Raw genomic sequence first — 72089 nt, 5'->3', positions numbered from 1 at the left:
AGACTTTACACTGACCTATTTTTCTGGATCTGCCACTTCCCTGGCGTAGAAACATTTGTTTGATGGAGCGAGACCCGGGGCCCGCGGAGTCCTGGGGGCCGGAGTGGTGTCCGTCGAGGAGCTGGACCTGGATGCCGATCCCCCTCATCTCCTGGACCTGAAGCTTCATGGCGTGGAACAGCTTGATGACCGCAGCGGCGATCAGCTGACCGCTGTCTGTGGACTGAGCGAGCATCACAGTCCTGACGGAGGACACGGAGAGCAATGGAGAGAGGACATTATAAATCACACACAGGGATTATGGTACAGATGCACTTTTTTCAATTTTCTTTTTTTTTTTAAAGCTGACGTGCCGAATTAAGATTTTCTCCATTTTCTGTTTTCTTCATTTTCTTAGAAATAAAATACAAAAATGGAAATTGAATTGTACGTCCATGACTATTAAAAAAAATACTTTTCTCCCAAACGGCACCAGCTTACAGAACCTTCTTGTCTTACAGGTTGTTTCTACACAGCTTATTTAGGATTTTAATGTGTCAGCTTTATGTCCTCCTGGCAACACTGAAGAACTTCCACACCAACGACATGATGTACTCTTACATACGACAGTGATTGGCTGGTCACTGGTCGATCAGCTGACAACAGTCCGGTTCTTCTGACCAGCGGTTCTGTTTGATCAGAGCATTGTTGACGGTCGCTCTCTCACCTGGCGAGGTTGTCACATATGCCATGACCTCCGTATTTAGCCGGCTCCAGTGGCGCTCCAGCCTTGCGCACCATGACCTTCAGGGTCACTCTGCGGCCCCGCAGCCCGGCGTCTTGTAAACGTTTCTGCACCTCCATGGACAAGTTATTGAGGAAAGACTCAGCCTCGTCAACCTGGACACAGAGGGAGGGGGAGAGAGGGTTGGAGAACAGTGGGAAATGGGGAGAAGATAAGAATCTTTGCAGTCACTTTTTCTTATTTTATCTTAAAATCATTATTGTGATGGTAGCACAGGTAATTAAAGGGATAGTGGAAATCCGCGAATTTTGGGTTTAACTTATGTATTTGTATTAAAAATAAGCATAATAAACAATTTTTTTTAATTTCATGCGCCTAGTTTCATTTTATTTTCAATTTTACTGCGCCCTCTCAATGAAACGAAATACTTCGGGAATCGTCGGGAATCTTCGGGTGATGGCGAGAGCAAAGGAAGACGGGCACAAACAATGGCGGACATTCAATAGCATTTGCATGTGAATAGCCGACCTTTATTATGGTGAATAGATGTGTTTTGTATGGCTGTAGTGCGACAGCAAATGCAGAGAATGGCGTATCGACGCATGCGTTTCCAAGAAACCCAGCCATTCGTCGTCAGTGGGTGAAATTTGTTCAGATAACACGGGCAAACTTCACGGAGCCGAAGCTGACGAGTAATTCGGCAGTCGTGTGCTCCCGTCATTTTACTGACGATTGTTTCGAGATTCCTCGGTCTCTAGCTCAAATTGAAAGTGGAATACATAAGAAGTGAGTATTTTATTATGTTTTCTTGTTGATTTAATGCATCATTAGCCTGTACCATTTTGTACAACGCCATTTATCCGGTACACAGTGTCGAATGTGTACACTACAGTCATCATATAGACATGATAGACTAACAGTACTGTGAGTACAGCCTACACTTGACAGGCAGCCTGGCTATCCTAGGATGTTGTTTACTTTCTCTTTTCTGGCTGATAGCTCCAGGAATTCGAGGTCTTACAGTGATGACATTACATGTGTGGAATCTGTGGAGTCTCAGCTTTAAATCGTATATCTTGTTTGTGCAGTTAAGATAGTAATAAGGGCATTTCTACCGTGTGTTGTGTGTAAAAAAGCGTTAGCATTAGTTAGCATTGTTTCGCTCAATGCTAATTCAAAGGCTTGGTATTACTCTTGTGTTTTTTCTAGCTAACAATTGTTCTTATTGTCAGTTAGCGGAGTTTCTTACCTTTAAAAGGGTATGAAACATTAATAGTTTCATAAATGTTAAGAAGCCCTGAGACATGTGAGAGAGAAAAAACGGTGGGAGGGGTCCACTGGGGGGACCTTCGGGCTTAACTGGTTAACAATGATTAATATTTGTAAAGGCTACAGGTGATCTTAAGATGCGTGAGCTATGCTTAGGGACCTACCAGTCAAGATTATTTGTGCGTAGGGGTGCATCATCTGGCGCCTGGTCCTGGTCATCCTCGCCATTGCCCATGCCGTGAACCATCACCTCGGGCTCGGGCTCGAACAAATAAGGACGTAATGGTCCATCGTCTGGCTCAATATTGTCCCCATCGTCGCTTACTGAACCGGATTCAGATTCAGTTCCTAAAACGACATTTTCGTAGGAAAGCCGAGAGGATGTTTCTGACTCGCTATCATCACTGGATACCTCGTACAATCCTTCTTCTTTGTCTGGTATATTTGCCCTTCCACGTTCATTCTGCATAGACGCCATGGTTTGTTATCGTATCGTCTTCCTGAGTTTTCGTCACTTCCGGTTTGGCTGAGTCGAACATTTCGTTTCTAAAAAACTTCGGGGAAGCTGCAATAAAGTGCTTCTAACATGCGTAAGGCAATTATTATATTTTTTTAATCAGGTGTGATTGTTTTGGTACGTAATTATGCTTGTATATAAGTTCAAACCAAACTATTTGAGGTTCCATTTCCACTATCCCTTTAAGTAAAATACAGTGAATGAAAGCAGTACACATTTTTCTATTTGCAATGCTTGTTTTTATTTATTTTCACTTCTTTGGTGTTTTAATCTCTAGTATAACTAGTAGTAAATAACTAGAAATTGTATTTATTTCTGGGGATATTTTGAAATAATCTTTTCTAGATTGATAGCGATCATATACAGTAGCCCACCTGTGCATTTGCTCATGTCTTTCTTTTCTTTAAGTATGCACAAATAAAGAACTACAGAAATAATAACTGAAACATGACAGAGAGAGGTCGGTCTAACCTTAGTGAAGCGGATGTTGTAGTTCATCTCAGCAGAGACAGACTTCCTCTCCTTCTCGTAGCGGACGGGCCGCTCGTCGAGGCCCCTGCAAAAGCGGAACAGAGTCTGTCCGGTCCGGGGTCCGAACTTCTTCTGCAGCTGAGACAGAGAAACCTGCTGGAGATCCCCACACGACCGCACACCCATTCCTGCCAGCTTCCTGCCCATTACAGGCCCCACACCTGGATACAAAAAACAACAATCAATCAAATATTTTCTACAGGAAACACTGTATGTGTACGGTCATGACCAGCAGGTGGAGCTGTGTACCTGGCAGGCTGGTCACTGGCAGCTCTCTGATGAAATCATCCACCTCTTCAGGCTTCAGGAGGTGCTGTCCGTCCGGCTTGGCCTTTCGGGTCGCCAGCCGAGCCAGAAGGATGTTGGACCCTGAACAGAAGAGCAGTTTGAGTCTGTAACTGTGAAACTGTTATAATGTCTCAACACCTAAATATGTAACTTATGTCACTTGTTTGTTATTTTTAATTGCCGATACTCATTTTTAGCCATGGTTGTCTACTTATTTGTCTTCATTTTGATTCTATTACTAATGTGTGCTTTCCTTCCCTATATTTAATACGTTAGCTTACTCTTTTTGTACCTGCTATGCCACTTTTGCCCTAACACTGTAAATGTTCCCGCTGTGGGAATAATAACGATTCAAGATGCAAAGGTTTTATTGTCATATGTACAATGGCAATGAAATTCTTCTGACCTGAGCTCCTCCAACAACGCAACATATATAATAAAATACAAAAATACAAAGTAGTGCAAAAAGTCTATATACACGTAAATAGAACATGATATGTAAAAGAACAGAATATGAAATTAAATAATGTACGTTAAGACAAAATTAAATACGGTTTATTGCGGTGATAACTATTTTTATAAATAAGTATATTGCAAGATGACAAACAGGAATGTTTATCGGGGCGCTTAACAGAGCTCAGGAATTTTGATTCTGATCAAATAGAAACACTGTCTTGATGTATTTTACAGTACAGACCCACAGAAACTCACCCATGCCCACTGAAGCACAGCATCCCGTTTTCTCCTTGATGTCGGCTCTGATGGTGCGGGCCAGATCTTGAGGGTCGATGCGCAGCTCGGCCAGCAGAGCAGAACCGTCAATTAGCAGCTCATCACAGCTCAGAGCCTCGATGTCATGGGTGTAACTGCAGAGAACAAATTCAATGAGAAGGCGTGCCTCATGTCATTGTGCCTGTAAGAGGACAGGGAAGTGAGTGAGAAAAGAGCAGGGAGTTCTTCTTACCCGGCCAGAGTCTCATACATGGTGAGAGCCACCTCTTTGTACGCCTCAAAATCATACGGGACCGACTGCAGCGAGGGACAGAGCTGTTTGGCTTTTCCAAAATACATCCCGTTCTTCACGCCCGCCTGCCTGTGAGAGGGAACCACTTACAGTGAGTACAAAACATGGAGTTCCCACACCTTCTCAAACATAGGATTCAAGGACCAGCACAGGATGGTTGAAGACACTCATACATCAATTAAAAAGACAAAGAGGTTTGAATGAGTGAACACCTCTCAATGTTACTGTTTTACAGTGATGGGAGACTTTGTGTTCTCTTTCATTATTTTACAAAACAATAGCAGTAAGTTGAGCGATAAGCATAGAGACCTCATAAAGTTGAAGAGTTGATTAAAGTAACTGTATTTGTCATTTTTGCACAAAATGTATAAATTCTTTAAACTATTAGTAAAACTTTAAATGTCTCGTGTTTATTATACTTCCAATTTCATAACCCTACCATAAATATATGACATATTTGATTGTATGGGGTTGTAACATGGACAGCATGCCCCCAGTTTGGAGAAAGCGACCCCAGAATACAATAGCTGAAGCTACGCAATGAACTAGTGATGGGAATTATGGCTCTTTGAAGGCAGCCGGATCTTATGGCTCCGTTCCTTTGAGAGAGCCGTTCAAAAGAGCCGTTCTTTTTGAAGGGGGCGGGGTTACTAGGTTTATCTGCGAAATATACCTTTTATAATTCAATCAAATTTAGCCCTGTTTTGACTTTGTACTGAAGTATTCAAAAGTAAAAATTACATTTTTAATATTAAATGATTTGCTGTGGCCAATTGTTTTCATTGCATTTACAGACCCTTGTAACTCTCTGATTGTAGAACCACGCTAAAAACAGCAGATAGCAACACCTATACAAACTGACAACAAATCTTTGCTGAGCCTAAAAATCATCATAAATAAATAACATAATGAAAATAAATATATTGCAATGCTCAAAACAGCAGCATCCAATAGTCTCTAATCCTTGGATATTATTACATGTCACTGCATGCAGGAGATCATCATATCATTCTGTCTTGCATTACTTAACAAGTCGCGACCGACACATCACTACAATGAACACCAGAAAAAATAATATCAATGAAAATTCATATCCTACCTGGCCTCATAACTGCAGGATGCAATCTCTGCCCTAGAGAGAGTCGCAGTATCCTGATCCACTCCGTTAGTATGGGGGACAGGACTGTCTTCTGATGGACTTCTGTCCAGATCCTCGTCTTCCATCTCTGAGAGGCAGAACAAACGTACATTTAGTGTCAGGATAATACAGGAAGCACACAGAGAAAATCAAGGTCAGCAGAAAGCTCCATGACACCCAGGCAGTGTGTGATGTGCTTCTCACCAGGGAGAGCATGCTTCCTCTGGTAGTACTGGTTCTCCAGCTGAGGCTGGGCCCCGGGCCTCAGGGGGACCCGGCCCTGTCCACGGCTACTGGTCACAGCTACTGGCCTCCCTGCAACACAACCATGAGATCAACCAGGAGACCGAGTGGACGTGTGAGGCTGTTCTGTTGTGTTGAATATAAACCGGTTCGCTGACAGCTCACACTTCAATACAGACAAAGAGGAGCCTTACCTTGGAGCTCTGGTCGATGTCGGATCCCCACAGACACGAAGAAACAGTCCATGTCCACGTGAAAAATACACGATTTGACACTTGTGGGTGCAGACGTACCTGACCACACAAACAAAAGCAACAAGTCAGAGGAAGGGTTCGCAAATCACGACATGAATGCAACAACTAATGATCCCCGGAGTACTCATGAATTCTGTAACTTAGTGATTAATGATCATTTAATTTGCAGAGACACATATATTAATATCTTAATTCAGAGAGCAAATATTTTGTTTATCTTTTAGAACAAGGACATGTATTTATAGTCCTTATTTGTGCTGGTTTGTCAATTCAAGATGAGAAACCACACCACTCTAAAGATGTTCTCATAGCATTTTTTGACATTCTAGTCAGGAAAAAAAGACCCATAGCGAGAATGAATGCCACTCCGTCTCTGACAGAACATGAACAGGAGAAGTTGAAGTTATGTGTCTCAGACCTTTGAGTCACCAAGACACCTAAATATAGAGGGTATGCACAGACGTCACTTTCCCACCGGCACACAACCCCCTCAGTCACACTGAACGGCTAAAGGGCAAAACGACATGGCAGCTGTAAGTTGTCAAAACTGCAGCAGTGGGGTAACATTTAAAAACTCAAGAGGTTGACCAATCACAACAGAGCCGGCCAGCTGCAGACAGGACTCTGGTTTCAGACAGAGGGTGAAAAGAGGTGCTGCAGCACAGGCAGTGTGAGAAAAATAAAGACTTTTTTGAACATTAAAGCATGGAGACATGTCCCAGTGAGGAAGAAAATACTAACATGAAACGCAAAAAGCAACCCTTCCTCTCTTACCTCCTCTGTCTGAGCGCTGGGCCACCGATTTCCTCAATCGTTCCCTCCCTGGGAAGGAGGCGCCCCCCGCTGCTTTCCTCTTACTGTGCAGCTCATTGACATACTCCGAGAAGCCGGACCTCCACGTGGAGATCTGGTGTAAACGTGAGTGAGAGTAATACTCAGAGATCAGTCCGCCTGTCTGGGCCATCAGCTGCACCGAGGACTTAGACGGCGACGGAGACTTTTCAGTGAGATGATGAGGTTTGGATGTTATGTTGGTTGAGTTTAGCGAGGCAGATGAAAAGGCATTGTGGTGACTCCCGTTCAGACGGACAGGAGAATGTGAAAGAGAGCGATGTGCGGGGGACAGAGGAGTCTTTTCTGGATGTGAATTAACTGGATGGGATGGGTGGAGCTGTTTTGGGAGTAGGTGGGTTTCCGTGGCTTTTAAAGCCTCCTGGTAGGTGGGTGGTGGAGGTTTAAGTCTCTTCTCGTTGGCTTCATGTGAACTGGATTGCTTCAGAGAGACCACAGACTGCTCGGTTTGCTTTGGAGGACTCTGGGGGAACTCATAAGGGTCGGGTTTGGTCTGAAACGGCCCTGGAGGACTGTGAGGTTTATCGTGTGAACTCTTGACTCTGCGTTGAGGCAGCTCCGTGTCATCAGAGGGTTGAGCAGGGGACAGCAGGTCCTCTGGCTTTAAGGCACCATTAACAAGGTGAGAGTGTCCATTCGTCAGATGAGCTTCCTTCACCACCTGCGGGAGAGGAGCTGCTTTGCCACACTCTTGCATTTCTTTTAATTTTGAATGGCTCATCACATCAAATGAGGTCTGCAGGAATCCATTTCTGTGGGATAAAAAGATAAAGAGAATGTGGCTCATTTAGTAAGACATTATGTTACAATGGGTGCAACGATCTCATTTAAATGAAAAACGTTCCCTCTTACTGTGTTCCTACACAATTAAGCCAGTGGATTTCCATGACCTTTCATAAATTGTATTTATGATCAAACATTGTCTAAAGCTATTTGGTCAGGTAATAAGCCCAAGCATGAAGGGTAAAAAACAGACTTTTATTTAGCAACTTTGAAATGTTAAATATTTAAATTATTTATGTAATAAGGTATTGAGTGTTGTATATGTAATAAAATAAATCTGTAAATTCAACTTCCATAACTTGGATTTTATAGAACTACAGGTCTCAAAATATTCATTATTAAAATTTCAAACTCCTTGGAGTTCCCATTTTATGGCTCATTAACTTTCCATACTCACATCTTTAACTCCACTTCCTTGCAGCTGCTGTTGTAAGAAGAGTTGCTGTGAGGTTGTTGTTGACCGGCCCTCTGGTGCTGCAGATTAGCTTGAGGTGTTTGTAAAGGGGACAGTGGGGGCTTGAGGGGGGGTTTTGTGGGGCTGGGGTTGGACAGCAGGTGGGTGTGTGAGGGGCTTATGTGCCTGGGATCTGTGTTGAGGTAAGTGGATGCTAAGTGGCTTGGCTGTGGGTTGATGAGGCGAGCAGCAGAGCTCTGCTGCACGGACTGAGGTTGGATGTTGTCTGGGTAAAGTCGACTGTGGTTCGGGGGGGGGAGGGAGTTATTCTGGCTTTCCTGGTTGAGAACAGAGCGCTGCATGCTGCGCTGCGGCAGGTGGAGCTTCTGATGGCTCGGCCCTGCCATCTCAGGCGTCTGGCGGGAAATCATAGCAGGGAAAAGCGGGCCCTTCTGATTGTAGAGCTGGTACTGCAGGCAGGGCAGGAGACACCCAGCCTGGATACTGTTTAAACAAATGAGAACATAAACACAGAATCAAGTTTATTGCCAGGTACGTTTACACATACAAGGAATTTGCTTTGGTATCTGGTGGTGTGAACAAAAACAATCTAAAAAAATAAGTTGCAAAGTAGGTAAAAAAAAAAAGAAATATATAAGAATAACCAAAAAATAATAATGTTGCATTAAAAAAGGATGCTAAAGACAAGTATTTAAACCTAATATAAATGTAACTATACAAATAAACAAGGGGGATAGCAAGATATTCTCTTGTCCCACTGAACTCACCTGTCAGTGATCCACAGCGGCCGGACGATCTTTTCCCCTTTCAGCTCCTTGATTTTGCTGTTGGGCAGGTTGTTGGTGATGATGTGAGAGGTCTTGGAGCGAGAGTAGTACATGTGGAACTGACCGCCGTGCAGCATCATCAGCCTGCGCAGCTCATCCGCACTCGGTTCTGCTCACAAACAGACAAATGAAAAATTAACCAAAAATACCCAAATAATCTATTTCTATGGTCCACACAAGACAAGAGTCAGACTTGCAGAAAAACATCACAAACACAGCAAACATTTACATGAGAAACAAATAAAGTCAGTTGTGACATGAAACATCATGTGAAAGGAACAAAAAGAAAAACACTTGTAAACTATTTTTACAGTTATATTGGACTTTTTTCTGTTTACCATCTGGATTTAGTTTTTTGTAGTGCCGAATGTTAGAGATATCATCCCTTGAGATGTTTGCCTTAATAAAAAACTCATCTACAATGCCTCTCACAGAGTTGCTCAGCATAATCCACAAACCTTGTGGGGAGAAGTTTGCTGTGGGAACTATTTTATTTCTACCTAACTACACCTGCCAGAGAGTGAGCACGAGCCTCCTGAGCAGATGCATGTTCCTTCTCTACGGTGATATGTTTGCTCAACTCAAAAGAGGGAAAATATGTATTTTTGACGCTCGGGTGACTTCAGGAACGACTGATTAATTATTGAGGGGGAAAGAGAGAAAAACTAGTGTGACAATATGGAGGTGCTGTAGCGTAGTGTTACCCGTGTATCCATTAACATAGATAGATACTCCGCTGAAAATAGTGGAGCATGACCCGTCCTTCTGCTTCTCTCTGGGGGCGTCCAATTTAAACTGCTCGTCCAGTTTAGAAAGTTTGGCAGCCATGTAGCCGCCCTGCACACAAAAAGGAGGGCAAGGTGAGAAAAAGATTTACAACTGTGCCTGCAGAATCCCACAGCTCATATGGCAATCTAGGATATCTAGGAAATGTACATATAAATTAAAAAAATGTAACAAAATAATGGCCAAAAAAAGTTTGGCCATAAAATAATACATCTTTCAAAGGAAATATTTAGTCTTGAAATGCTGTTAGGAATATCAAAATGCCTTTGTCTATGATAATAATAATAAATAATAATACACTTTATTTGCCCAAAGTGCTTTACAGAACAACAAAAACAACATCACAATATTAAAATAAACAGATAAAACATCTACAGTGATCTTAATGAAATTCCCTCGAATTAAAGCTGACAAGAAATTCACATCGGTTAAAATAAAACAATTTGAAAAAGAAAATTTAAAATGTAAAATAAAAGCAAAACAGAAAATACAGTAAAACATGGACAATTATACCAGTGGGAATTTAAAGTTGATGATGAGAATAGTACCTACATAAACAATCTGGCACCAAGCCACACTGTTTTAATGATCAGTATGTATGACAATAGGGGCACATGTATGTTACCATGGGTAACTTAGGGTTTAAAGTGTTCTGCTTCAGTTACAAGAATAACTATTGTAGGATTACTGTCTTGTCTGAATGGTGATACTACTGTTATTATGAGATGTAGTTTTGGGGCTAAATGCAGCTCTCTCACAGCTGTGTTAAAGCTTTGCCTGGCAGTCCAGCCTGAACCTAATTAGACAATGACTAGTGATCTGCTTCAGGCTCTTTGCTGCCTTAATGAAATTGCAGGGGGTGGAGAAGAAAAGGGTTGTTCACTTACAGTTTCCCAGTAATATTGTAAAACTCACTATGCATAAACCAAGGAATACCCTCTTTCCCTTGACGTAGTATTTAAAACTGAATATTCATCTTCTCGTCTACCTCCCCTAAGGTAACATTTCTCAGAGTCATGTCTACTGTTTTTATTTTCATGTCTTCATTCTGGGGTTATTTCTGCCCTACATTGTTGATTACGAGGACATGATGGCAGGTACTCACCCTCTCAGCCCAACCATTGTCATCACTGGCATTGGCTTTCTTTTTTGACCACACATCTCGACTCATACTGAAAGCAAGACAAGAAGAGTTAGACATCAGTACTGAGGAGACAAGGCAAATACAGCCTAGTGCTTTGTTCATTAATTAAGATAAGAAAGATAAACCTTTATTAAACGCCATAGGGAAATGCAGGTGTCAAAGCAGCAACAGTAATAAGAGTGAATCACGAGATAGGATAGGAACTGGAAGAGTTCACATAAGGATAATATGATACAACACAAGTAAGTAACGCTGTAAATAAAATAAAGAAATACGAGATAGCAGATATACATAAAGATAATCAGAGTATTTTTTTTTTTCAAAACTTGTTGTGTACAATTCGTTTTTGTGATGCACACAAATAGCTTTACAATCCTGATATGATGATGGATGTCAACACAAATCAGAAACATGTGTGTGCCTACTATAGTTTCATGTCAGCAGAAATGTTGTGATACTGTTTTTACGCACAGCTTTGTGTCCAAGGGCATGCCCGGGCAGGTCTGCAGACACTGACAGGTTGGTTACAACAGAGCCCCATGTGGCACTTTGTCACATCCCCAGTGCAAGCAGCTAACAGTAAGTTAGCCTAGCCACTCCAAGAAATGCTTTGTTTGTTAATCGAGAAGGTCGATGCCGCATGACAGGACTGTAACAGGGTGTCAATGATGGCAAACATACGAGTTGAGTGTTGCCATGCACTCGGGAACAAAGCTGCCAATTCAGCTAGCAGACAATAGACACAGCAACGTTACTCATAACGACTTTGCAACTTCAATGCGGTGTACATCTGTAAAAACAGTCCTGGGTAAATGATGGTAAACACAAGTGACTTATTTGTTACCTTTAATCCTGCCAGGCTGTGTTTTTCGCTACAGACTTCTCTGCAGATACAACACACAGTGCGCACTGATTACGCGGTGAGACCAAAGCAAAGCGAAATGAAAATCCTCCAGTCAGTAAACGCTAGCTCGACTCGTCAAGCTTTACTTTGTTCTTCAGATAACTCCTTTGTGTTGGGCTGAAATCCTGTTATTTTGTCTTGCTGCCACGCCATGTCTCTTCAGCGTTTTCGCTCTCCCTCCCAGTCCTTTTGCTCTCCATTTCTACCGCCCGCCTGCTGGAGCTTTTTGCTTTCTCTTTTCTCAACGAGCATCAAGTGAAACCAGCAGAACATAGTAGTTCTGGGAGGATTTTCAAAATAAAACATTCGATGACAATAAACGTTAAATGTGTGTGTACTACTGAGTCAAAATATTGAGGGAAACAGGTGGGTAATATAAATAAAGATACGTGTTAAAATGTGTTATTTTGAATACATTTGGATCCACATAATTATCTGAATATGGGGTTTAAACTTTGAGGCAATACAGTAAGAGTCCTCTTCTAGATCAACATTTTATGTTTTGTAGAACTGTATGTTTAACTCTGAAACCTCTAAATAATTGTATTTCTTTGCTTTACCTTTTGTCTGGGTAAGAGTAATTAAGTTTATCTTGTCTAGCCAAGATTGTATTTTATTTTTGAGAAAACACCACCCAACTTCCGGTTAGCCTATAGCTTCTCTGAGCTAACTTGATCCGGCTCATCGCCGGCTTCTTGTTTTTAGCTTCAAGTTGTGGTGCCACTGGGTAACCGAGTGCATGCATGTCACCTGAAATGACTACAACATCCTCTGTAAAAGCTGTGTCCAGTTTACAAACGAAACCACCCGTACTTTCACTGGACCATAGACTGTATATAAACCCTAACAAGAGAGTCGTTTGCATGCAGAACATAACCATTTGTTTATCTCTCTCTGACAGTTTGTCCACCTCTTTACATTTGTTTTTCTTATATCAGGAGGGTTTGTGTTCACAGTGCGCCCACGCCGCCTTCTCTCCTGCAGCAGACAGTGTATGTAAAGCCTAGTCTGAGCTTGTCTCTCTCTCTCGGTGTTTGTGCTGTCTGGCTCCGGGCGGCTCGGTGTCCTCAAACGGCCCGGAACACACTCACTACTGACGGCCGTGACGCAGAGGGACGTTCGTAGGAACCAGCAGCAGTCACGGAGCTCACATTGACACAATAATAACCAAGTACAGTTTAAGTACAGTAAGAAAAAAACATTTTAAAATAGGTTAGTCAGCAGCTCCATTAATGAATGAATGCACCATGGAGGGAAACAAGGTCACACGCACACTGAGCCAGAACCATAGACTGTCTGTTACATACATATCAGTGGCGAGCCGCCAGGGCCCTCTAGGCCCTCTAAGATATTCTAAAAAATAATATTTGAAAACATTAAAAAAAAACATTTTTTTTTAAATATTATTTTTTATATATTTTTGTTGTTACATTTTTCACTAGTTTTACCAAAATAACTTGATTTAATTGTATTTAAAATAATATTTCCAAAGAAATAAATCCTTCGAATCTGCCTGTTCAGTTTCTGTTGGAATGTGAAGGGTTAAATGCCGTCTCTGCGAGTTATGTGAAGACGGGAGGGCTTGTTGGTCCCTCTCTACATTCACAGAGGGCCCGCTATAGTAACTCAACGAGAGAGTAATGTCAAATGACAGTACAATTGACCAATCATATCTTCCCTCTAAATGGGCGGGCTTTATTTTTCGCGGACTTTATGACAAGTTCCGCCCGCTGTGAGGTCTATGCAAGTGGTACAGTGACGCGTCCTAAACCCGGAAGTAAGCTGCGCTCGGATTCCCTCGACAGAAAGCAGTGGGATTTCTCCATAGGGTTTTGGAAAATAGCTCTAAATAAGGTCTGTGGAAAACGAACCTGTTAGATAAATGCACGTTGTGTTCAGCCGGATAATATCCACATGTCTATCCTACTTTTACTATTTTTGAATCATAAATCTAATCGATAGATTTATGATCGATAGATTTATGATTAGCATAAGTTCGTTCATGATGGCTCACTTCAGTGATAGTGAGGACATCGTTGCGAAATTATTAACCGAGTCATTTTCAAGATTGAGTTACAATGATAAACTGGAGTGGCAAAGGATCAGCTGCATGACCCCGCCATCAAGTGCTTCATCCAAAATGACAGGAGGATGGACTTTGTGTTTGAGTGATTTGATCATCAAAGGTAGGCCTAAGTCATTTTCAATGTGGGCCGCGGTGCCGTCTTAATTCATTTGTAATCGCTACTTGGCTGTGGGTGCCCTGTCATGATAGGTGTTTATATAAATGGTGTTGTTTTGTGTGGTAGAGGGTCGCTGTCATTGATGCGTTTTGCACCCCGGACCACTGTTTTGATATTCCGCTGAAGTCTACGTTGAGACGTAATATCTCTTCTTTTTTTCCGAGGGAAGGGGGGGTCAGAGGGCCTAGGTATAAAACTCACGGCTCGCCACATATAGAGACTATAAATACATCTTGATATACAATAATAATAACCAAGTACTACAGTAAGAAAATAAAAAAATAGGACTGTTTTGTGTACTGTATTTCTATGCATATCCACGTTAGTGAGCAGCTCAATGAATGAATTAGTGCACCATGGAGTGAAATAAGGACACACGAGCCAGAACCATAGACTGCCTGTTACGTAATTATAGAAGCTATACATCTTCAAATACAATCGATGCCCAGAATAAAAAAGGGTAGGCTACAGCCTGAGAGCAAAGCTTTTTTGACTTTTGACTTTTGTACATATGACTGATTTAATTTAGACTAATTCCTATTATTAGCCTTTTTTCAAATCAAGGCAACAAAGGGTATATTTCAACTGTTTGAAATGATCATGAAGAGATTAAATGATTACGCCCACTTGATCTGTAATGAATTTGCATAGTTAAATATGTTTTGCATTCACCTTCAAATAAAGGACATATAAAGTAGCAGGATTTTAAAATGCATACTTGTCATGTATTATTTTTCTATAATATGCCATTGCGAGAGACACATTTACATTGAATGCACATGTTATGGACTATACAATAATCTTAATCCAGGTCAAAATCCAGTGAAAGAAAATGTATTTATTTGCAATAAACCCCATTTCAAAGAGTGAAAAACACCATGATGCTATTGACCCAGAGATTGCCGCCTTGTCCTGAGGAGCCCCCTCATTGGTTGTTCTCTGTTGCTATGGTACCAGACATCGGATGCTGATGCTGTTTCATACACGACTTGTGTGTCAGTGCAGCAGGAAGTAGAGATGCAGTGATGGAGAGTCAGAGAGTGATTGATGGATGTGCAGAGAGAGAGAGGGAGATCTCTGCACAACGACTTAATGAGTGTGACTCACACACACATAACCACCCACGTCTGAGTGTGTGTGGCTGTGTCAATTATAGAAAGAAATCCCGAGTGAGAGAGAGAGAGAAATAACCTGAAATAGCCTCTTTCTTTTCATATAAAGCACATACATTGACACATAAATCTATTTAACCGTCCAACAAAGTTATCAATAATATGATGAAATAAAAAAGGACACTGAGACAATAAGAGCAGGATATTCAGTGGGATGCTCAGGAGATTTCCCCAAACATTGATGAGTGAGAATTATTCATGTGTTTGAGGGAGTAAGCTGTGCATGCACTATAATGTAAAGACCAGGTTTCCTGCAGAGAATGTGGGATCACTTTATGTATTTGGGGCATTCTCGTTCGTAAATAATTAACAACATGTATGCAAAAGTCACAGAATTAAACAGTAGCTTCAAGAATTAAACACTTCCATAGCTCGGAATAACTGCCCACATGTTTTATTTGTTGAGCAATTCAAATAACTTAAAACTGATGACATTTAAAGAGCAATTCAGTTTGATTGTCAGGCACAAGGGGAAAGCAGAACACCATGATTTAAGGAGGGTTTCATAAGCTGAAGATTTGGAGAATATCTTGACCCACAGATGACATTGTAATCCTTCAGTTAAAACATGGAAAAGAGGAAGAGGATTATCAACTCCATGTTGGTGTTTTGTTACCTGTGGCATTCATGCTGGCAGAAGCTGGGGACAAGACAATACACTTAGAAATAAGTGAGTAACCTCTTCAACCTCATTATTCATTAAATTACATAACCTCACACTCAAAACAAGGACAAAAATACAATTTGCATAAAAGGAACCTTGAACGGACTCACAAAAGAACATTTTCCTTATTTCTTTTCTTTATAAAAACAGATATTGCACGGTAAAAAAAACACATAAAAGTGAAAATATCCGAGACTTAAAAAGAGAGTCATTAAAACCTTCATTATAAAAAGATGGAGACAAGTTTCCCACTTTGGAGAAAGTGGTATGCGATTAATTTGGTCTTTTTTCTTTTTGACAACTTCTCCTTTCTTTTTGGCTCCGAGATAAACAGTCTGCTGGATAATGATTAATTCCAAAGTATGAAAAAGGCCTCACAAGTGGAATTTCACAAACAACTGTGGAGTCCTGTTTCCGTCAACGTTGGACATTTGGCAAATAATTAGAGACTTCATTTATGACACAGCTCTTCCGATGAATAAAAAAATGAGGCAGAAGGTGCTCGTAGTTCATCTGGGAGAAGTTAAAAGCTTGCTCCTTTGCACACAGTACGCAATCCAACATCCTATGAGGATGATCTCAGGCTCCATGACATTTCCTCCTCCAGCTCCAACTCGCTCAGGAGGCATCAGTGCTGTCCGGTCGGCTGCATTAAGATCCAGAGTCTCGTCTCTTCTGTGAGGCCGTGTGCAGGTTACAGTAAATCCTCTCCTTGTCAGTTAAGTTTGGCACTAATGCGTATCCACTGCAGAGCCTGTCTGGTGTATTGGACTGCGTGAGCGATGCTACTGTGAAGAGTCAAAGGCCCAGACAACGTATTCAAGTAGTTGAAGAACTCTGTAATGAAAAAAAGAAGAAAGTGTTTTAAAACGTTGTTAAAAGACAAGTACACAGTGAAGAACTGAACACAAGATACATTCACAGAGTCTTTCCTTTCTGCTATCATGGATAGACTCACCATGGATTGTAGTGTATTAAGTACTGATGGTTAGTAAAACATAATACAGACCGAGAATTGTAATAAAAATTTAAAATAATTACTGTAACAGGAAATGATGTCCTCAAAAGTCATCACTCATTGTTAGTTATTACATTACTACTTGGGTTAATTGTACAGTTACAAGTAGTTATGTGCTGGCAGGGACGTGCACAGACATTTGGAGGGGCTATTGCTCTAAACTGGAAAAAGGGCCTCTTCCCCCCCCCCCCCCGAAAAAAACACAAGACCTTTTGAAAATTCTAACTTGTTTTTAATGTAAAAGGTTCATAAAATAAAAACACAACACTGTAATTGCAAGTGACACTCAGTTGACTTTTATGCAACTGCTAAATTCGTTATTCAGGCACATTTTTGGTTTTGCGGTCCATATCTCATTAAAATATCTACAATTCTGTTTTAATGTAGTTCGACCATTATAACTGCTGTGCAGACATAGACTACTGATAAAATAGGGCTTCTAACTAATTACCTTAAATAAACTCACTAATTAATTAAACCAGTTCAATATGCATTATTCTTATTATTATCGTTCTTTATGAGTGCAGTAACGGTACGGTATCTAATTACTTATTTATTTAGTATTCCATAACTTAATAATAGAGATGGTCAAACTAAAGTGGTAGAGACAAGGCAGAAATCCTACAATGAAGCGGGACAGTGAAGGGTTCTCCCGTATGTGAGAGGGCGATCAAGAAAAGAGAGCGCGGCCCCGTTGAGGGAGTTTACAGATGAAAAGACACAGAAAGACAGAAGCACAACAACAAGTATATTTGGGTGTTTTTTTTGTAAATAACCGACGGTGTCAAGAGGAAGTAAAGTCCCCTGGTTTGTCCCCTATACTCTAACTGCCATGAGAAAACTCAAAATCAATATAAGCATATTTAAAAACAGGGACATTTCCGGGGACAGATTGACCCGGGGATTGGCCACCAAAGCCAGGCAGGCATTTGGTATGATCACCATAGCCATATGAGGCCGGAGGGCTTTCCTTTGCTTTCAGCTGTCAGATTGTAAACAAAGTCACGTGACTGGGGGCAGATGACAGCGCTGACAAGGTGTGTTTTATCGCAGCGAGACGCTACAATACTAATTGTGGGCTTATCTTGTTTAATTGGCCACAACAGAAAAAAAACTCTCGCTCTCTCCAGAGGGGCAGGTCAGCCAAAAAAGGCAAAAGGGCTGCCCGGGCAACATTAGCCCGTACCTGTGCACGTACCTGTGCACGTCCCTGTGCGCTGGTAATGTAATGCATTGACTATAATAAGACATTCCCATAACATATTTCACTTAAGGACCTATAACTCAAAACGGATCCTATTGAGAAAAAGGTTTGTAACCCCTGATATAAAGAATTGTATAGAAATGATTTACTTAAAATAAATGTATTTAAAAATACAATAACGTTTTTAGAGTCTTCATGAAGTGTCAGGTATCCTTATTTGGTGGTGAAATATTGTAAATTGTTTGTCTTTGTCAATTTCAGTCATTACCATGAGTGGAACAAATTAAAAGAAATATTCACCTAAATCGAAAACAAAATGTTATCTCAAATATAATGCATCTTTATTGTCTGTGTGTACCTTTATTCTCCTTTGCCAGGTTGTCGGCCACCTCCCAGTACTCGTAGCTGTACAGCACGCTGTTGGTGATGTTCAGGTGGTTGGCTGCCATCTGGTGGATGCGCTGGGGGATGCTGATGTGAGAGGGGAAGGCGCTGCCCCCGTTTGACCCCCGGCTCAGGTGTTTGCTGTTGGGTGAGAGTGAATCAGGGGGTCCTCCTGCTCCCCTGGGAGTAAAAACACATGCACAACATGAGTGGGGGCTAGCAATGGAGGTTTAGTGGCTAAAAGGCATGCACACAAATGAATTAAAACATTAGCCTGTACTATAAAGTTAATATCCACTTACTTCCCAGAGTCACTCCAACCGGGTGGGGGTGTAGAAGGCACTTTGGAAGAACTCTGTAATGAAACCATAGACAAGGTTCAAAGTCATCAAAATTCTAATGTTTACAATCTAAGAAACTATGAATAAAATGTTATATAAATAAGGCTATCCATATAAATATATAACCTTTAGAAAATAATAGGAATGAAACTGAGAAAATGAAGATTTCTGGCTCTTTTCTTTTTAGGCAAACGGCTCTAAGGACGAAACCTCCCCAGTTGATTTCTTACTATAAGACACATACTTTTTCGATTTGTATATCAACTAGTCTGACAGAAGTGTCGTTGTGTAAGCAGAATAAGCCCATTTCTTGAAATTCACCTGTTTGAAAAATCAATGCCTATATTTCCTATAGTGTATAGCCTAAAATGTACTTTATGTAGTAAATATTTGTATTAAAAAGGCACCCCAGACTTACATAGCCTACCTTAAAGTAGTCCAGCAGAACTTTGGAGTATTTCAGTGCATGGTCCTTCTTTAAACGAAACATTTGCCAGTAAAGAAGTGCAAGGCATCGGAAACTGTGGACAAAGGATGACACAAGTCAAACAAACTCAAACAGAAAACAAACCATCCTGAAAAAGCAGGTTCTCTCGTGTGATGATGGATGTGGCGTAAACAGAGGAAATGAGAAACACACCAAAGCACCGCCAGCTGTTTGTCTTCGTGTCTCGCCCCGGACCCGGAGTGGCTCTTCAGCCTCATGGCGTACCTGAAGACACAGCATGGTTAGACAACCCATCTGCATATGTGTTTACTTGCTGCTCGAATCCCAATTACTGGCATCTATTTTTACATGAATGTGTAACTCACCTGATAAGCTCCACGGTTTCTGAGTACATGGTGTAGGGAGACTTTGCCTCTAGCGGCCCTTCCTCCATCGCTTTCCCACATTCCATGAAGGACAGAGCAGCGTCCACGTAATTCACAGCCTTCCCCAGCTTGTCCACCTGGAAATAAGCAATCCAACATAAATAAAGATGGGAGTAAACACAAAAGGAATACTCTGGTATTTTAGTGTCCAAAACAAACAGGAATTAGCTGAGAAAGCGTTTACTCTGTGCAGCAGGAGAGAGATAATTCAGGAGGTGTTTAGCCTAGCTTAGCACAAACTGCCCAAAGTTGGAACTGGCCAATCTAGCTTCATCAAAGGGTTTTAAAACAACTTTGTGACTTTACTTTTCTTCTTTATTCAGTTTTTTTAAGTCAGCTGAGTCATGTCAGACCAGCTAGTAGATGCATGGTTTGGTAGAAATATTAGATATAAACTTTGGTTTTTCCCTGGACAAATATTCCTAGCCAGGGACTACAGATACAAATTAGTTTAAAACTGTAACCTGGTCCTGTGAATGTTTTGTAATGCTCATGGTATCTTTTAAATAAAATTCCCAAGATAAAAAAAAATCCAACACACAAAGTAATAATGATTTTTACCTTGTTGGTAAACTTTTCACCAGTTTTTTACAAGGGGTAAGGACTATTGCAGGTTAAAGAAATATTTAATTTGTAATAATAATTGTCAAGAGTTTCTTTGATTCTGCTCTTGGTATACCAGTTGAAAAATCTACAGTAAGAGACTTCCTGTCACAAGAACATGGTTGACCTCGGCCTAACATCTACACATACTGTAGAGAGTATTTTCATTACTTTGTATGTTTCTCTGTGAAGCTCATTGTATTTTCCCTGGAGAAAAATATGCTGTGTAAACATGTTTTTGTGTGCCTGCTTACTGAACACACACAGACATCAAACAGCTGCCAAACTGACCAACTATTAAACAATTGTACAGTTACCTAGTTTACTTCACTGTCAATATATCGTACATAGTCAAAGTTGAAGCACTAACCATTGCGTCGGCGCGGTGCTTCATCCTCTTGGCTTCATGCAAGTAGTACTCAGCATGGTGCGGACTGAAATGGACAGAAATATAGAAAAGTGAGTTATCTTGTACATCTGACAAGCATAAAGCAGTGTGGGGTATGTAGTGATGCTCACATTTCGTTGTTTGGCACGGCCCCTCTGTGCCCTGCAGGGCCCCAGGACTCAGGTGGTTGGGGCTGTCTCAACACTTTGACACATTCCACCTCCATCTTGGGCTAAAGAAGAAGAGGTGAAACAAACCAACGTTTTTGCCGCTACAGACTGTGAGGAATGGAGTTGGGATGAACTTGACTTTGGTACCTTGACCTAGTTCAACACAGAGCTTCAGGCTCAGAAACACGTGAAGGAATTGTTAGGTGCTGTTACGTAAATCCTCATTAGTTTTTTTCGGGGAATCAACATGTGTAACTCAAACAGAACTCGATCTGGATCCTGACTGAGATCAATTTAATCTCAAACTAAGACAACAAATAGATTCAAGATTCAAGGCTTTATTGTCATGTGCACATTAGCTACAGTGTAAATATGGCAATGAAAAACTTAAGTCACAGGCTCCTCCAACAGTGCAACATGAATATATAGGACATAGAACAAATAAAACACATACAATTGTGTGTACAATACTCTTTTGCTTCTTGTTTTATGTGTGTATTATTATTGTTGTTGTTGTTTTGTCTGTGTTTCCTTGTTGAGTTCAGAGTTTCGTGTTTGAATGTACTTTCTATTCTGAAATTGTGTTCTGTACTATCTCTGGTGTAATTGTTCGATTTTACAAATTTTAAAGGTCAATCTAGAGCAGGGGTGTCAAACTCAAGGCCCGGGGGCCAAATCCGGCCCGTGACTTCATTTTCTGTGGCCCCACAAGAGCTTGCAAAGAATATAATATGTTTATTATACGGTTACATGCCGATTTACAGAAGCACGTTGCCCATAAACTACATGTCCCACAATGCATCTCAAATTTGCGAACTTTTTTCTTAGTAGTTGCCTTTTTCTCAGAATTGGACTTTTTTTCAAAATGTCACTTCCTTTTTTTTTTTTTCAGAATTTGGCTTTTTTTAAAAAATCCTTTTGTGACATTCTCACTGACAAGACTTGCAATTATTTGCCCTAGACTTCTTCTTTCAGACGTAGTTAATTATGTTATTACCCTATCTGAAAATAATCCAATGCAGAGGCAATAATGTAATATAATAAATTATTTTATATATATTAAATATTTATTTATGTAATTTTATATAGTCTTAAAGTTACAACCGGCCCTTTGAATGCAACCATAATGTTAATGTGGCCCGCATGAAATTGAGTTTGACACCCCTGATCTAGAGAGTGGCATTGAAAATTAACTTAAGTTTTAAGTTCTTTTTTGTATTACCTTTAAAGCAGAATCTCTATTCTTGTCTCTGTTCTTGTGGACATGGAGCTGCTCGGAGGTCTTTGTTTTGGGGGGGGGCTTGGTGGTCTCAGGGCTGTCGGACAGCGGAGACAGAGGAGACAACGGCCTCTTGTTGTCCATGTACTCCTCCAAGTACCTGCAAGAACCACATGTGTAAATTGACAAAAACGCACATAATTTGTTGTTTAAATACAAATAAACTCCTGTGTTACTTCAGACAGTAAGATTGCACATGTGAGACAAAGTGATGCGTTTGTTTTTCTTACCCATTGTGCAAAGTCTCAGTCACAAAGTTGCGCTCGGCTGTGAGACTTGAAGGCTCTGTGTGTCCTGACGGGTCGTTTGCATGAGGAAGACTCCTCTTGCTTTCTCTGTGTGACACGCCATTCTCCAGCTGGACACACATAAGCATGCTTTGAAGAACAAGTGTGTAGTAATGCGTTTATATTAATACACAATAATGTGCAGAAAGGGTCGATTTACTGAGCTCAATTATTTAAAAAAGGAGAAATACCAGAGTGTAAAATACTCCGAGCAGTAGTACTGCATTCAAAAGTACAAGCTCCACCATCAAAGTATATTTAAAGTATCAAAAGTAAAAGTACCTGTTATGCACATGAGACCATTTGATTGGATTAAAGATGAAATTACTGCAATACTGTTTTAACACTTTTATGTTGCAGCTGAGAAAGGTAGTCATTTTAATTTCTTAACAAACTGTAAGCTGTAACGTTTTGGTAATAGACAATATTTTGGGAAAGAAAACAGTTTAAATTACATTTTGTACTATTAATATGAATCCTCACAGTCACTATATTTAGATAATAAATGGATTGAAGTGCAATTTATCTATCTGAGAAAAGCCAATTTAAGTACCTCAGAATGATATATTAGTATAAGTGTAAGTAAATGTTTTTAAGGACTGTCCACCATTGACACACATCAAATTAAACAGAGAGGAAAAGTAAACATGCTTGTTATCTACCTTGCGTTTCCTTTTGCTGTCTTTCGACGCAGCCTCGGGGAGGCACAGGTGTTTCATCGCCTCTCTCTGCTTGTCCTTAGTGGCCGAAGAGGCGGAGGGTTTTTTCACCGGGGAAGTAGTGGTGCTGTCCGGGACTCTTTTCAGCAGACACAGGTCTATGTGCACCACCAGGTTCCTCAGCCCTCTCTGGGAAGGCGCTGTAGCTTGTTCGCTCCGCCCAAACGGCACCAGGGTGTAGTGCTTCTGCCCCCCCTCACCTGGGTGACCCGCGGTGGGCTGCACCACCTTCGGCCTGTCACCCTCCGACCTGCCTCCTCTCTGGGGGAGTTTCCTGTGAGAGGTGGAGTCTGCTTGGACTTTAGTGATGGGAACCTGATGTTCAGACTCAGACTCAGAATTGGAAGAGGAGGAGTGTACTTTGTGAGGAGATGCGGAACGGGATGGAGGAGGTGATAACTCCCTCTCTTCCTCACTTCTTCCTCCCTTGTTTGTCCTGTGCGAGTAGTCCTGATGTCGTTGTTGCGTGGTATTTGTGGGCACTCTGGGTTTGGTTTGCCATTCGCGTCGTTGTTGCTGCTCTCTCCTCCTCCTGTTGTCCCCTCTTTCCTCTCTCCTACTCTCTATCACTATCACCTCCTCTTCCTCCTCCTCTTCTTCAGCTGAACTGTGGATCCAGGGACGTCTCAGTAGCTGCTCCTCCGCCAGCCTCCTGTCTTCCTTTCTCCCCTGTTTCCCTTGCTTTTGTTCCCGATGTCTGTCCTCTTTCCTCTCGTGTTTTCTCCCCTCAGCTTGGCTCAAATGATCTCCTCTGTGCTCCACCGCCCGATCCTTACACTGAGCTTTCGTCTGCGTTGGTTTTGTTTGGTTAACATGCACAGGAGCCGGGGCCTCTGAGGACTTGGCTCTTGGTTTTATGCTAGGATTTGATCTAGAGTTTAACCCAGTAGTGGGATTAGTAGCAGCTTTAGAGGTAGATTGGGAATGAGAACTGTGACCAGAGTTGGTTTCACGACTTCCGGGGGCTAAGTGCTTTGCTGTTGTGGTGCTATGTTGCGAGCTAGACTGAAACGAAGGCCTGGGCTTGTGGCTGGATTTGTGGTCGGATCTACTTCCCTGAGTTTGTTCAAAATGGGACGTGTGTTTGGCTTTGGGAGCCTCGGAAATCTGCTTTAAACTTGGATGCGAGTTCGGCTTGTGTCTAGATTTGTGGCTGTGAATCTGAGAAGTCTTTAGTTTGCTTTGCTCTTGCTCCTGCGGAGGTCGAGTCTTTGGCCGGTGCTGATGAAGATGAGTGCTGGTTGTAGGCTTGCTCTTGGTGTCGCTGTTAGGCAATGGGGTAATCCATGGCCTGCTTTTCGTCCTGTGGTGATTGGTCGTAAGGCTAGGTTGTGTCGTCTGAACCTCGGGGTAGTGTCGGACCTTGGAAGGAGCAGGTAGGCTCGGACTGGGGCTCCTTGGAGGGTCTCTTGGTATCGGGCTCGGGCTTCGACTGGCTCTAGTTCTCCCACAAGGACTGGGGCAAACACTCGGGACCGGACTGGGGATCAGACTGGGTCCCGGGCTCGGGCAGGTGCTGGGGAACGGACTGGGGCTCGGGCAGAAGCTGTAACCCGGGCTGGGGAGGGGGCTGTTGCTGTGGCTGTAGTTGAACTGTGGGCTGGGGATAGGGCTCTGGCTGGGGCTGTAATCCCGGTCGGTGTCCCAGGACCGGGCTGGAGATGGGGCTCTGTTGTTGGGAAGAGAGGGAAGGCGTCCTGGGATGATCTGGGAAGGATCCTGGTCACTGCTGGTGGATTTTTTCCGGGACTTCTTCAGCCATTTATCCAACTGCCACTGAGCCGCAGGGGGGTGATCAGTCTAAAAAGCAGAGAAGAAGACAGTAACAAATGTCAAATATTAAGTCTGAATAGATTAATATAATAGGGAGGCTTACAAATCTGATCCAAGTATCTTTATAATAGTAAGAACAGCAACATATATAAAAAAAACAAGGGTCTCTTTACACGTTTTAAGAAAAGAAGAGGTTTCTAATACATTTAAAACTAAAGTAAGTTCAAAGGAAGGACAATTCTGCAGGAAACTTACCTGTGTAATATAATTATTGTGATAATTTTAAAGTCAAAGTTAAGTCATTATAAGTAGAAGTGTAACAAAGCGAAAAAAAGGATTACCCAAGTTATGTAAAAGCACCACAACATTCCAGCACATTCCACCCCCTAAAACATGTGTTTTAATGTGGAGGGTCAGAGACGTTTAACCATGAGAGGACTGACACACATCACACACCACAACATCCTCACTGTGCAACAGAAACATTCAAAACGCACATTACAAACAACGCATGACTCAGCTGCTATTAAACACAACAATTCCAACAACTCCAAAAGACAAACCTGGATTATGACTCATGCCTAAAAAGTGTTGTCTTAAAGTTCCAGTGGACTCTCTTACAATAGTCTACTCACTCGCAGTCCACATCTGTGCTTACAGTCGCTCAACCCCCATCCAATTATGCCAAGTGACTCACTTAATGTTTGCTTAACAACTGGCTTGGTGACTAGAAATGAGACCAGAGGAAGATTTCCACTTAAAAAAACAAAAGCGGATATACTTACGGCCGGAGAGCAAACTTCTTTCTCTCTCTCTCTCTGGTTCTCTTTTCCTCGTCGCTGACCAGGAACTAAATTAAACCTCTGCTCCTCAAGTCAAACAGTGACCCCCCCCCCTCCCCACATCCCGCGCCCTCTTTTCCAGAGAAGACACTGCATCTCTTGTACCGTCTCGATCGCCCTCCCTCCTGCTTTTTCTGTCCCTCCTTCTTTCTCTCTCTACTACCTGGAACTCTGCTGCCTTCATAACTCCAACCCCCCTCTCTTGCTCGGGAGACATTTAAACAGTCCACGTAAATGAAAAACACATGGTGTGCACCCCCGCCGCCACAGCAGCTCCACACCCTCCCTCTCTCTACATTGGGGCCCGATGTAGTGCAATGTGTAGTAATACAGTCTGTGTTATACAGGGCTTTCCATTCATAAAAGAAGAGCAGGTTTCCCCTTCATTCCCCACATAGCACAACCCCCACAATGCCCCTTAACTACACCTCAGTATTTTTTTAAGTTAATATGCAAGTAGTGCAGATTCTCTGTGTGTTTTGAAAGCAAAGGTGACTCCAGTTGCAGATGTCAACATGAACTCTGGAGTATTGATGACTTCCACCTCCCGGGGGCTTTCCTCTCTACGACTGGGCCTGTTGACATGACACCCAGGCCCTAATTCCCAAAGCTACCTCACCCTCCTCCTCCTACTCTCTAAATCACATGCATTCCTCATTCCTCCGTCCCTCTCCACACCTGCCGTCAACCGGCTCGAGGCCACCGCTCCTTGCAGAGAATTCAACCAGAGGAAGACACAGATAAGGATACAGGAGATAAAGAGGAGGCTCAGTGGTGGTACCTCTGTGTTGTTGCAGGGTGGAGGGGATGCAGGGTCTGGGTGAGGGTCCGGGCTCCGGCTGCGGGAGTGAAGGCTGCTGCTGCTGCTGCTGCTGCTGCACGACTCTGCGCTGGAGTCCGAGCCTGACGAGTCAGAGCTGGAATGTCTCACCCTCCTGCCATGTGTGTGTGCTCGATGTGCTGACAGGCTGTCCGTCAACACACGCACAAACACACGAGAGGGGTCAGCGTTGGTACACAGCCACACACACAGACAGTTAGTCACACAGTTTTACAGACAAACATCCAGAGGTTATATCCTTGTAATTGAGTACCTGTGTCCGTCCCAGGGAGCTGACTCACGAGTTGCCTTCAGGAACACACAAAAAAGAAACTAGTCATCCAGCAGTTTAGGGAACAGTTTGCTTCTATTGATGTGTTTCCTTATCCTCATATGATAAGTAGCAAGAACACAAACAGTTGCAGCAGTTGTGTCAATCTGCGTATGGGTGTGTTTGCACGTCATTAAACAAAACAAGAAAAGCAGGCAGCCGTGTGATAAGTCATTATCATAATTTTTCACTTTCTCTTTCTGTTCCCTTGCACTCTCTACCATTGTCTGCCAGCCTACTCCAGGGAGAACAATGCATGAAGATATGTCCAGCTTACTGTAAGTATAACTACTTAGTTCGTTATTTTCATTCATGCAAAACATCTGGCCCATACTGATACTGTTCTGCAGAGTTTTAGTAGGCATGTCACAATAACTACTTTTGTTGAACAATATATCGCCTCAAAAATGATTGCAATCAAAAATGTCATCGTCATTTTAAGACCATTTCATGATAATATAATAGCATAATAATGCAAGTAACCTTTTAAAGAGCAATTCAATGTTTAATCTTCAGACATTTGAATATGAATGTCAAAACTAAATCTATCAATAAAATATACAACACATTACACAAACAACAAAATGTACTCTTGGGTACTGTAAACATTGCACTAAAACGTTGGCACAGTGCACCCAGGTCTTACAGTATAATGGCAGGGAAAACCCTGCAGCTTGAGAGTATTTGTATATAAATTATGTAAATCTATGCATATAAATCCTACGATAAGTCAATAATGTCCTTATTTTTAAGTAATGTCAAAAGCCATTTCAGTCTTTGTGACAAATTCACATTTATAAAACTCAACTCCTTACTAACTTGTATTATTTACCATTACACACATATGTGGCAATAGAGAAATAGTATCAACAAAGCCCTTTAAAGGTCACCTACCCTTTGGGTGTCATCTTCATCACTGCTCAGCTTCAAGTCATCCACAAGCATGCTGCAAGCAAAGACACACACAGATGGTAAGATCATTAGATTGACCTATAACGTAACACTTAGCAATGAAGATTAATGCTGTCATTATAGTCAAATACTGAATATCTTGTTTGGTATGAGCTTCCTAATGCACTAATCTATTTTTGTTTTGTGGATCAATGTAACTCAACACAATCAAGTTGGATTTGTGAAAAAACGTCTCCTAAGTGAAGTGAAAATGCTATGCTAACAAAGGCTGAGTGATAATGTGTGATAATGTGCGTCACGCAGTGGGTCTACAACAGTGAACATGTGTTTCACAGCAAAAAGAGGAAGTGAAGATTTAACAAACGGGAGCACATCGCTCTCAACTGACAGCTCTCAGGAATGTGAGCCGACCTCTGACCTGACTTTTGTGATGTCGCCTGAAACACTGATGACCCACTCTGAGTGTGCATCACCTTCACTCTCATTAATGCTTCTCCCTGAGGCTGGACACACCATTGTATTCATGATTTGCATCTGATGTTAGAAGTTATGTGTGATGTATTATATCATCTGTGTTTGATGACCCTCGGTGGATCATGTTTCCTCATTACCCACTTACGATTTGTGAGGTGCCACACGAGGGTGACGGGTCACTCGAAGCTGCACATCCCCCCGACCTCACAGAGAGAGAGAGAAACCATATTTAAAACCAGGTGACAAAAATATATTCAAAGAGAGCCAAATGTAAATTATTGCACATCTCAGACAAGCAAAAGTATCAGCACATACTTTGTCTTTGTTGTGCAGTCTGTAGTTTTGCTTCCTTTGGATAGGAGAAAAATAGTTAGCAAAACCCTCTATTTACATGCCTTTAAAAGTACTTTTTTACGTTGCACTATATAATAAGACTGTTGGATGCTAATGAACAGTTAAAAAAGGATAAGAAATCTATACAGCAGAACTAAAGATATCCCCCTTTTCATTCCATGCATTCTTCTTCCATGTCAACACCTGGTGCCTACATTACCCATAATGCAACTGATTGCAGACTTCAAAGATCAGGGTGTGTTTTGCTAATGTAGGACCGACAGTATTAAATGAGACACTCCATAATATATCACCCCACTGGATTATGCACACACTGTAGTAAACAGAACACTTTAAACATGTATTAAAAGCCTCCATGCAACAAAGAAGGAATTGCTAGAAAAGACATAAGAGAAAGTGTACAATGTTTTAAACAATTTGTTAAGAGCAACCAGTTTAACAGAGTGATACCAATTTTGTTTATGTTTTTTTTCCTGTCAACCTACTGCTCCACACTCCAGTCCAGTAGGTGGCGCTAATGCAGCTAATATATGGTTCTAAACTGCCAATTAACCTAAAAAAAGAAGAAGAGGAAGAAGTTATGCTACTAGCAGCTAATGTAGCCTCGAGATGCTAACCTGCAGCAGGAGCAGGATACAGAAAGCAGGTAAGCTCTCTTGTTTCTACTTCCAGCCCTCCAGATTGTTTTCATTTCCAAACTCAGCCAAAACCAACACTGACTCAAGAGTGAATCAATTTATCAGACATGCATATCCCCCTGGAGCCACAAAATGTTAAAACTACTTTTTTCACAAAGGCAGTAGAATCCCAAGACCTGTGAGCAGTCCTTAAAAAGGTAGGAGTTTCCCTTTAATTATCCAAGATAAACACACATACCTTAGGGTTGTAGAGGATGTGTTGGGCCTGGTCTCCCCCTAAGGCATGCTGGGACGTCCAGGACTGAGTCATGTCCTGTGCAGAAGAAAGAGAGGTCAAAGGTGAGTTGTGAGATGCCACTGTGATTGATGTTCCTCACATGCAGGGACTCCAGGCTTCCTAAATCTCGAACTATCTTCATTTCTCCTTCATATAGGATCAACTTATGTCTGTACAGTGCAGAGAGCCTCAGCTGACTGCTGTTATCAGAGCTGCTCCCCCCCACCAGGGGGAGTGTGACAGGCTGTAAAATATAAAGGTCAGTGTCTGGATGTGTGTTATGGTTGCTGTGGGAGAGTGCACTGTGCAGCTGTGTCAAGATTTGTGTGTAAGATTTTTGTTTTCTTTTTTGTTTGATCTCTACCATCTTTTTTTCCAGGTATTTCAAGTATCTTCAATATTTTTGTAACTATTTTTTATGTTTGACAGCTATTTTGGTTTGTAGATCTGTGAGCAACTTATACACTGGCTTTATTTGATCTGTTAGTGAACAGGTTAGCGCTGAACATATGACGATATTAACTTTTGCGTGATTATGAATTCCTAGAGGACTGGTTTAAACAGACTGTCAAGTCACTTAGCATTTCAAAGGGGTGAAATCAGAAACCAAGACAGTCAAAGCAATTATTGCATGTTGGGCGGGGAATTGAACAGTAATTACGTCAGGTGTCTCTTGCCACAAAAGGCAATCATTACTAACCAGTTCAACTAGTTTAAATCAGAGTAAAGATGAAGGGTACAACTGCCAATGGAAGAACATACTGAAGCACATTGGAGAAGGATATTATGGACAACTTTGTGATATTTAATAGTTTGAAAAAGGCTCAGAACCTATTAACCCTGTAAGAAACACTAGAGTATCTGCTGAGTCGCCTTTCAGCCCACAGGTCCACTGTTGTTGTGCCTAAACAACTAAGTGATATATTAACTGATTCAAAGACCAGATTAGTAAAACTGGAAAGTCCCTGGGAACAATAGATTAAAAGTAAAGGTTTTATTGCTTTTTTAAATGGATACTGTAACCTATAGGTGGTGCTATAGCAGAATGATTACATGGTATGGCGATTACATTATCGTCACAAGTCTTTTTTGCAAACTCTTTCTTTAACAAATACAGGATATGCCTAATATTCACAAATACAATTAGGAATTCTACAAAAAAAGCTGCCATGTCTCTCATTGTCGATATAAAATATTTATATATGAAAGGGGATAATGTAGGCTCAGCAGAGGTTTGAATGCTTTGAGTACCTTAACAACATAATATTTGCTCAAACATGATGAATTGAAAATGATGAGTACACATGATGAGTAATCATTTAATAGAGAAGTTTAAAATGATGATTACACATGATTATACACCTGGACTATTAGCAAAATTGACCCTATTTTCTTTTTATTCTCACTGCACGGTACATGAGAGTGAAGCCGCCACATGGAGCGAGCTCTGTTTCAGTGTCTTAGCTCTGGCTCTGATTATAATATCTGCTGATTAGATTGCCCGCAGTCACTCTCAGACAAACCAGCTCTCATGGATGCTGACAAAAACAGCCTGATTTGGTACCATTCATTTACCATGTTATGATCTGATCCTCAGCTGTGTGAGGTGTGTGAGGTGCTCTCAATAAGGAAAGCACAAGGTTGAAACAGTGAGGATGCTCTGGAAAAGGTGTGTGTGTGTGTGTGTGTGTGTGTGTGTGTGTGTGTGTGTGTGTGTGTGTGTGTGTGTGTGTGTGTGTGTGTGTGTGTGTGTGTGTGTGTGTGTGTGTGTGTGTGTGTGTGTGTGTGTGTGTGTGGTGTGTGTGTGTGTGTGTGTGTGTGTGTGTGTGTGTGTGTGTGTGTGTGTGTGTGTGTGTGTGTGTGTGTGTGTGTGTGTGTGTGTGTGTGTGTGTGTGTGTGTGTGTGTGTTGTGTGTGTGTGTGTGTGTGTGTGTGTGTGTGTGTGTGTGTGTGTGTGTGTGTGTGTGTGTGTGTGGACCCAAGCAGCGACATTGAGGTTCAAACTGATAGTACATAATTTTGGAAAATCAGCGTTTTTTCTTTCTTGACGATATTTAAATGACTACTTTGAAATTACTCTGTTGTTTGAATGCTAAATATCTAGCTGGTTAGCTTAGCTAATCAGAAGTCACTGTGTCTAGTACATAGACACATGTTAAACTACAAAGGGTAATTCCACATCCAAGGTAATTAGAAAAAACAATGCAAATAATATATACAAGATGAGCAAGTTTAGAAGTACTTGTAGGCAGTATGCAACAATAAGTCGCCTAATCAAAAAGAGTACACTTTTTAGTTATTTGATTCTTCTTTCCCATAATATTTCCTACAAAAATTGCAGAAAATAGCTTTTTTAGCCTCTTAAACGTGGGGATATTCTGATTTGTTTAGTTTTATATCGTACTAAAGTTAAGATCTTTGGGTCTTGGACTGAAAAAACAAGAGATTTAAAAACACATCACCTTAGATTTAAACGAACAGATATTTGTCACTTTCTCTGACATTATTTAAACCAATGATGAATAAAAAGAAATAGACCAATAAAGATAATCTTTATTAGTAAGAGCTGCAGCTGCAGGTTGTTTGTTCATTGGCTATTTATATCTACAGACGTAAGAGTGGTATCAGTGTTCCTTTGAAACTCTCGGTAAGAAAGCACATAAGCTTATTTCTCAAAATGTCAAACTATTGCTTTAACTCCTCTGGGAATCAGTCATTCAAATCCAAAGACGCTGCTGGCAGGTTCATAAAAACGTTTCAAACGTGTGTCAAAAAGTGTTTCTTCCTCCTCTTCACTCAGCAGTAAACCCTGGAGGGAAAGTGTTTCCTATCGTGCTCATCCTTTCACTTCATTATCTGTCCTCCCTCAGTCACCAAGGACACCAGCCCCTCTCCTCCTCCAACAACAACAAGGTCTCCCAGGTGGACCGTTATGTGTTGCTATCTTCCTCCCTCACTTCTCCACCACATCTTTGTATCTTCCTCCTCCGCTCATCCTACCTGTCCCACGCTGGTGACAGGATACAATAATCCTCTGCATTGTAAAACCTCTGCCATAAAAGCGAAAAAAGGACCTTGAGACCTCGAAAAACTTCAGTAGCGGATCAACATATCTTTAATTGCAGCCTTTCATAGTGCTAGTGTTTCCTCCTCTGAGCAACAATGCTGCAATTATTCTATTCAGTGACTCAAATGGATCAAAACATCTAAAGAAATCCAAATAAAAAAACAAAAAACGTTCCCAACAATATGGCTACTTTGAATGGGGATATGAGGGATTAATCTGAATTTGTACATGTTCAAAGTAATTTACCGCTGCTGTGATTACCATACTTCTTAAATAATGAATAAAAGCAAACTTCAAAGCAAGCAATGAATAGATGGATAGTAGCCAAATGTCTTACCTCCAGAATATCTTTGGCACAGATGATGTGTTGGCTTCTTGTTACCTGTGCAACAAAATAAGTAGGTGACGTTTAATAAAGAGAACGTCACAGGAAGTCAGGATTGACAGTTGATGAGAGTGAGTATCGTGACACTTCAGAATAACAGACACAAGTCATCAACTAGGCACGATTATGGGAGAAATGTTGTGCACACAATCCATATTTCAGCATGTAAATTACAGTAAAGTGCAGATGTCAACATGTGAACCAGAGTTAGGAAAAGGGACCACATTACTCCTGTTCTGGCTGCCTTACACTGGCTCCCTATAGAACACAGGATAGAATTTAAAATTCTTCTTCTCGCCTACAAAGCCCTTAATGGGCAGGCGCCATCTCACCTTAAATAACTCATTATACCCTACTGTCCTACTAGGGCATCACGTTCCAAGAATGCACGGTTGTTGGTTGTTCCTAGAGTTTTTAAAAGTACAATGGGAGCCAGAGCCTTTTCTTATCAAGCTCCACATTTGTGGAATCAGCTTCCAGTTTGTGTTCGGGCGGCAGACACCCTATCCGTTTTTAAGAGTGCGCTTAAGACCTTCCTTTTTGATAAAGCTTATAGTTAGGGCTGATTAGATTCAGCCCCTAGTTTTGCTGATATAGGCTTAGTTTGTCGGGGGACATCTTACTTCTTCCTTCTGTCTGTCTACCTGTGTACTCTCATGTTCCGATTAACCCAGCTTCCCCCAAATGTCTTTTTGGTGTATATATACGCTGGGATCCTGAGTCGTGGCTGATCCTGTTGCTGCGGTCATGTGTCCTGGATCCTGAGTCCTGAGACCTGGATCCTCTATCCTGAGTCCTGAGTCCTGATCTGAGTCCTGGATTTCAAGTCGTGGCTGAACTTGTCTCTGCGGTCCTGCCTGGGTCTCGTCATGCTGCTTCCCTGATGGCTCCCACAGGATTGTTGACATCCACGTGGATTCATCTTCTTATTATAGACATATGCATTTCCAAACTATTGGTCTACCTTTGTTGTAAATGTATTATCTCTTCAATTTACACACGGCATCTATTGCACGTCTGTCCGTTCTGGGAGAGGGATCCCTCCTCTGTTTCTCTCCCTGAGGTTTCTCCCATGTTTCCCTTTAAACTGTGGGTTTTCTCTGGAAGTTTTTCCTTGTACGATGTGAGGGTCTAAGGACAGAGGGTGTTGTGTTGTCATACTGATATTCTGTACAAACTGTGAAGTCCACTGAACATTTGTGATATTGGGCTATATAAATAAACATTGATTGATTGATTGATTGATGTGCTGTAGCTCCTAGACTCATTCATTTATTTCATCCTAAATTCCTCAAGATGGAAACTTCTCTAAAGGAAGATAACACCTACATAGACACTGATCCTCTCGGCCTTTTGTTTCCCACCTTTTTGCTGCAAAATCGTACAACTCTGTCGCACTTTAAGTCGCACAATCCTTAAAGTCTCCCACACATACAGAGTCATTGTGAGAGTTAAGAGGAGGTTGAAGTGTGTTGATGACTCACATCTTAGAAATCACAGCTGCAGATGATCAGACGGATGCTGATTCCGTTGCAAGGAACTTTCTGTTTCCATCCGTGTTAGGCAACCCCCGCTCTCCCTCCTCCCCCCACGTTTTCTCCCCTTTTTCATAATTCAGCTCACAATTCAAATTCATTTCTGACTCCTAAGCCTCTTACACACCAAACTGACACCAAAGAACAACAAAGCTGAGACTAATGTTGCTCAAGCATAAAGGTAAAAGAGAAATACTTTACACAACTGTGTGTGTGCATCTGTTGGTGCTTTATGTATGTGGGAGTGTGTTTCATTCTCATTCTGAGTTTTGTGTGAAAACAGATTAACCTGCACAAATTAGTACCAAAACATGTTTTCCTTTTAATTCCTCTTCCAAAATTATACTTGCCATGTTTGGTTTTTAGTTGAGCTTTACAGTAATAGTTCTGTATTTCTTCATTGAGCTCATCTACTGAATATTGTATTTCTACTTTATTTTAAACATTTAATATATTTAAGATTCCTTTATATTGGTGATTTGCTCCTTTTGTTATGCCCCACTCTGTCTTCTGTGCAGCATAAGTATGCACAGTAGAAAATGTGTGTAGTGCCGTGTGCTTTTGTGTGTGAAACTGTCTCCTCTTGTATGCATGACTCACTAAGGTCAGTGTCTGAGTGGCTGGACTCTTAGCCTGCGGATAGAAATCAGTATGTGCAAAAATACTGTCGGATTATAACAGCCCCAAGACAATTTATGGGGCCGTAGGAGCCAAATAAAAATCATAAGCACAGACAGCCCATATTTCACCTCCCGGTGGTAATGCATACAAACCCTGGCCTGCTTCCTCACTTTACTCACACGTCCATTAGAATGGATATTATCATGAGCAATGTGTTTCAAATGGCACCGGTCCGCGGGCTACATCTCTGGTGCAATACCCAGATGAGTGAACTCCCCAGGGGCCAAACAAACCACAACCCATCAAAACACCTGCAGCAAGCAGCGTGCAAGCTAAGTACACTACCAGCCAACTGTTGCATTCTTAAAATATCAGCAATTACTGAAGTCATGCTCATTTCCAGCTTCTATTCAGCTATTTCATCTGTTTTACAGGCTTTAAAGAAACATCTTCAAGACTTTAAGATTGCAATCTATATGAACATGGCAGGATCACAACATGCACTACTGAGAAGGAATCATCCTTTTCAAAGTACCATTACTGAAGTCAAGCTAATTTCAAGCTTCTATTCAACTGCTTTTAAGACTAATCTGAAAACACTTTTAAATAGCAATCTTTATGAACATAGCAGTAGCAGAAAATGCACTTCTCCATGGATCGTCATCTGATGTTATGCAGTATTCTCTAGAAAACGTAACATGTTGTGACTTCAAACATGCATTTACTGTATATAAAAACAATCCCAAGACTTATTCAAGATGCTTTATAAGTAGGCTTAAATCCACACTCCATGCACTCTCCATCTCTCTCTCTCTCTCACCTGAGAATATGCGCATCTGATCAGAAAACAGACGATGGAAAGTTTCCCTTTGTCGCCGAGGACAGTAGGCATGGTTCCGGGATAGTCAGCGCTCTCCTCCGGGGTCCATGCCAGTGAGGACTCGCTGATAGCAGCGGCAGCGGTGCCTCTCCTCGCTGCTGGAGAATGTGTGTGTGTGTGTGTGTTTGTGTATGTCACTGGGTGAGACAGAGGGGGAGATGTAGGCGGGCCGGTAACGTCAGAGATGACACACGCGGGGATATCACGACTCAGGACAGCCAGTGGAGGTTGGTCACTTCTTTATAAAGCCATATTTCAGATGTCAGAGCTGCTAAATATACAAGACAATGTGTGAATTACTAAGTTTTATGACATCCAGTGTATGTAGACAATGCTATGAATTATGGGATCCATAAATCAGCATAAATTGATATGTTTTGGCCACTAGGGGGCATCACAAGAGCCTGTAAGCAACATTGACTTGATTAAAGCTAAATACATGCTAGCAAACAGCTATAAATGACAGACATTTTAACATAGGCCTACAGTACTTAAATAATGATTAAAATGTTTCACTTTCTTCTTTTTCATAGCTTTTGAAGTCCTCCTAGACTCATAAGAAAAATACTCTTACTTTCTAGCTGCTATCCATACCATAAATATTAACCAGATAGCATATTGGTTAATTAGCCCTGTCTATTGTTTAAATGGCAGTAAATGTTGGCAAACAATTGGTTTTTCAGAGCTTTTCCCCTAGATAAGGTATGGAAAATAGCAAGGTATTCACCGTAAGAATCATTACTTGTTTTTTTCACCGTGTTTATGATGAGAGGTTAAAAATAAATCAGTATCATCATATAGTCTCCAAGTCAGCCACATTATATTGAGTAAAATATTAAAATGATGACGCGAACAGATTTATTTTATTGTAAACTTTACATCCAAAGGGCGCCACATTATCCTTTATCCAAATGTGTCATATTTAAAGATACACACAAAGTAAAAATATAACATTTTCATAGTTAAGAAAGGAATACAGTATACAACTGCATGTAAAGCCATAGAGGATATAAATAGGATAACAGCATAACATAAAACAGTTCAGTCACTGAAAGCATATTATGGGCCAATGATAACATCTGATCATCTTTACTTCCTGTGCCTTGGCCTTGTGAGCTTGTGTCATCCATTTATTATTCTCTGTAATACATTCTGGCCTGTGAAGTGGCTCTGGATTGCATGGATGTTGCCTTGTCATGATAAAATATGAGCTGTCTTCTCATCGCAGATAGCTTCGGGGGCAGGCGGGGAGAAAAGAGACAGACACAAAGAGCTGGATATATTATAGCATTGACTGCATTCATTTGAAGGACCAACGTTGACACACCATGTTCCTCATAACCAGTTATCCTCTGAAACAGAAGCATGTTCTTTAGAAAAGCTGTATTTTTATTTATATGTGTATTTTGGTTTGCGCTGCATGTCTTTGAGTACACAGTGTCCCTTATTTGTTTATGGCATCTGTCAAAGACTTAACTCGGGGTCAGACCCAGTAAAAACAAGTCTTTTGTTTATCTTCACAACACTTTTTCATGGTTTTGACATCCCAACGACAGAAATGAGAGGAGTGTACTGCACACAGTGTAATAAATGAGAGATGTGTGACCCCCTGTATCTTTTAGTTCTGGTTAATTTATCTGCATCTATTAATATACTTCAGTCAGTCTCTCTGTGTGTTTGTGGGGGATTGCAGAGAAGTGTATGTGTTTTTTTTGTTTAAAAGGGGAGTTGTATGAATGTGTGTTGTGCTTGGCTTGAGGAAGTGTAGATAGATACTTCATTCCTCCCCTGGGGGACATTTGCATGTTTCAGCAGCAATGAATGCAGTCGAAGAACTAGAACATACAAGATGAGTCCTACACAAACAACAAATATGTTAAAGAAGAAAACACAATTTAATTAATTAAATGGATTATTAAGGATCAACAAACATGATTTAAAAACATTGATAACGTAAAGGTGGGGTATGTCATTTTAGAGAAACCAGCTCGTGCGCTATAATTTGAAAATGCAGACTTCCTTACAGAGCCCCTCCTCCAACACACACGAACGCGCACATGACCAATGAGGGCACGAGATAAGTTTGTGCACAGATGGAAGGCTGGCAGGCAGGTAGGTCATCTAGTTATTTTAGCCGGGCCGGCTAAAATGATTGGCCGTGCTTTTTACAGCGCTACGGCTTCCACAGATTACATTTTTTTATGTATTTATTGTCAAAGCATTTAATGTATTCATTGATATCGGGCTGTTAAGAGCATTCCATGGAATATAACAAAAAGTGTTTCTGAAATAAATTACATACCCCACCTTTAATGCACTCACAAGTTTTAGGCAACAATCCTAAAAGCAGATAATGAAATAGGGATGAGATAACTATTAATGTGATTTTAGGATCATGTTGAAGCTGAGAAGAGACCCTGTGGTAGAAGATGGTTTTTGTTTTTAGATGAGTCAGAAGAATTTGAATATGTCCGTCGTCATGCTCCAATGACGGTGTGAGAGCGAACACTACTTTATAAGTCTGCACAAACTGACACAGTCCTCCCTTTTTGAGAGGCTTAGGTGCCAATAGTGGGGAATAAAATGGACGCTTTGTTTATTTTTCTTCAAGTTGTGTGACAGAAAATAGTTCTGCAGCAACTTTATATTAACAATGAATAAGTTGTTGTTGTTTTTCGGCAAAAACGACAAACATTTGCTACTGTAGTTCCAGCCTGTCAAGTATGAAGATGTTATGCTTTTCTTTTTTAAACATGAAAGTAAGAACGTGTTATCCTTCATATTTACATGCATTAAAAGCTGCAGAACATGTAAACATCTGTTGTAATGCTCTCCACTACAAAACCATCACAAACTATGACCTCTCAATGCTTAAACATGGTATTGAATTCACACCTTATGTCGAAAAAACTAGGTATCACAAAAGTAGACTTTTTGGCAGAGCAGTTTCATTGAATTTGCTAAATTGCATATGGATATTTTTCACAAGTATATTGGACTGTATTATTGTAATATGAAGGATAACCTTATATATAACCCATCTTTTATTTTATTTTTGTTATTTACGTTCTCAGTGTTATTATTGATTTTATTTCTATACGTTTTGTTTTTCATATTCTCATGTTGAATTTCTTGGATTTGAGACCTTCTACATGTTGAAACTGTTCATCTAAATTGGAATACTATGTAAATGGGAATGTGAGAAAATAACTAATAAAGAATAAGTTTAAAAAGAAAACCTAAATTACACATTTGTGTTTAACAACATAGTTTGTTGCGTTGCACAGCATGTGGTCCTGACATTATAGAAACTTCTGTAAAATTCTGTCTGTGAATCTTTCTGTTTTCTTTCGCACTTCGAGGTAGAGACAAGAGAGAAGCAACAATGTTTTTCCTGTGATGAAAGTAGGGATGAACTGGGAATGGAGGGATGATGAATGCCTGGGGCCGCTCTCCGCTGCTTCACAGTAGCACCCTTGGTTACAGACCCATGGTGACACAAAGGCACAACAGCATCCCTCGACGCTTTCTGTTTAGAAACAGGACTGGCCTCAAGAGTCAGCCTTCCTGTCAACACTCTCCCTCTTTCTGCCTCTCACACCCTCTCTCTCTCACACAGAGTTAAACGAAGAAGATGGAGATGAAGAGGAGTTGGGAACGAGCGCAGGCTGTTTCCTCTCCCTGCAGCTTGCTCCGGTTACCATGGAGATTCCAGATTCCTGCAGGTAGAAGAAAAGGTAAAATAAATCGTTACCACTTTCAAATGAGACATATGTTTACGGGCTTAAATATTAGCTCCATTGTATGGCTTTTTTAATAGATATATAGTAATAAGTACCATTGTTTTATAGATATTGTTGAGGCCTTTAATGAGAACTACTTGTGTGTTGCCAGATAGTGAACAAATACCTCAGATTGGTTAAAAAAAAAATGGTTACGGTGGGAATCAGCCGAAGCACCACGATATTATCATGATGCAATCTGATAAACGTGTTATTATATACTAAGTATTGTATTAACAACATATTGCAATTAGAAAGCTTTTCTAAATTGTGAATTATGCAATTTTATCTAAACGTTTTCAGTCTGTTCATCACACTTCAATTATTATTTTTGCAACAAAAGGGGAATGTCAAGAAGGCACAAGAACCATCACTCTCATAATAAAATAATGTGCCATAAATGTTGAATGCACTTGTTACAGTCTACAAACTCCAACTCAACTGAAGACAAACGTCAGGCTTTAAAAAGTTCGAATTGTATTTGCAATACTAAAAGTTAATAATTTGAATACATTATCAGTGTGCCCTTTTTTAATACTGTATCCAAAGACTCCTGTTACGGCTTGTCAATGTTTGAATTCTTAGCAATCATTCATATGTTATGGATTTAAGAAGTAATATATGTAAGTGTGCAGTGAGAGATTTGGCCACATGGAGGTGCAATATGACCCTGGTAGGTCCTGATTATGAGATCAGTTCAGTATACAGTGAGCAGAGAGCCCCACCCTGTGGCCAAAGGGAGAAGTGAAGCTTTACTCTAGTCTAGTACACTGCCAGGTCCTGCACTATTGTGACATGTATCATAAATGTTTTATTCTTCACTTTGCCTCAGGACAAACACATTTAGAGGACTCCATTAGGTATTCTTGTTAAATAACACCTCATCAACATGCACTCACACACACGCAGGCTATGCAAATGTAATGAGCTTCAATACTATGATTGTTATTAACACCTATTTTCACAATTGATCAATCTGTAGATTATAATATGTATATTATATATATGTCAATAAAAAGTCAGAACATAGTCAAATAATGCTGGTATCACTTTCTCTGAGCCCTTGTTGACGTATTGCTTGTCTTGTCCAACCAATAGTCCAAAGCTCAGATATATGTTTACTATCATATCAGACATAGAAAAGCAACAAATCATTACATTGAGAAGCTGCAACAAACACATTTTTCTTTCTCAGATTGTCTCAATTGAAGGATCAAGGTGCAGGGTGTAAAAAATATACAGTTTTAAACAAATTTCACAATTTGTTTGTAATGATCTCTCATACTTATCCTGGGGTAGATTTAGAAAATATGACAAATGTTTAAACATCAATTAATTATTTTCTGGTTAAAACAATTGTATCTTTACCTGAAACCAGACTAAATGTGAATAGAGTTTCAATGTTGAAGCTTGTGCTGTGTCTTCTGTTCTTAGCTCTTTATAATATGATGATAATGTTTATTTTGTGTTATGATTTATGTAAAGCACTTTGAATTACCTTATTGTTTCAAATAAATAAACCTGCCTTGACTTTTTCTGCCCAGCTGCTTCCCCTATTGGATCGAGGCCTGTTCAACACACTGCAGCTCACAACAGCCTGCAGCGTTGTTCTAATAAACAGATAATAAAAAGCAGCAGGATATGCAAAGCCACACATAGAAAAGCGCTTTCATGTCATGCTGCTGAAGTGCACTAACGACTGCCTGGCCTGGCCTGTCCCTCCTGTGTGATGTCATCCAATGGATGAGTGTGGCTGGCGGCTGCGATGCGCATGTATGCAGTCCACTGCCTCATCACACACAACCGCACTTGACAGCTTGCCAGGTTAGAGGGGGTTAAAAACACAGGGAGGAAACCAGACCTGCTGAATATCCACCAGCCAGCCGTCATCTACAGGATTCCTCATCGACATCTCATGCATCCTTCTTTCGGATTAATTATGTTTCTGTTGTAACGCACAGATGACAGCGTAACCGGGGCGGTAAGCTGCTCAGATACCCCCAGAAACACGGCTCGCTTTGTGTGCATAGGATCTGTTGTTGTGACTGGACATGAATTCTGCGGAACAGACGGTTACATGGCTGATCACGCTCGGGGTGCTGGAGTCTCCGAAGAAGACCATCTCGGATCCTGAGGCTTTTCTGCAGACCTCCCTGAAAGATGGGGTGGTGTTGTGCAGGCTGCTGGAGCGCCTCAGCCCGGGCTCCACGGAGAAAGTAAGGGGCAATAACACACAAACACACACTCACACACAAACACTCCCCCGTCGGCGTGTCTACCCGGATCCATGAAACCGACGCGGGTTGTTGTCTGGGCTTCTCTTTCTGCCCACTGGTCCATGAGGCGATTTCTTTTGTAGGTCACGACAGCCCGGGTTATTGTCTGCGAAAAACAGCCTCTCTATGTTATATGGCTGCACACACACAGTGTGTGTAACAGAAACAGGGCCGCTGTTTCCACCATCACAGGGAATACATTGATCAAATTCACCAGATCCTCCAGTGGTTTGGTGTCTTTAACGAAGGCCTGGTTTAATATGCTTTTAATGCAGGTTTTACGCACTCAACAGATCTGCAGTAACGTGTGAAGCCCCTGTTTTACATGCCTCTTTAATCCAGGGCGATGTAGCGTGTATGTCAATGTATTTTGATGCACACTGAGTGACCGGCCAGGGATGACTAGCCATCTGTACACAGACCCAGCAATAAGAGTGGGCCGCCATTGACTGCAAAGGCGCACAGACAGAGACCCTCTCCCCATTTAAAGACACAGCGCAGTGTTTGTGTCTGTCAATGTAAAGCCAGCTGCCTGAGGGAGGCAATGTTTCCTGAAAAGAGGCTCTGCACCTCCACATAGGCAAATGAGGGATTGCCTATGTGGTAATCTGGTCCCTCCATTTTCCCCTTCTCACTTCCACGATGGGGTGTTGTTTCCTTTTCGAGACATACTCAAATTATGTTTCACACACCCGAGGATTTGATGTAGGCTAAACAAAATAAAGTCTCTAAAATACTGACAAGAGGAAATATTTTGTAATGGGTGAAAATCAGTGAGGCATAATCAGCCACAATTACATGTATATGTTGCTAATTCATGGCATATCTAAATTATGTTAAATCTGCTGCCATCTCATTTGAGGAGTTTTTTTTAATGTCTTGTTCAAACATAACTGCTAAGATATGCTGAGACACATACTAAATGCCTCTCTCCTGCCCCACAACAATATATTTATATTTATTTAGTCACAATACCAATCCAAATCTCTGAGAGGATTGGTTTCTGTAACACTTTAATGGATCAAAGGTGAAACAAGTCTCAAATAGTCAGACCTCCTGTATTTGTATGCATTTTGGTGAAGATGGTGATATTTGCAAGATTAAAAAATGTAATAGCGTATATTTCAATATAATGCTCAAACACCTTATAAACACACATTTTGTATACAAATCTGAATAATTTGATTGTTAAACAATTATGAATAATATTGAGAGGGACATTTATAGAGGAGAAATAAAGGTATCAAGGCCCTCTGGTGGACAAGATACAGTATAGTGAGACTTTCTAATTTAAACTCAAACATATCTTTGGCATGTTGGCACTAAAACATCTTACTTATGATGTGGTCTTTACAGCAATATGATATATCTGGGATAAAATACAAATTAAAGCTGATTTATCATTTGTGCTCTCAATAATACCACCAGATATCAGAGATCTCTGCCTTTTCTCAAGTTTACAGGGATTAGATTGCACTCAGGTGCTCAAAGAGACACTAAATACATTTGGAAAAAAATACAGCAATGTCTTTTCCCAGAAATAATGATCCAAAGATGATCCACAGACCTTGTAGTCAGTAGTTTGTACAGAATCACCACGTTGAGGGATGACACCTTCTCTGATGAACTGTAACGTTAGCTTATTTAGGAAAGCTTTTCTTAGTTTGGTAGAAAGAAAACAGTTCCTACATGAAACTCTTCACAACAAGGTCTTTCAATTATCTTGAGTAACCGGGTGATGATTTCTGGAAAGAGACATTGCTGTCAAGGTTTGCACATAGATTTGTATTGCACTTTAAGCACCACAAGCTGAGTGCCAGACAGTTACATTATATTCAAGGGAGGCTGAGATTTGTACGGCACATAGCTCCAACACTAAACAATCTTGATTAAAAGCAAAGCGGGTAAGAAGACATAGATGTACTTTTGATTTCTGGGTAAACTGGTCCTTTAACATTTTCCCCATGCCTCCTACTATACCCCTAACACTTTAATATTGGTCTTAAATATCTTGGCTACTCATTATTTGGCAGGCCATCTTGTGCCACTCTCTGGCAAAGATGTGACACTCATCTGGTTCTGTTTTGGCTGAGCAGCAGTGTATGTGGGGGAAAGTTTGAGATGCGGGCCACAGCTGGTCAGTTACTATCAGGGCAGATATCAGTGTTATGTAGAACAGAGATAATGGATAGCCTACTGGATCCTCCAAATAAGAGGCCTCCTTGCTTCCCTCACTTGCATCCCTTCTTGGCCTTTTACATTCCTCAGTTACCTTTCAAGTAAACAATCAGTCAAATGAGTTTATTCACAGTTTGAATCAAGCAAAGGCATAAGACAGAAATGGAGTTATGGTAAAGGATCATCCCTGAACCCATCTGCATCTTCATGAAGAGATTAAAGGACATAATGCTGGGATAGTGGATTCAAGGCAATCACTATATGTTACAAGAATTTCACAGCAGGAACATATCTTTAAATTAGGAAATAAGATAAATAAAAAGAAGTGTTTAGGCTAGAAAATGGATAATGGTGTGAGTTAAATATGTGAAGAAATGTGGCTAAATGCAAAATAATGAAAAGTGGGAGGAAATACCAATATCAGAAACAAGAAACCAGAAAAATGCAGTTGTTAGAGGCTTTATCAGAGAAAAGTGGAACAAAAACAAACAGCTCTGCAGTAAAATTGTAATGGAAAACTAAAGTATATTCATCTATGTTCAGGTTTATTAAGACATACATGAAATAGCATATTTAATGAGCTGTGTGACACAAAAGCCAGATCAAATTCACATAATTGTCACAATGATTACATAATTGTATCAAGAGCTTTAATGTTATGTTGTTAGGCTTTCATTTGAACTGTGATACAAATAATATACCTAGGCCCACTTAAACATATAAGGTCAAACTAATGCAATATATCTCTGCTGTAAAACTACAATTGATTTGTTGCTTTTTTAATGATATTGCCTTATAATAAGATACATATTTTCTCCATTCCACTAATATCAATAAGGCTTAATTTCAGTTGTATCACTTATTTGTCATTTTGTTGCTTGTTATGAAAACCAGTGCACCCATAGGCCACTCCACCATCAGTGGGGATCCCTATATGTCAACGTCATTTCCCTCTGCACAGCTCCACACTCCACAGCCTCCTCCACTTCCCCGCTGCGGGATCAGCGTCCAACCTCCCTCAAGCGCGCACATACACGCACGCACACACACACACACACACACACACACACACACACACACACACACACACACACACACACACACACACACACTAATGTTGACTAATGCAGAATGCGTGTCGACAGAGAGGAGATACGTGTTTTAAGGCTGATAAACTCACATAGAACCGCAGCGTGAAGAGCAAGAAACCCCGCAGCGTGATCTGGAAATTTCCCTCTAACCAGCGTTTCCGTCTTTCCAGATCTACCAAGATCCGAAGAACGACGGCGAGTGTCTGAGCAACATAAAGGAGTTTCTGAAGGGCTGCACATCGTTCCGCGTCGAGGTAAGAGCTCTCAGAATAGGGTTTATGTTGTATTTTTACCACACATTTCCTCATGTTACAACACCGGGAGTCGCTGTTTTGAAAATGCACGTTTCAACAATAAACAATGGGTTCATGGGTGGACGGAGCTCCTGACACCGGGAGGAGGAGGGATCTGCAAGCCGAGAACAATCACCCATCGCCCGGCGGAGAGAGATATGCTCATCCGCTTAGTCTAGGGCGATATATTTTCAAAATTAAAGCAAATTCAAATAACTTTAAATGGCGTTACTATTATATTGAAGCCTGACTACATTCACCACTTGGATTCAGAAGCGCCTGCGTAATGTTTTCTAATTAATGCAGAGCTTTGTCCTCGGCGTGGCTTTATTGTCACCACCGGTTCACACTAGCCCGCCTTGTATAAACAGTGTTTTCTCAAGAACAGTATCTGACCATGGTTATACAAGAGGGTATTGTTCTAACATGGTTATCATAGCATTATTATTACAAAGTGTAAAGTCTAAACAGATTAGGTCCCTTCCTTGTATGGGTTGTATAGACATATTAGAGTATGTTGGAGTAATGGTACATTTGAATATCTCCATAAGCAAATGGAGGACAGTGTTTCTGTTTAAGGCTGTGTGTTGGCCATTGCATAGAGGGGTCATTGAACTATCCTAGTTTGACAATAAAACTCAGTGTTCCTCAGCAGTGACTCTGCCCACTGAGTCTGCAGCCAGTGAACAAGAGGTGGAGATGGGGTAAGACAGAGCGCGAGTTTACAGACAGCGGAAATGTCAGGGAAGATAAGGACATCAGTTATTACTTTATTGTTTAAAGGGCTCTGTTAGTTTTGGCTCACAGAACCAAAACCTGGCCCCGTTGAGCAATAATCTGCTGTTTTATTGGTAACAAATAGTCACATTTCCCATCATAAACAACACTCCTTTACATGTATGTCATGTTGACTTGTGCTTTCACTGGCGGGGATGTTGTACTCAATATACCAACACCATTTTCCTATCTATTAGTCTGACTTTATTGGCCACCTCTGGATATTTGTGTTTTGCTTCTCGAAGTCCAGCAAAGGTACTTACAGCACACATAACACAAGGCACCATTGAAACATACACATTACAATATTTCAAATGATCACGTAGCAGCAATAAGAAATAATTAAAAAAGCACATTTTGTAAAATAGCTATTCTTCTTGTTTGATGCCCGTGTTGCACATACATGTTGGGTCTTTGCGTGTTAGTGTGTTCAAATACATTGCTGAGTGAACTGGAAACGGCAGGATTACAGTAGTTCGGAGCATGGCAGTCCTCCCGCTCACCATCTGTGGAGCAGAGATGGATGTTCTCCAGAGCCCAGAGCTCTGCTGGCTCTGACCCCAGGTAGCCGCCGCTGTAGATTAGTACAGCGACTGCTTACATGCAAAATACTGACTGATAGATGCTGCTGTGCTTTCTAAGTCCTGACCTCCCTCTTTTTGATGGCATAATGCTGGGTGTTTGGCTGAAATTAAACATGCTAGCCTTGCTGTGGTTGCATTTGCATGTAGGAATAGGATATATATCTATATTGGGAAATGAGACATTTGGATATTGTGCGTTGTCTTTTCCTGGTTTTAAAGGCTGCGTTCCAGTAAATTTATGTCGTGTTCTGAACTCAAGCAACTGTTGTAGCTGTTGTATTATTTGCCTTTAGCCATTAAATTAAAATGTCTGATTTATCAACAAACTCATAGTAAAAATATTTGATACAATCTCCAAATAGACAACCCTCAATTTTTGCTAAATTGAAATCAACGTATTTGATTAGAAATCTCATTATATTCTCCACATCACCTAGCCTTTGTCTAGTGAGGATGTTTAAACAGGACTGATGTATTTTAGATCTAACTTGGATACCTTGTGCAGTTTTGACATTCAAGACCATGTCTGACACTTGGGCAGCTGCTGCTACTGACCCTTCACCTCTAATGGCTTTGACCACAGGAAGTGATCATTAGTTCCCATGACCCACTGCACCGCTCCCTCAGGAATAGTAACCTTACCCTGAGTCCGCCCTGAGAATAATCACAGATCCATCTCTCTCGACTAATGGGCGAATCCATTGACAATCAAAAATGAATGAAGAAAAAGCTGTTGAAAGGTTTGGCTCTGCAGTAAATGTATAATGCTGTTAAAGGAATTGAGCACTGACACATTTATTGAGTTTAAGGTAAAACAAGGTGCTCAAAACCTTTTGAGGCCAAGACATCTTCCATTGTGTTGCTTATACTTTTTCCTACCAATACTTTCGACCCTCATTTTTGTTTGTCTTATTTATATCATATAAAAATGGCAAATTCTAACACCTGAGCGGTAAAATCAGATAATATAACAAATGATTGCTAGTGCTACGATAAATCAAAGTTGACCCTGATTAACTGATTTGCATTCGTCTCAGTTACATTTATAAAGTAGAGTTTCTTCACCACAAAAACATTTAACTTGTCCATCCATCCATCTTCTCCCGCTTATCCGTGGTCGGGTCGCGGGGGTAGCAATTCCAGCAGAGAGCCCCAAACTTTCTTTTCCCTGGCCACATCAACCAGCTCTGACTGGGGGATCCCAAGGCGCTCCCAGGCCAGCGAAGAGATATAATCCCTCCACCTGGTCCTAGGTCTACCCCTTGGTCTCTTCCCAGCTGGACGTGCCTGGAACACCTCCCTAGGGAGGCGCCCAGGTGGCATCCTAACTAGGTGCCCGAACCACCTCAACTGGCTTCTTTCGACGCGAAGGAGGAGCGGCTCAACTCCGAGTCCCTCCCGGATGACCGAACTTCTCACCTTATCCCTAAGGGAGACATCAGCCACCCTGCGGAGAAAACCCATCTCGACCGCTTGTATCCGCACATTTAACTTGTATAAAGGCATATTCATTATGTATGGGAGGTGTTATCATCAGAGCTACACTTATTATAAGGTCGACTACATTTCAATTTAATAAATTCCCAAATATCCAGGCAGTTGTGCTTGAATCTTAATTTCTTGCCTGTCCATGGAGTTTTTGTCTTCAGGGACTGAAACACATGATCAGTTGGATTGAGGTCAGCTGATTTACTTAACCACCAGAGAATATCCCTCTGTTCGGCCTTAAATTAGGGTTGCTTGGCTGCCTTGTTTGTGTATCAAGGATCATTTTCCTGTAGCTTTCTCCTAAAATTGTGACAATTAGTCCATACAATGTATTTTGTTATTATGAGCATTACGTTGCAAAAATGATAAATTCCTACAATGTGTTGAATCATATTACAATTGCAATATCAATCATAAAATTACAAGGAGTTATTTTTTCCAAATGCTGCAGCCCTACATGTAGCTCTGTCCCATTAACAGCAGTACAGGGAGCAGTGTGTGTCATACCTGTGCAGGTAAACACTCATTTCCTCACCCTGTCAGTGAGGGAGCAGTTCAGAGCGTTGTTGCAGCTTGCTGACTCACAGAGGGCTGTTACACTTACGTCTCAGCCTGCTCTGAGCAATCATTACCTGACTGGTGATGAAGCGTAGTGGACATGCTGCTACTTGTCATGTTCATTATTACTTTTCATGAATGTTTGATTACCTTCGTTATATTTCACTGTGACGACTAAGAAAATCAAACGGAGGCTCTCCTAAAATGAAAGTGAACCACTTTTTTTGCAGATATTGTGGAAAGAAAGTACAAATACTGAATGCTCATTCTTGTGTCAGTCCTAGTAAAATTATTAGGAAGAGCGTGCTTTCACATGAATGCTCCTCAAGGACAGGGACTCTTCCAGAAGCTTGCCTTATACACACACACACACACACACACACACACACCACACACACACACACACACACACACACACACACACACACACACACACACAAAATCGCACACACATACAAAATCACACACACACACAAATACTTTTTTTTACAATGCGCAAATGCATCATTCACATAGACCCTGAAGACATATCTGCACTCAGAGCGGAAGATGAGAGAGACTCATATCACAGTCATTCAACCTCAGTACAAGTGAAGCGAGACTAACTAATCACATGAAGCCATTACACAGGAAGAGCGAGGACAACAGTTATCAACAGAGATACAATCCCTGCCATTCATAGTAAGCGAGGGTCACACTGACTCAGACTGGGCACATTTTTAATGCAGTTAAACGAGAAGGCTGGCTTTTTTTCTACATTTCTATTGCTGTCAACAAATCCCACAAAAAGAGCCATTAGCAAAGCATTTGTCATTTTCTTTCAATACTCCGTGACTTCATGAACTCTGTCTTTGACACTCGTAATGACACGTTTCTGACTTGCAGTGTTGACGTCAAAGTTGTGGTTTACTCTTACGGTGCGTTCCAATACCTAACGCTATACTATTTAGTACAACAGAAAAGATTGCATGTCTCAATAGGTGGTATGTCAAATGCAAAATGCAAAAAATAGCAGGATCTCACACTGCATCCAGGCGCATTTTGCCGGGTTCAAGTATTTTTGGCTTTTCTGACCCACAATCCTCTTTGCAGCAGAAGATATGTCACATCGCCTAATCTGCAGAGAAAGCACAGAAAGAGGACAGCCTAATGACAGCTTATGATAAAGTAGTATTTCCTAATTACTTTGTAAGGGCAGCTGCAGTGTGTACTAAAAATAAAAAGTATACGATTTGGTACACCGTGTATAACCTTATGCCTGAAACCAAGCAAGCGGGGATGTCCAAATGTACGCCAGCTAAATTACGTCATTCAATGTGAAAAAGTGATTTGAATCTATACTAAACATCCCATATGAATTGACTGCAACATCAGGATTACATTCACTTCAATGCTGAAGACACGCATCTTGCCCAAGGACACAATGAGATGTTGGCTGTTGGGATCCTGACCCACTGACCCTTCTATTAGTATATCAGTTTATTAAAGGGGCCCTTATATGCTCATTTTCAGGTCCATATTTGTATTTTGTAACTTTACTGTGACATGTCTCCACGCTTTAATGTTCAAAAAGCTCTTTATTTGTCCCATACTGCCTGTGCTGCAGTACCTCTTTTCACCTTCTGTCTGAAACCAGAGCCCAGTCTGCTCTGATTGGTTCGCTGGCCGACTGTTGTGATTGGTTTAGAGATGTCCCGCCCCTCAGCTTTTCACATACAATGTGTTGGAGAACTAGCCAAAAGAAGTGCAAGTGTTACATAGTGATGTCATCATATTAGAGAAGTAAAGAAAGGAGTCCAATGGATGTTTTTTAGACAGGGGGGGAGTGTGGGAGAGAAACTCCCCCTGGAGGGAACTTTAGGATTTTAACCTTTGCAGAACATTTACATGATGGCATGCACGAATATATAACCCACTACAGGAAAGGGAAAACTCTTAAAAAAATTCCCGTCCGCCCTTGGGCCTGATTGTTGGGAAATATGACGTTAACATAAATACAGTTTATGAATTGTTAGTCGTATAAATTCATTGTTGGTTTTGGTGTTTTTTAGTATCTTGTACGAAGGGAACTCAGCTTCTCTTAATGTATTTGTAAAGCACATAACCCAACCAGTATGTTAGGATGCTGTAAATAGTGTCTGCCTGTAGCTGCTGCAGATTTATCTGTTTGCTGAGCTTGTGTGTTTTGCCCACTACTACTGTCAAGGATAACAAGAGTTATCGATTCACGGCTCAGTGCTGGCAGTGTGGCCGGGTGATGACACAGACCTACTGTGCTACAGTTAGCGATTAGCTTTAAAGGAAATGCTCTTGCTGGCTCCTCCTGGATCAGATTGCCAAGTAGGCTACACAGCCAAAGAATATGCTTTGATTTATACAGTGCTTACATTACACAGTAAGAGGAATTAAGTTGTCAGAAAAGGACTAAAAATAGAGCTTATCAGTTAACAAAATACTTGAATTAAAGTGGAAAGCTGTGCAGATGTTAGGTGGCATTGAAGATGAATGTTCTTAACATTTTTAGAGGGATAAAATCTGTGTTTTCTCTGATCCCCAGCCGTTCGAGGCCAGCGACCTGCTGCTGGGACTGAACTTCTCAAAGGTGCTGACCAGTCTGGTTTCCCTGAATAAAGTCACTGCAGGTTAGTCAAAATAAGTGCCGTTATATGATGTGTGTGGGAGTTTTTATGAAAGGCAGGCCAGAGTAGTGATGACGAGTGTGTGGGTGATGACTATAATACCAAGTCTGGTGTATTTTTATATATTCTGCCCTTTCTGTCCAGATATCGGCGTGGGCAGTGACTCGGTGTGCGCCCGGCACTCTTCAGCTCATCGCATCAAGTCGTTCGACTCGCTCTCCTCTCAGGCTTCACTGGCCCGGTCCTCCAAGCTGCTGCAGAACCAGTTTCGCAGTCTGGTAAGGTCAGCACTCACTTACGCCACAGTTAAGGAAACATCACCAATTGGTCATACAGTCTCTATGTTATTTGTTAAACTACAGATAAACAGGAATAACTAAATTAGTATTGTCAGTTTGGTTTATGTCGTCTGCATCCTTGATAATAGCTGACATCGCTGTGCTGGGTCCAGATAAACTGAAGAAACATCTCACCATCTTGTTTTACCTGTGATTCAAGTTACCTTTAGTCTTAAGGGCAATGCAGTCGTATTCAGTAAAAACATAGATTCAACGCTTCATTCATTTTCAATGTAATAATAATAATAATACATTTTATTTGGGGGCGCCCAAGGACACCTTACAGGGCATAGGGGCAATATAGGGAACAATTAAAACAGTGGATTTAGTGAGATATCAGCCGGGGTAAGACAACAACAGGAAATGGACTACAGAAGGACACAGGGTACAGTTTATAAAGAAAATGCCAGTTTGAACAGGTGGGTTTTGAGTTGGGTTTTGAATGATGGAATCAGACTGTCGGATATGTAGTGGCAGGGAGTTCCTGAGTCTGGGAGCTTAGCAGCTGAAAGCTCGAGCACCCATGGTGCTGAGGCGAGAGCTTGGGACGGTGAGAAGTCCTACGGATGAAGAGCGGAGGATGCAGGGATGTAGGATGCAAAGGGCTGTAGACACTGAAATCCCCTTGAGAATAGTGCTTGATTTGATCTTGTACATATATAAACTGCAGGCCAAAACTGAATTCACAGTGGAATTATACTTAGAAGGATTTGTTTGCAATATGGGGAAATATTTAGGGAGGGATATAATGAGTTTGATGAGCAATGAGTGTTGCACCATTTTTAGTTTGTTGATGAATCAGGTGACAACCGATGAATGAAAACTCTTCTTGTTGTCACTGCTTTTTCCACTAACTTTATGTTTATTCTGCTCACTTCCCTTTTCTCCCCTCGTTCTTCAGGACATGTCGGAAAACAGCGGACAGCAGCTGCTGGTGAAAGCGCGTTTCAGCTTCGCGCAGAACAACGAGGATGAGCTCTCCTTTAATAAGGGTGACCTCATCAGCGTGATGCGTCAGGAGGACGGCGGCTGGTGGGAGGGGATGGTCAACGGCCGGTCGGGATGGTTTCCTAGCAACTATGTCCGTGAGGTCAAAGGCTCCGGTAGGTTTGAGGAACTTGGAGGGAACTTTGGGATTTTAGCCTTTGCAGACCATTTACAAGGGAAAACCCCACAAGCATAATAGGGCCTCTTTAAAACAGCAGTGTGGTGATTCAGAATATTTTGTTTCAATATGAACTTCAATAATATTGACTTCAATATATGATTTAAACTAGATCTTCCTCCTCTGCATGTGTCTGAGAACGAGCACAGAGCAGCTTCGAAGATTAAATCATTTTAGAAACAGACGCTGTTACAGTTTCCTCTGACAAAAACTGACAAACAGTCAAGCACAGTTTCCATCTGGCCTCCTGACAATAACACAGCCACACATCTGTTGCTTCTCCAGGCCCGCTGGGGTCTGTTGTTTTTTTTACTTGAAAAACAAGTCGATGTGGCATGTGCCAAGCATGCTGCTCCTCTGACATCAGTTAATTTGCTTCAACACTTATCTAAAGAGACAACAATAGGAATATGACTGAAAACAATATTACAGTTTTATGTATGACCTTTTTTTATCATGTTTAGTCTCATCCTGTTACATTTCTATCAAGTTTTAGTTGACCAAAAGTCTAAACATTTTAGTCTCGTCTTTTGACAATGTACCCTCTTTCTGAGTAAGCACATTTTAGGCTCATCTTTTTTCGGCAACAATATTGCATGTTGATATCTTCAATGTTGGTGCTATCTTTGAAGAACATTTAGTTCAAGATAGGTAGATACGACCAAAATACTGCCCACTGGTCAACAATTTATTTATAGATTGCTCAAGATTAGTGTCCATTGAATATTTGTATGTCTCATTCGAAATAATTTAAGTTAGAAGTATCTAAATTCATGTGTTTTTCTCTCTAGCTCCGGACAAACAAGACAAAGTGTCCCCAAAGTCTGGCACCATGAAGAGTCCTCCTAAAGGCTTCGACACCTCCGCCATCAGCAAGACGTACTATAACCTGGTAAGGATGCAACTCAACACTTTATTTTAATGTCTTTTCCCATTGTTTTGCTTTATTACATCCCTATCTCTCCTTTCTCCACTGACATCATGTTAACATGTAAGGATCTAAAGCTTACAATTATGCTTTGTTTTTTTAGTAGTATCAGGATCAAATCTAGCTGGCCTCTTCAACTACAGCTCTCTTCAAAAAACTAACTGACACACTTTAAGGTGTGGTTTGCAGAACTGTCATCACAGTTGCATAAGCAAAGTTAATTCACACACAGACACGCACACACACACACACACTCGAGAACAAAGTGCAGTTTGCATTTCGTAGATTTCAGCTCTTGTAGCAATCTGCTTTAAAACCTGTGGGATGATAATTTTTTTTTTTAGATGTATTTCTGTGATGAAAGACCCTGAAATGAAAGTGCTATTAAACGCACTGTTTTGGGTCACAAGGAAGCCAACAATTGACTATTACGAATGGTGATGAACAGATCCTTTTTCACCCTTCATATGAACGTAACCTCCGTGGTAGCCCTCGCGTTTCACGGTCAGCACTGGAATTAATAAAATAATGTAGTCAAAACTGATTAGTTACCTTCTAAAAAGTGTATTGTGAATGACCCTGTGTTTTTCACTTCATAATATATCGACGCTAATGTAGGCCTGCTCGATTATGGCAAAAATTATAATCTCGATTATTTGGGTCAATAATTGTAATTGCGATTATTAAATGCGATTATTCATTGACTTTGAAAACATCCATTTATTGGATAAAAAAAATGTGAACAGTATGTTTTTAACAGTTGATTACCCTGAACTTTAAGTATAATTCAACTGAAAAAAAATAAAAGTAATAATAAAAGAATAATCGTTTTATTTCGATTACGTTATTCTCGTAATCGTTGCAAGCCATAATCGTAATCGCGATTAAAATACGATTAAAATACGATTAATTGAGCAGCCCTACACTAATGCACATCATATACATATCTTGCAAACTCTTTAGGTGTTTAAATAGAGTAATACAAACATCTTTGCTACATTATAAAAATGGTGTGTTATGTTTTCTTTTAATGTTTAACTCAAAATGTGTGGCCCTAACTCAGTAGCCCTGAAACTGACAGTGGTCTTAAGAATATAGCTGTTTCTCCAATTGTGTTCCAAGTCAAGAATACTTTTAAATTGAAGCTGTTTTCTTTTATGTTTCTATTGTAGGTGTTGCAGAACATTTTAGAAACAGAGACAGACTATTCCAAGGATCTTCAGAGCCTCCTGACCAACTACCTACGACCTCTTCAGAGCAGCGACAAGTACGAATAATTTAAACACAAAGCTAAATGAAACCACACCTGGTGCTTTTAGCATGATTGTCGCACATCAGGAACCCTGCATCAACTACATCTTGTACATCAACAAGTCTTGGATCATTACTTGACTTTCTTCCGTCTGTCACTGAATATAAAGTCACCATTTTGCTTCCCCCCCACCCTCTTCCTGCAGACTGAGCAGCTCCGACGTGGCTCTGATTCTGGGGAACCTGGAGGAGATCAGCACCTTCCAGCAGATGCTCGTCCAATCGCTAGAGGAGCGCACCAAGTTAGTCCCTCCCCCCCTGCACACACTGCCCCACTGCAGCAGCATCTGCACTATTTCATAATAAGCAGAGGGACATCTAGTGTCGGGCCAGCTGTACTGCGCCGATGTTGGATTAAACCATAGACTAGAATTTGTCATATTTTTTGCCACAGTATTTGCCTACAGCTCACTAAAAAATGGTGAGTATTATTATTCCTTCCCGCCGCCACACTGCTTCTAAATGGGGGAATGTCATGTTTAGGTTTCTGTCAATTATACATTATTCTAATATATAGTGTATAGTCTAGAACTGCTCTACATGAAAAGTGTCATGAGGCCGTTTCTGTTATAATTTGGCATTAGATACAATTGCATAACTTGAAAAATCCATATACTTCTGTTCTAGTTGTCTTGTGTCTGTGTGAGTTTTTAAAGAAGTTGTTAATAAACTAGTGATGTTTTCTTTTCTTCAGGCTTCCAGAGAGCCAGCAGAGGGTGGGGGGTTTCTTCCTGAACCTCATGCCGCAGATGAAGGCCCTTTATGTCGGTTACTGCTCCAACCACCCTTGTGCGGTTAATCTGCTGACCCAGCACAGGTACGTTTAAACATTAACTACATTTAGTTTCATTTTACAGCTTTTCAACCTGTTTTTATGTAGCGGAGAATACATTATCATGTTATGTAACGCAAGGAAACGGATGTTTACAACAGCCAGTATTAGGAAATTGAAGAAATAGACTTGTATGTTGGGTTTTGTGGAGTTTATTATTAATTCACAGTCGTATATATGATTGTTTGTTCTATTGTGGCTTGTCACTACGAACACAAAATGCATACTCTGCAGTCAGCATTATTTCATCATCATAATATTACCAACATGATTGAATCCAGCTTAAGCAGAAAGAATGAAAGAAACATCTTTCTGCAGGTTAGAGAAAGTTACAGTGATCACAGCGTGGTAAAGAACATCCGAAAGAGAAATGTTTAGCTAAAATATAAATAAAAAATAAAAATACCCAGACCTGGAATGCTTAAATAGATTTATCACATTAAGAGTCCCAACTTGAAAAGGATCCTGAGACGGTAAGAAACAGGCACATAATAGACCTGATCTTAAATATGGTTGGTTAACCCACACACAACAAAACAAAAAGAGATCTCTGGTATTTGTGTGATGATACTCTAGTTAAGAAATAGCTGCGTTAAAAAAGAGGGACAAATCACGTCGTATTTTCCCCCTTGCTTAAAATAAACACACCTTATTCTTGCGCTGATGGTTGTCTGAAGATATCATTTGTGGTGCTGTTACCATGAAGGTAATAAAGGTAACATAATAAGTTAAATTAATAATTTATCTTGTCTCCTCGCAGTGACGTGTTGGGGGAGTTTATGGAGGGGCGAGGTGCCTCCACACCCGGGATCCTCACCCTGACCACCGGCCTCAGTAAACCCTTCATGAGACTCGCCAAATACCCAAACCTACTCAAAGAGCTGGAGAGGCACATGGAGGTGTGTATCTAAGCATCTGTGTGTGCTTCTGTTGATATGTGTGTTTATTTTATTACCATGTTCTTTGTCTTTCCAGGAGAGTCATCCGGACCGGCCAGACATTCAGAAGTGCATGGCCTCTTTCAAGAATCTGTCTGTAAGATGATCTCACTTCCTCTAATCAGTCTTAATATGATATTAAATGTAATAATAGCCGGTCGTTAAGCAGCTGTCTGTTTCCGTCGTGTCAGGCTCAGTGCCAGGAGGTGAGGAAGCGTAAGGAGCTGGAGCTGCAGATCCTCACCGAGGCCATCCGGCTGTGGGAGGGGGACGACATCAAGACCCTGGGCTCCGTCCTCTACATGAGCCAGGTGTTGGTGCAGAGTCCCGGCTCAGAGGTACCAGCGCCATCTACATCCTCCACATACTCACTGTGCTACAAACTATGCTTCATATATTGCTACAAATTACTAGGGTTGCTCTCGATAAGTCAACCAAGATATATTTTTTCTTCCTTCTTTTTGAGTAACTAATGAGCACATCTCTGGTCAAAGACAAAACTAAAGTGTTGCTTATTTATGATTCTTTGTGGAGAAACTAGGTTTTACCGATTTGTCGATGAAAATAACGAATCAATTATTCTCCAAATCGTATGAGTTTTAGTCATACAATAATTTCTTTAGTGCAGGACAGCCCTAAATAGTAGTGTACATAATACAGTTTTTTTCAATAATTAAATTCAATGATATATTTTATTGACATCTTTTGCAGTTAGTAATAACTAGTGTTAGTTATAATGTTATATATATATATATATATATTTATATATAGTTATAATAATGTTAGTTGCATGTTGTAAATTAGATAATTAATTCAGTAAACTGTTTGAGAGTTTCTTGATACTAAAATGAAGTAAAAAAAACATTAGTTATAATCCAAAAACAAAGTATAATGCATACTCGTTTGACACCCTGTGGTTTTCTGTGTTTGTTATTGTAAATAAACATTACATTAAATGAGAACTTTTTGAAATATGAGCCTGATAATGACTTGACACCAACAGCTGATATATTTTAATGTGATTGTGGATCTTTGAACTGCACTAGCTTCTGGTCTTATGTATAATATTATGTATAATAAAGTGGTTATACAAACAGGACAATATACCTAATTATTATCTTGCATTCACACTTTCCTTCCCCCCTCTGTTTCTCTTACTTCAGGAGAAGAGTGAGCGTTACCTCATGCTCTTCCCTCACGTCCTCCTCATGTTGTCTGCGAGTCCCAGGATGAGCGGCTTCATATTCCAGGTCAGTAATCAACATTTCCTCAGTGTTTAGTCTTTTAAGTTTTCCCTGCAGTGTTTAAACTTAGTGGTTGAAAATGAACTTCTCTGTCTTAATTCTGATGTGTGGATTTCTCCGTGCAGGGAAAACTGCCCCTGGCCAGCATGACAGTGACCAAACTAGAAGACTGCGAAGCCCATAAAAACGCATTTGAGCTCAACGGTAAGGCTACATGAGCATATTAATCACTAACCTTTATCTATATACTACAAAGTGTGTCTCAAAGGCAGCAAGTTAAAAACAGACAAGTCCTAAATCATCATAATACGATGAAAACAGAACAGAAAATAGGAACAGACTTTTTATATTAGGTTAAAGTAAAAACACAAGTTTAATCAGGAAAGGCTTTCCCATAGAAGAACATTTTAAGAAGGAACTTCATGGAGATTAATTAGTGGGTCAGATCGTTCCAGATCCTGCGGGCGCTGACTGCAAATGGTCTCTCCTTTTTTTAGTTTTCAGCCTCTGAAATAGAAAAAAGACCTGAGGATCTTAAAAACACACATGGTAGTTGGAAGTCAGAGCTAAAGCTGGGAGAGAGGACATTAAGAGCCTTTAAAAGAATAATTAAAATCTATCAAAAAACATAGTTCTGTACACTCTGGAGTCAATCATCAGATTATTGTAGGAAGGCTGTTGCAGTAATACAGGCATGATGAGATTATGGCATGTCAAATAGTTCCAGTATCTTTAAATTGGCCCACAGAGAGGGGAATTAATATTCTTACATCAAACGGACAGTGAAAATAAAAAAGCAGATACAATAGGTTGGCTTACACATTACATAATGAGGCAAGCACACATTAAAAACATCAAATAATAACACATCCATGGTAAAAAAAAAAACACTAAATAGGAATGAATAGGAGCCATCTAAAGTATGCAAACTTTAATAAGACCACTGAATACCTACATACATTTAAAAGTAAATTCAAAGTAATTGCCATATCGGAGACTTGGTTAAATAAAGACGAAGTCACTGATTTCCAAATTGAGGGTTACGTGCTACACCATATCAACAGAACCAATAAGAGAGGAGGGGGTGTGGCTCTTTATGTGGACAGCGTCCTAAAATGCACACTGGTTAAAAAAATGTAAATTGTGACTGATGATTTAATGGAATGCATAACTATAGAAATTGAAATGGAAAGGAAGAGAAATGTTGTTGTGACTTGTGCATATAGAGCACCAGGATCAAATGTAGAGCTTTTTAAAGATAGTTTAGGAGTATTAATGGATGGCCTAAATGAAAATAAAACATGTATTATTTGTGGGGATTTTAACATCGACCTTCTAAATGTATCTAAACACAAAACAACTTCTGATTTCCTGGATGCATTGTACAGCAGGGGACTTTATCCTCTAATCATTAGCCCAGTAGAATAACATCAACTTGTGCAACATTGATCGACAATATCTTTACAAATGTCATGGAAAACAGTGCTAAGAGTGGGCTAATAATAAATGACATACCATTTACCTGTATTTGTAGCATATGAAAAAGAAGGAAGAGACTCGCAGTAGATATGTCAGGGTAAGGACTGCTGAAGCAAAATAAACATTTAGGAGCAGTGGCGGTGTTACCGAACAAGATGTGGCCCGAACAACTGGTGATATTCTATAACGGTATAGGCAGATGTATCAGGGGCGTGGCCTTTGTCGAATAACCAGGAAATACACATTTCGATCGCTTCTTTCTGTCGTTTACATAAATCTGTTGGTATATTTGGCTCCATAGGAACACTTTAATGCACTTTCAGTACCAGTGTGTGAGGTTGTGGTTGCGATGCCGATATGCGGACGCGTACAGCGAGGACTACAAAAAGACACACTAGGTGACTGGGGATGTGTGTTCAAAACATTGCAAGCTTGAATAAATAATTTAAACCATTTATTTTTGCCAGACTTATTACTGAATATCATTATTAATGTGATACCAAGTCCATCTGAGACATGTGTACACCTTCAGATAGCCTCCAAGTGAAGCACACGTTGTTTACTCACAGTTTGAAAGCAGCGTGGAGAAGTAGCTGTGGAGAGCTCCGCCCAGGATAAACTGTGATACGACTTCTGTGGCTTGTTCTTGTTGTCAGTCTTATATTTGTATCATGTATCGTTATTAATATGATGTCGAGTTGATTTGAGACCCGTTTATACTTTCATACCGTCTGTTAGTGAAACATACAGTCTGTCTGAGTTGTTTACACGTAGCGTGGAGAGCTGTGGTAAACAGTGATCCGCTCAGATTAAACTGTGATACGACTTCTGTGGCTATCAACCAGCGATCATGTTTAATAGTAAAGACTACACACATGTAGGCCTATCCCTTATCAAAACGGTATTATATGACTATATGAAGCAGAATGTGAATAAGTCTATGTACTCTGGTCCTTCATGTTTTTGATGTCTCCTCTGTATTTGCGGGTCCCATTGCCATTGTTATTGTTGTTATTGTTATTATTATCATCATGCGTCGCTTTCCACCTTCTTCTCCAGGGGGACTCAGATGAGGGTGTTGCACTTTTCTTTTCCTTATACATGTGATGTTTTGGTGTTGTTTTGTTTCTTTCCGTAAACCGTCAAGTGGGAAATAAGTTTTTTTTTTGTTGTGTTTCTCTTATGCCCCGGCCACACGAGGACGAAAACGGTCGTTTGCGTTACTGTTTAGTGTCATATAGACCGTTCGGCCACACGAGGACGACCGAATACGGCACTAAACGACTGCGGAAACGATAACGGGTCCCAAGGTGGATAGAACGGCATACGCAACGCTCTGGGGGGTCAAACAGCTCTGTGCGTACGCCCTATACGATCATTTTCTGATAATGATGAGGCAATAGCCCCTCCTCTCCCCACCTCTGCTGCTCACCCCCGTGTCAAAGTAAACTGCACACTGAATTCAGATTATTTATCTTTCTCTCGATATGGACATAAACGCGAGTGAAGTCTAATCTGACAGGACGGAGACACCTCTCAAACTACCTAAACTAGTTTATAAATATGTTTATTTTTACTGTCGGCCGGGTCACTCATTACTGGATCAGCTGCTGCATGAAACAGACACTGGCGCTGTCCAAAGAGAGGGTGGAAAAAGAGAGGCTCCGTGTATTTTATTATTATATTATATAGATTCGTTATTCATTTGTTTTAAAGCTCAATAAATAACAAAGAAGACCTTTGACCGGCACTTTTATAATTTTGTCGGAAGATTTAAACTTTAATACACGTTGACTGGCGAAAAACTCTGCCCGATTCCCTCTGCCCCCACCGCGGAGAATAAACAGAAGGGCAACCATGACAACCATGCTTCTTCGCTGCTTTTGTGGAGGAAGTTACAGCGCCACGTACAGGCTCGGCATATGTACTGCAGCTTCTCCAGCGGTTGGAGCTAAACGGAGCTGTCTCGTGTGGACAGACACTATCCGGATAACTATTGCGTGTGGGCGGAAGCTTTTTTGCGTTTGCGTTAATCCTATGCGTTTAGCCGTTTTCGTCCTCGTGTGGCCGGGGCAGTATCCTAAGATGCTGTTATGTTTGGCTGTGAAAAAAAAATTATTATTATGAAAGGCAGACCATCTATTTGTATTTTGTTTTTTTTAGAAAGGGGCAGGTCACATAAGATTGTATTCTTCTCCCTGCTCCTTTTCGCTCAATGGTAGAGTCATGTTTTGTGGCAATTATTGTACATTTGGTTTTGCGTACCATGAGCGGGACAAATAAAAATGAAATGAAATGTGAGCACATAAAGTATCACTGGCATTAGGATGATAAAAACATGATGTGCACTAGCTTCCTAGTGTGCCACAACAACAATTACTGTCAAACCAGACTCCAAAATGCCTTGCAACAGACTTGATATGATCTTAAAGATAACCATTACATAGCTTAATTTTTTTCCAATGACAAGGATCTCTGTTTAGTTTGAGTACAGCTGAAGACATCATCTTGACAAATGCTGAGGGAAATGAATTTATCCTGAATGCTTTTATAATGTACTGACTCCCTCTCTCTCTGCAGGCACGATGTTTGAGCGTCTGCAGGTGGTGTGCACCAACCAGCAGGACCTGCAGGACTGGGTGGAGCACCTGAGAGGGCAGATCAAGCACACCGCGGCCACCGGGCCCAGCCACAAACCCCTCACAAATCCCTGCCACACGGTCAGGAGATATTCCTTATAAACCCTCATACAGATGGTTTCTGTTTTGTATACCCAGTGTGCATGTTGATCTGCCATTAATGCCTGGGTCACATCAGCATCTAAAATTACTGCACAGCCCTGTGTTAAGTGGCTCTCTCTAGAAGGGCTGCAATACACAATTTAATTGAATGCAAATACATAATTGAACCAACAAACAAACAATAATCATCATTTTTATTTACAATAATATATTTATATGCTGGTGGTTGCATATTGGAAAGAGGTAAATGTTAATCATTTAAATCTGCAGGGTTTCTATTAATGGAAATGTAATGGTGTTACATGGTGTTGCATGCAATACGAGGCTTTCCTGTAGAGGTACTTTTGGCTTTTTCAAATGGTAATAGACAATTGTTTTTTAAATGTATTTAGGCTTAGTCCTTTAATAGATGATGTTGTTATAAAAAAAAACATATCCGGTTTCCTTTACTTTATTTAATTATATTTTAGTGTATGTGTAACCGGTGTCGTTAAGCGGTCTCTGCGTTGTGTTTTGCGTTGTTCATGGATGACCCGAGCCAGCATACAGTTTTGACGATCTCCGTTTTATTACTGAGAATCTGACAACAGATATAATGATCAGTTTTACATTAGGTTTCCCTCACAGTGACTCCTCTCATGTGGAACATTTACAAAAAGGGAAGAGGAAACATGAGGGACACAATATATAGGGGGGAAAGTCCTCACAACAATAATCTCCTGAGCACAGCGACCACACTTCAGAGGTTCCGCCCACTGATCTCCGACCTTGTCAGATATTGAACATTCAATAAAATGAAGAACACAGAATTACTTAATATAAAACACAGAATTTGTGTGATTATACAAAATGATTTACAAATAAACCCCACTGCATATTTACAACCGTTACATCTGTGAACATTCCAGTTAATTGAGTCTAGCCCAAATATCCCCTCAGTTCTTTCTTCAAAACCCTTTAGCCGTCTTTATTAACTTTAACTTAAGATAAAGAGATTTTTCTAACCTTTTAATTGTTTTAACTACATATAATAAGTCTTGCCTTTATATTCATCAAAGATACTGCATGTTGATAAAGTCACAGTTAGTGTTCAATCGCATCAAAGCTGTCTCGTCATCTTCTCATCATGATCATGGAAACAAATATTGTTGATGAACACATTTAGTCATATTTTGAGTTCGTAAATAAATACTGGAGTAGACTTGGAGGCAGAACAGACACGCATATACCCCATCTGTCCTGGGATACATCTCGGTTCCCCCTGGAGGCGCTGCAGGAATGAACTGGGGAATATGACATCTGGGCTAATGAGGGCTGCGTTTCCCAAAAGAACCGCAATGTTCATGAACATTTGAAGGAACAGTGGGTTCGTCAATGTTTTTCAACCTGTCGCTATATTTGAAATGCACCTCTTGGTATTTTTCTGCCACTGTCAGCCAGAGTTTCTACCTGAAAAGTTCATACTAGACAACGCATTTAGTGATTCATCTACTTGTTGTTAATTAAAAACATATTTATGTCCAAACAAATGTTTCTGCCACGGGTTAAATATAGGAAAGTAAAGCGATGAACAAGTAACAAATGGGGAATTTAAGCAGAATTGTCTCTTTTGTGATGAATCTTACCACATTTCTCTTTTTGTTTGGTTCCTCAGCTCCCGTCTCACCCTCTCACCCCGTCCCGGCATGCTGAAGGGAGGGGCATGACGGTGGCTCCCACCTACCACACCCTGCCTCACCCCTCCTCCCATGGTTCATCTCACAGCACCATGATGTGGGGCCCACTGGAGCAGCCCAACACCCCCAAACCCTGGAGCCTGAGCTGTCTGCGACCCGCACCCCCTCTACGACCCTCTGCAGCCCTCTGCTACAAGGAGGTGAGAGACTGTGTTTTTATGTTGTTCAGACTTCTTTTTATGTTTTTAAGTATGCTGATTTTATAATTTTATACTACCTTTTTTTCTTTTTTCAGGATCTTAGTAAAAGTCCTAAGAGTGTGAAGAAACTGCTTCCCAAGCGCAAGCCTGAGAGGAAACAGTCTGAGGAGGAATTTGCCTTGAGGAAGAGTATGTTTAAAATATTTCCTATTTATGTTAAAACAAAGATACAATATGTCCTTTTCTCTTGCTTTACTTTGAATATTGAGGCAATAGTTTGACATTTTGTGAAACGGCGTGTTAGAAATTAGATTAAATAACACTTCATATCTGTCCGTTAAGTAGGAAATACTGCCTGGAGACATTCTATCTTAGTTTAGGAAATCATATCACACAGGTCCTTTACATTGGCTTAGGAAATAGCGATCATGTTACTGGAATTCACAAGAAAACCTCATACTTATACATTTCTGTTTTTGTAAAAAACAAGATATAATGTGTTTGTTAGTGGGCTTAAGAGATGCTTAGAGGTGCATCCATATTCTCACATCACTCAGGAAAAAAGTAAATACGTATACTTCCCACATTTTCAAACTATTCTTTAAAAGTTTTCATATGCATTTATTTTGTGTTTTAAGTAGGAGTAAAACATTTACCATAGAACTGATAGACATGAGAATTTAAATTAATTATCTCCTTTTTCTTTCTCAGGTACCGCTGCTCTGGAAGAAGATGCCCAGATCCTGAAAGTTATCGAGGCATACTGCACCAGCGCCAAAACCAGGCAGACTCTGAACTCCAGTAAGCCAACACCAAACGTAACATACAGAGGTTTCATACTGGAGCTTGCTCTCTTTGTTACTTACCTGTATTCTGTAACTCAAAGCCTTTCTTTAACACTGGTGTTCTGAACTGATGTTTCTAACAGTATCTTCTCCTTCTGTCTGTCTCTCCTCCACTCCTCACATTTTTGGCATTACTCTGTTCCTTCTTTTCCTCATCCATTTTGGTTTTACGTTCTCCCATCTTACATTCCTCATTGCTTCTTTTATGATTTACCATTTGTCGCGTGCTCCATTTGCTACCTCTTCCTCTGCACCGCCCCTCGTTTTTTTTTTTTTCGCACACCATTTCCTCCCTCGTCACCGCCAAACTTTGCACCGCCCCGAGCAGCCTGGCAGGGCACGGATCTGATGCACAACCACGTGCTGGCCGACGTAGACCGGTCCTGTATGGACTCTCCGGGCCGCCGTAGCAGCGTGTCGCGGCCAGAGTTTTCCTCTGACCTCTCGGAGGACTCTGACTATGACTCCGTCTGGACCACCCACAGTTACAGGATGGGCTCAGTGCCACGCAAAAGCTGCATCTCTCACCAGAACTAAAGAACGTACAGTACTGCCACGCTGTACCCGATGTAACGTACAGCGAGCTTACCTCTTTAACCTTCAATGTATGAAAAGAAACTAGATTTTTTTTAATGTATCTATTTATTTTCTATTATATATATGTTATTTTTTGTTAACTTATTTGGTTTATTTATTATTTTAGTTTGTTTTAAGATGTTTTAAGCATCTCCCTGTTGCCTTTGCCACTTTCCCTTTTATGTGCCTCCTCTCTTTGTGTAGTTGTCATGCAGTAAGTGTTTAGTAATTATTATTAATTTATCTTGAATGTGACCACTCCCCTTGTTTGACCATAAATGTGGCAGACTCTCAGCAGGGAGTAGAGGGGTGTTGGAGTGGAAAATAGGGGAGGGAAAACCAGGGGAGGGAGAGATGGGGACTGAGCTTTTCCTGTCTGATATTCAGATGTAATTCAGGAACGAGTGTATTCTATTGACCATGTACTACTTCCCTCCAGTATGTGTTTCTAAAGTATGTATGCTCAAACATAGCACAGATGTCATAAACACACGCACAGGTTTAGGCACACATGCCCCTGCTGCTGGATAATATAGCAGCATGCAAATGAAATATCCAAATTCTTCATGTTGTTTTCATAATTTCAATCTTTATTTATTTATTTTTGCTAAGCAGAATTACATTTTAACGTACAACATGACCAAAAGCTAATGCATACTATAAATCCTTGCTAAATGTAAAAGTTTTTGAAACACAGATCATTATTTTAAGTAGCTGCTACAGAATGAGGAGAATATCACATACACTGTCTAGTACATCTAGTCAAAGAATAGTTAATTTAAAGGCTCAGTTCATCCAAATTAACACAAAATAGACACATTTTATCAAATAATAATACAACATGACTGCATTTGTAATGCTGTGAAAGCAGAAATCTAAGTCGGTAACGTTGATAACTTCATGCAATACTAGAAAGGTGAGAAATAATTGTTCAAGTATTTTCGGTGAGCTGAGCCTTTTACTCAATATCTTTGAGAAGGTTTCTGTCTTGTGTCTCCTAAGCATCATCCTTTAAAGCCTGATCTTCCATCCAGTAATGTTGCTGTCTGTCAGTGGTTCTACAGGGTTGCATATATATTATAGTTTTAAACCTCAAGTTGGTATGTTGAGAAAAATAAAAAGATTCATTTAAACCAGGCATAGCATAATGGCCTGACACAAATAAGTTGTAAAATACAGCCTAACACAGCGACATTCCAATAATAATAAAATGCCTTTGTTAAATGTTTCCTGCAAAGGAATAGTTCAAGGTTTAGGGAATAACCCTTATTTGCTTTTTTTTTTAGTCACGTTGAAAAAGAACCTGGAGCCAGAAACAGGTTAGCTTAGCATGTCATTCAGATTTGTATCAACAGGATTAAGCTGGCATGGCAAAGGTCTGAAAATCCACCTACCAACACTTTTAAACCTTACTCAATAAACTAAATATATAGTATGTTAAGTAGTAAGCTGTAGCTGATCAAGCAGGATTGTTTTAAAACATTTGATAGAGCCAGGCTAGCTGCTTCCCTGTCTTAATGCTATTTTAGCAAATTAGCAAAACATGCTAGCTCCACATACCTATCACACAAACATGAGACTTTATTTTTGTTTCAATCTTCTCGTAATATTACAAGATAACTGAAAACAGGTCATTACTAAAACTACCTATGCTCCTCAATGATAATTCCAGTTTTCTTAACAAGCTAACCAATTGCTAACTTTAGCTTCAGATTTACTGTACAGACATGGTATCACAAGATATGAGACTGGTATTATTATTATTAACCCCAAAATGTTGAGCTATTGCTTTGAAGGTGACGATTTGAGCAGGTTAGCTTAATGCATACAGTCTATAGCCTAATGTTAAACATCCCCTGTGTCACAACAAACTAGCACCTACGGCCTCATAAGCCAGACATGCCTTTGTGTCGTCTGGCTTGTGAGGTTTCCCATGCTATCTCTTGCATTAATGACTATTTTTATGAAGAAGTATTTTTCCAGTGTTGGTATTTAAAGTACAGGTTGGCATCCATTTACAAAAGAGTCTATCTCCTCGTACAGCAAGCAATGTCGGTGACATATGGAATATATTGGTCCGTGAACTATTTAATGTTTCCGAAATGATTCCTTTATTGTTTTCATTATTTTTGTATACAGGCGTATTTTTATTTAATTTATTTATATTTCATTCTGTATGTCAATGTTTACAAAATGATCCCTGGAAGTATCATTTGATTTCTTTTTAAAAAAAACCGATTTATTGCTCTGTATCAAAGTTTACACTGAAAGTTATAACATGAAGTGTTTTCATTATTTTGCACAATCATGTAATGGGCCAGTGGGGGTGGGGGATAGAATCTGTTAAATTATGTACTTTTTGTCGTCTACCAGAGTGTGTATGATATAGTCCTAAAGGTAGACCTGAGTATTCAGTGTTACTGTAAAGTAAATGCTCATTCGTAGTGTAAATGCTCACCTTTGGTGTTTTGAAAGCATTGAGGGTAAAAAAAATAAAAATAAACAAGAGGCCGTGATTATTATACAGGAACTCATTCAACCTCAGTCAGAGTGGACTTGAAAAATAAGAGCACATAGTCTCCCTTTCTGTAAATACTAGTTGTCATGGAGCAAGAAAAAAAAATCCATTCTACCTTCAATGAGTATTTGAGCTAAGAATATCACTGTCCTTATATCATGTGCTATACTTTGTGACAGGTGTATTCTGTGGTTTAAGAAGTCAAATTGTGGGACAGGCAGTATGAAAAGAGACCGGCTGCCTTTGACCAACTTTGTCCTCTGTGTGCTCTAACGCTGTATTCAGTTCACTCTTGTGACCATGTCTTATCTGCAAACAGAGCATTCAGTGTATTTGTTCTACTGAAGTGTTCAAGTCCCAAAACGCTGTATCATGAGTTTTGAATAAAAAATCTGTCATTTGGTAGATACTGGCATTCTGGTTATTTGTGAGAATAGAAAATCTGTTTGGTGTGTGTTGTCCTTTGGCAACGAGTTCTCAATCCAAACTTGGCAGATATCGACGCTTGGTCAGTACCCCTTTACATCTCCTTTTAATGCATATGATACCCCTTAACCATCATTTGTTATCGTGCAGTGTATTATGATAGACTTGACACGTGGTTAATGTTGCGTTAAATATGTGGCGAAAGTATGTTACTTGGTAAGATTTGGGAACACAACTACTTGGTTAGGTTCAAGAAAAGATCATGGTTTGGATTAGAATAAGTATTTATGCCTCTTATGTAAAGTTTGAGTTTTGAATTTAATTGCGACATAAACAATGGTATCTTGGGTAAAAGTTCATTTTTTGTTTGACCTCCCTCCCCAGACTTTTTTGCTTTTCATACTAGTACTTTTACTTTTACTAGTACATGAGGTGTCATAGTTTGACGCATAGGGCCACTGACCAAGCTGCATTATTTGACAAGTTGAAGCATATAATTGTGCAATCCTTTAATTTGGTTTTTTTTCGACCACTTTTCTCAACAGCTTCTCACTTCCTTTCTCTTTTCTCTGTCTCTTTTCTGGTATTTTTTCTGTGCATTACTAACCAGTTTTGGTTTGTCTCTGATGCTGTAACTTTCCAATATGGAAATTCTATTCTGACTCACCTCACTACGGTGAGACATTATAATGTACCAATTGTTGAGTGCTTTTCTGTTTTGAAACAGAGCCACAAAAGGAAAAAGGGCTGCATATGATCATCCCTGGTGATAAGAAAGTCCTGCTGGAGGGTCCTAGTCGCAACGGACAAAGTACAGCTGAAGAAAAGTAAGATAATATAGAGATCTCTTTCTATCGCTTCACCTTTGCCCTGAATGACGCAATTGACATATTGTAAATGCCATGTGAAGCCTATTCCTTTTTAACTGAAGACTTTAAAAAAGGTTCTCAGATTATAACTTGATTTTAAAAAGCCTCTGTAATTTTCAATATAAATTGTTTAAAACATTACTCAGACAGGAGTAAATTGACAATTTTTCGGGACCATTTTCAGCTACAGATAAAGTGACTTTAAGTCAATTGTTTAATGTCAGCTGCAACCCCTATTATCTTGATTATGGGTAACTAACAACTGTATGTACCTGCTTTGAGCTGGAGGATAGGCTCACATTTCTTCAAGATTCTCTTAAAACCGCACTCAGATGCCGATATCAGCAATGACACAGATTGATTTAATGCTTCCTGTCATCCGTACTGGCTGTGAAGTGATCCATTCCTTACGTGAATCAAATGATAAGACCAACCATTCACAGCCCTGTGTTGCTTTAAGATTGACTCGAGTTAAAATGTGAATCTATCCTTGAGTAACCAGCCATGTGTATTAATAATGCTAAACTGTAAATGTTCATCATCACAAAGGGGCCTGGTGGATGTGGTGTACGCCCTGAGGGATGAGGTTCGAGAGCTGAAGCAGGTAAATGTTTATGAATTAGATGTTTTACAAAAATACCACGATCGTGTGATTTATCTAATATATGACTCTCAGAAGTTCAAATGACCTGGCTAAACTCCAGGTCTGAAGTTGTTAAGTCTTAACGCAGCACAGTGAAAGAATATACAATTATATTGCCCTTTTATTGTGAAATTGGTGTTTTTCATTCTTTTGCAACATAGTAACTTTGAAAAACCTCATATTATTTGAGCTAATGACAACAATGATATGATTCCTTTACCTCCCAGGATAACAAGAAGGTGAAGAGGTCGCTGGAGGAGGAGCAAAGAGCACGAAAGGATTTGGAAAAAGTTGTGAGGAGGGTTTTAAAGAGCATGAACGACCCGACATGGGATGAGACAAACCTCTGAGGACCGTGTGCACCATTTGCAGCTGAAGCTTTAAAAAAAAAAAAAAAGAAAGAGCATGTATATGTGTGAGCTTACATGCACTGTGTGTGTAAAATGCAAACAATCGCACACCTAATTTATGGTCGGTTGTGTGACTGAGAGGATAAGGAGTGACTCTGTAAGCTGGTAATTATAAGAGGAGTGTGGGTTACTACCACTCTGGTTAAGAGACAGGAACCACAATGCTGAACAAGCTCTATTCCACTAAAACATTTCTCAATGACCAAGCAAGATGGTGAGGAGATTATACACTTAACCCACTTCCATCGTCGACTATTGGAGGGGAGTGCTCCTCTTCTGTTTACAATCATATAACTGGACGCTGTCCAATGGTACATAAATGGTACTTTAATTGTTTTAATGGTCACAAAAGCCTTAGAAAAGTCTGAAATTGAACCATGACATTTGATAACCTCTGTTATTTAATTTTGTATGAATTAATTTTTGTTCTGTCTTATCCTGACACAGGCTTACTCTTGTGTTTTAGCACAAAGTTAATCATCTGCCAGGAAACTTAGCTTTTTTGTCTGTTTGAATTTGTTTTTGTGCCTCGTTTTTGTACCTTTTTATTGTTTTGACCTCTTTGCCGTTTGACTTTCTTTCTAGGGATCCTAGGGAATTGTACAGATGTTGAACGTGTACTGTATAATGTAAATACTGCTAAAAGATGAGCCTTTGTACTTTGGGAGAAATAAATGTTTTTTTTAAAGACTGACTTTGAGTTTCTCCTTGTTACACACCCACAAACACAGAATTGCACACTATTTTATTTTATAATATTTCATCTTATTTATAATTTATACTTTATATAGCATCAAGCTAAAGTTGTGTTCAAAGAAATTGCCTCAAATCCATTGACACACAGAAAACCAGGACCAAGTACACAATAGGAGTACTTGGGTTTTTGTTGATGTCTACAATTTCGCAAAGCACCCTAGTTCAACCTATAGCTATTCTCGTTTCCAATCCATTTGGGGTCTCAGGCACCATTTATCTGAGGAGGTTTACAACATTACATTACATGTTACTTGTTAGACGCTTTTATCCAAAGCAATTTACATACTCAATACTGTGGGCAATCCCCACAGGAGCAATTTGGGGTGAAGTGTCTTGCCCAGGCAGGGCCGGCCCTGACCAATTTGCCGCCCTAGGCAATATTTTAGCTGGCGCCACCCCCCCCCCCCCCCCCAAAATGCAGACACTCACTATGATTCGCGCGTGCACGGTTGTGGCATGACCACCAAAACAGAAAGATATGGACACAAGATGTGTGCAACTGTATTTAGTTTCCTATCCATTTGAACATGATTTAAGTGGGGGGGGGGACCTCACCTCCTCTAGGGGGGTCCGGTG

The 72089-nt window shown here is 40.5% G+C and overlaps 3 protein-coding genes across 6 annotated transcripts in view; 1 reads left to right on the top strand and 2 right to left on the bottom strand.

Moving 5' to 3' along the window:
- rev1 (REV1 DNA directed polymerase) overlaps positions 1–11929 on the bottom strand; it is a 17871-nt gene extending 5942 nt beyond the window's left edge. Inside the window, 15 exon segments of the mRNA XM_034213803.1 lie at positions 16–242; positions 707–879; positions 2982–3202; positions 3291–3410; positions 4041–4195; positions 4294–4422; positions 5453–5579; positions 5696–5806; positions 5929–6027; positions 6763–7592; positions 8021–8521; positions 8806–8974; positions 9570–9702; positions 10757–10823; positions 11640–11929. Coding sequence (XP_034069694.1) covers positions 16–242; positions 707–879; positions 2982–3202; positions 3291–3410; positions 4041–4195; positions 4294–4422; positions 5453–5579; positions 5696–5806; positions 5929–6027; positions 6763–7592; positions 8021–8521; positions 8806–8974; positions 9570–9702; positions 10757–10822 — 3061 coding nt within the window. The 5' untranslated portion in view covers position 10823; positions 11640–11929.
- A 3432-nt stretch (positions 11930–15361) lies between these two features.
- aff3 (AF4/FMR2 family, member 3) lies at positions 15362–36075 on the bottom strand. Of its 3 annotated transcripts, none has more exons than XM_034213783.1 (19): positions 35893–36075; positions 32869–32913; positions 29427–29501; positions 28512–28545; positions 28342–28399; positions 27705–27756; positions 26754–26788; positions 26441–26627; positions 22988–24844; positions 22269–22396; positions 21982–22138; positions 20721–20821; positions 20572–20635; positions 19539–19675; positions 19366–19437; positions 19144–19246; positions 18687–18739; positions 18359–18564; positions 15362–16615 (listed from the first exon to the last, which is right to left on the bottom strand). In XM_034213783.1, exons 1-19 carry the CDS (start codon positions 35962–35964, stop codon positions 16494–16496), a joined length of 3558 nt encoding a protein of 1185 aa, XP_034069674.1. In that variant the 5' UTR covers positions 35965–36075; the 3' UTR covers positions 15362–16493. The 3 variants fall into 3 exon arrangements, with proteins under 3 accessions (XP_034069674.1, XP_034069675.1, XP_034069676.1); XM_034213784.1 differs by having other exon boundaries at positions 19153–19246; XM_034213785.1 differs by lacking the exon at positions 32869–32913.
- Positions 36076–39590: 3515 nt separating this feature from the next.
- Positions 39591–71451, top strand: arhgef7a (Rho guanine nucleotide exchange factor (GEF) 7a). Of its 2 annotated transcripts, XM_034213786.1 has the most exons (22): positions 39593–39689; positions 41279–41950; positions 45450–45533; positions 51537–51621; positions 51763–51896; positions 52858–53059; positions 53913–54013; positions 55222–55316; positions 55507–55602; positions 56055–56177; positions 56953–57091; positions 57168–57227; positions 57322–57468; positions 58294–58380; positions 58500–58578; positions 62434–62573; positions 64249–64470; positions 64566–64659; positions 65182–65271; positions 69563–69662; positions 70254–70308; positions 70575–71451. In XM_034213786.1, the coding sequence occupies exons 2-22, from the start codon at positions 41786–41788 to the stop codon at positions 70695–70697; spliced, it is 2421 nt and encodes an 806-aa protein (XP_034069677.1). In that variant the 5' UTR covers positions 39593–39689; positions 41279–41785; the 3' UTR covers positions 70698–71451. The 2 variants fall into 2 exon arrangements, with proteins under 2 accessions (XP_034069678.1, XP_034069677.1); XM_034213787.1 differs by lacking the exons at positions 69563–69662; positions 70254–70308; positions 70575–71451 and adding an exon at positions 65644–68814 and having other exon boundaries at positions 39591–39689.
- Positions 71452–72089: the final 638 nt, after the last annotated feature.

Source organism: Gymnodraco acuticeps, unplaced genomic scaffold, assembly GCF_902827175.1.
Source record: "Gymnodraco acuticeps unplaced genomic scaffold, fGymAcu1.1, whole genome shotgun sequence".
Taxonomy (NCBI): domain Eukaryota; kingdom Metazoa; phylum Chordata; class Actinopteri; order Perciformes; family Bathydraconidae; genus Gymnodraco; species Gymnodraco acuticeps.
The sequence above is the reverse complement of the archived record's forward strand: the minus strand, read 5'-3'. Positions and strand labels throughout refer to the sequence as shown.

What these genes read in the sequence shown, in the direction of transcription:
- aff3 (XM_034213783.1), bottom strand. Translation starts at nt 35,964, where the DNA reads ATGCCTACTGTCCTCGGCGACAAAGGGAAACTTTCCATCGTCTGTTTT. An exon ending in GTGCCAAAGATATTCTGGAG is followed by an intron (nt 29,502 to 32,868) that starts GTAAGACATTTG and finishes TCTTCTGCACAG; the next exon opens with GACATGACTCAGTCCTGGAC. An exon ending in AGCACCGCGCCGACGCAATG is followed by an intron (nt 19,676 to 20,571) that starts GTTAGTGCTTCA and finishes GCTTATTTCCAG; the next exon opens with GTGGACAAGCTGGGGAAGGC.
- arhgef7a (XM_034213786.1), top strand. Translation starts at nt 41,786, where the DNA reads ATGAATTCTGCGGAACAGACGGTTACATGGCTGATCACGCTCGGGGTG. An exon ending in TGAGCGGCTTCATATTCCAG is followed by an intron (nt 58,381 to 58,499) that starts GTCAGTAATCAA and finishes TTCTCCGTGCAG; the next exon opens with GGAAAACTGCCCCTGGCCAG. An exon ending in AAACGCATTTGAGCTCAACG is followed by an intron (nt 58,579 to 62,433) that starts GTAAGGCTACAT and finishes CTCTCTCTGCAG; the next exon opens with GCACGATGTTTGAGCGTCTG.